The sequence below is a fragment of the Salarias fasciatus genome, unplaced genomic scaffold (assembly GCF_902148845.1).
Source record: "Salarias fasciatus unplaced genomic scaffold, fSalaFa1.1, whole genome shotgun sequence".
Lineage (NCBI taxonomy): Eukaryota > Metazoa > Chordata > Actinopteri > Blenniiformes > Blenniidae > Salarias > Salarias fasciatus.
The window spans coordinates 131,871-192,818 of record NW_021941381.1 but is presented as its reverse complement, the minus strand read 5'-3'; the positions used below and the strand labels follow the sequence as shown (position 1 = coordinate 192,818).

General features: G+C 43.0%; 1 protein-coding gene across 1 annotated transcript; it reads right to left on the bottom strand.

Moving 5' to 3' along the window:
* Nucleotides 1–2,063: 2,063 nt before the first annotated feature.
* Nucleotides 2,064–28,440, bottom strand: LOC115385356 (frataxin, mitochondrial-like). The gene is made up of 6 exons (XM_030087341.1): nucleotides 28,243–28,440; nucleotides 28,076–28,156; nucleotides 24,623–24,714; nucleotides 24,413–24,533; nucleotides 8,440–8,537; nucleotides 2,064–2,528 (listed from the first exon to the last, which is right to left on the bottom strand). The coding sequence occupies exons 1-6, from the start codon at nucleotides 28,324–28,326 to the stop codon at nucleotides 2,390–2,392; spliced, it is 615 nt and encodes a 204-aa protein (XP_029943201.1). The 5' UTR covers nucleotides 28,327–28,440; the 3' UTR covers nucleotides 2,064–2,389.
* Nucleotides 28,441–60,948: the final 32,508 nt, after the last annotated feature.

Genomic DNA, 60,948 nt, shown 5'->3' with positions numbered 1-60,948 from the left:
AAATTTTAAATGCTGATATTGTGATGATAAAATTCTAACATATCATGCATACTCAACAGGCATGTTTTTAGAGTATGGGAGAATATTCACAGAAGCACGGAACATAAATCAGGTCTTTTAACTGAGGGAAGAGTGCGTAACACCGCATCAACAGGCTGCCTTCAGAAACTTCACTTCTGAAGGGAAGTACATACTTCACTTTCCATGTTACAGTCTTTAATGTAACTAAAGTTTCAGGTAAATAAATTGTTTCAGACATCAAATAGTGCCAATAAAATGAACAAATTTCAAGCAGCTTAAAGCTCGTGTCTGGAGTTTCCGTTCGTTTCCAATGTATGTATCATTTTTTAACAGAGCGTAAATGTGTCAGTCTGGTTCCATACTATAAAATAATATGACCATAAAGCAATATAAAAATTTATTTATGAGCTCCGCCTTCGTCTCATAGACCCCCATGTTATCCGAAAAAGCGCCGGTCAGCTTCAGCCAATAGATTTCGAGCTTCCGCCTTGTCGTGCTGTCAAAGTGTGGAGCAGCCAGAGAGCACGGCCGCTCGCCCAGCAGAGGAGAGTTAGCTCTGCAGCAGATATATCCACTGTCTGCTGAACATCCACCGTAAACAGCTAAACATGAAGATGCTTGCGGTCTCGGTGGCACTCATTTTGACACCCCGGGTAATGCACGTGCACAATTAAAGGGGCGTGGCTTGGTAGGTCACGAAAGCAGAGGGAGGGTGGAACCTCGAGACGTTAGATTAAAAAAAACTCTCATTCTTTCAAAACTCCGGACACGAGCTTTAAGGTGACATAAGTAATGATGCAGTAGGTTTGTAAAGACCGGGTTGGACCCTAAATGTTTCACCCAGCAGGGGAGATTTAACAATAGTTCTGCGCTGTCATTTTATATGGACTTGGGTCACTGTGGTGATATAATCTGTGGCCACGTTTTGTGACTGGAAAAAATATGGAAAGACAATCTCTGGACATTTGCATCCAATGCGGGGATATTATTTAAGGGGGTGCAGAGCACGCGCCAGGGGGGGATAGGAGTGACGTCACACGGCAACCTGAAGACACCTGCCGGAAGAGTGACACCATGGAGTGTTTGCCAGTGAGTTCTTGTTAGAATAAATGCTGTGTTTTGTCCCAATGCTGTTTCTGGTCAGTCTATGAATCACCCCTGCTGATAGGTGTTTATCCGCCCATAACCTTATAGAGCCCAGTGACAGTATCGCTTTGGAAAACACAGACGAGTTATTACAGGTTTATCATCAAGCAGCACTTATTTTCATTTAATAGGCTCTATATCTCAGAATGTGGTCAAGATATCAGCTTCACACCACGTGCAAGTTGTTGGTTGCACTAAGATTTGTGAGGGAAAAAAAAGGAACTGGGAACTAGGAATTTGGTTGGTGATATTGAACTGGGTTGGTAATATTTAAAGGAATACTCCGAAGATTTTGGACCCACACCCTGTCCCGATCATTTACACAGTGAGATAAGCTCATAAATACCTTTATTGTGTCCGTTTGTCCAGCCGCGGGCTCCCAGCTGTTAGCATCGTAGTTAGCTTAGATCAGCTGCCAGAGGTGAAGAGGAGACAGAGCCGGACTGATGAAAGTGGACAAAATCCTCCTTCCAGTGGTCCAGGGGACGGCGTATTAGCACGTGAAGTAATCCGAATGGTTATAAAACATTTTAAAAGACGTGTTTTCCTTTTCAATCCGTTAAAATAACGTGTTGATACACACAGATCTGCACAAGCATAGTGCGCTGCGGAAGGATATACCGGCGCACAGAGGCTGAGTCTATGCTTCTACTGCTGTGCTCCGGTGTATCCTTCCGCGGAGCACTGCGCATGCACAGGTCTGTGTGTATCAACACGTTATTTTAATGGATTGAAAAGGCAAAACCGACTTTTAAAATGTTTTATAACCATTCGGATTTACTTCACGTGCTAATACGCCGTCCCCTGGACCACTGGCAGGAGGATTTTGTCCACTTTCGTCAGTCCGGCTCTGTGTCCTCTTCATCTCCCGCAGCTGAGCTAAGCTAACTACGATGCTAACAGCTGGGAGCCCGCGGCTGGACGAACGGACACAATAAAGGTATTTATGAGCTTATCTCACTTTGTAAATGAACGGGATAGGGCGTGGGTCCAAAATCTTTGGAGTATTCCTTTAACACCGATTTTCTTGCAGAGTTCATATGACACACAATGAATCAAAAGAAGCAATGGTGAAAAGCAGAAACAACAATACAGAACATCTTAAATATTCTATGTAATAAAATGGTAAAACATGTATTTCTGCAGAGGTGAGATTGAAGGGGTCTTTCCCTTTCCTTCCATTATTAAACAGTGTGAGCAGGTTGTCCACAGCTGTCTGGATTCAGGAATAAGGCAGATCCTTCAGGCTGATGTTTCTACTGTAGATTGCTGAGAACTCTTCAGACAGCAGTTGGTGCAGGCTGACGCCATCGTGAGAGTAGACCCAGTGTTCACCTGTCCAGTCATAGCGTTTTGGTCCACTGCAAACACACAAAAGGACATATATGTTGAACTACTGACTTTAAAATGAAAATTCTGATTACTGGAGAAAAAAAAAAAAAAAAAAAAAATAACATGAGCACTTGCCGCTGGTGGTAAATTTTTAAAGTGGGGCGCTTCATCATTCTTCACTTTCAGTGGTTTATGAACCAGATAGGTGCGATGGGCGACCTAAAATTTGGCCCAAGCCACAGCCATTAACTGGCGCTGGTTGGTTTAATTTCATGTCATTCATTTATATTGTTTATCAGTGATTGGTGGAATCTCTACTAAAGGCTACACTACAGGATAATCGGGCTTAACTTTGTCCCAATGCAAGCCAGCAAAGGTCCGATTGTCAGGTGTACGCAAATGAGATGGTGCCCAAATTTCCTGTAGTGTTTGGTGTGTTCTTTCCCATTAGAGCCGCTTGGGAATTGTTGGAAGGAAGGATCGTAGATAATGAACATGTTCAATATTTGTGATTAGACATCCTGTAGTGTGTATGGAGCTCTGAGGAGCCGATAAGCTCAGAGGCAACCTGACCACACCCTCCTAATAAACCTCCTTGATTGGCTGAACAGCTCTGCCTCACCAAGGTGTTGATGCTGCAGCTTTTAAAAATCCCCACTTAGCTGTCAGTGCTGGAGGCATGTATGTAAGTCAGTGAAATATATGACAGTGAAACACGGAAATATATGACAGTGAAACGCGGAAAAGCTTCTGAACGCAGTCATGCAGAAAGTGAGTCGTTAATCATCAATAATTGTAATGTACATACCGTATTGGTCCGAATATAAGACGATATTTTTTTCCAGGAATGGTATTCTCAAAAATGGGGTCGTGCTATAATCGAGGACTAGATGGAGCCATAGTACCGGTGACCTGTACTGCCTCTGTTTGCATGCAGTGGCTCAGCCGCCGCGTTAGGGGGAGGTAGTGAGCTGGACAGAGTGTAAGCCTACAGCAGTGTGAAGCCCCTTTCACACTGGCCAAAAAACCCGTTTAAACCCGCTAATTAATCGGCTCCTCATGGCAGTGTGAAAGGGTTCACTCTGCATTAGACCCGGGTCTTTCAACCCGGCAATCAATGTGGGTTTTTAGCGGGTCGCTACTATCGGCTTTTTAGTGAGAGGGGCGAAAGGGAGTGTGAAAGGCAGACGCGAGTTGACGCGGTAACTTAGGTGATGACGTCGACACAGCGTGGCTACGTTAACGCGCTAGTTGTTGTTTCTGGACACAGCGTGAGATTTCCTTCGTCAAGACGACCCAGCATTAGCAAGATAGTGAGACCAGAGAGCTGCTCTGGATCCGTGGGGAAGAGGAGATTCGTCTACAGGTAGGGGTGTGCGATATGACGATATAAGATCGTTAAGGATTATAACATCGGGACGATCTCATAAATCAGAAAGATGGTTAAACCGTCTATAGGGCACGTTCTCCTCGTTGTTTTTTCACCTATATATAATATTTTTTGGAGTGACGATGTTACCTGAAAGCTTCAGATAATATCAACTAAATATTCCCTCTAGTGCAGTTATGCACATACATAATAGATACATGCGGAGCAACATTAACGATGATTAAAAAAAAAAAAAAAAAAAAAAAAAAAAACGCAGCTACAGCCAGTGCTGCGTTCGGGGACGCAAAGGCAGCTAACAACGAAGCGGAGCGCAGTGGAGCTTTTCTGACTGGAGCTGCTGCTGGGTGGAGGCTGGGTGGAGGCTGGTGGAGGCTGGGTCAGGCAGAGCTGGTTTACAGCAGCAGTACGGGATCTACAAGAGATCAGCCGCCATAGAAACACCCCGAAAAGCTGGAGGGAGAGACGCTGAAGCTAGCACCGATGCCAACGCTAGCTCGCAAGCTACCGCTAGCAGTTCACAAGCTAGCATGAGGGACTTTATATACAACAAATCACAGGAATGTGAAAAGACTCTTAGTGAACATACCATCAAGTTAACAGCTGAAACGACCCTTTAGTCTGATCACCAGTGGAACGTCTTTGGTTTAATGGGATTATGAGGGGCTGTATTTCAATGGAGACAGAGCCCTCTAGTGGTCACATAGGGCAACTATTAAAATTATATCACATTAAAACTGCTAAAAAGCTATTTGATATGGAAGAAGACTGAGCAGTGTGGCTGCTGTTAGTTTTTCTAAGGTTCATTTCAAACAGTGCATCGAAAATACCTGCCTGTCAGTACTCGAATATACTTAGCTGATGTTCAGGATAGAGGTGAAATTTATACTTGTGAGTTTGTCAGTTTGTTTTGAAGTTTCAACACAGATGCTAATTCCGTTAGCATGTCAATGGCGTTTCCATTAATAGTTAGCATTGAGCTAGCGGCTTTGATTTTAAATACTGACCTGTTTTGTTTTTACACAGTGATGTATGTTGTGATCCATCTTGTGTATTTGTTCAGTTATATGTTTATCTGGTTTGTTTCAGTTTTACAGCCTTCAGGAGAAAGTAATAAAAGCTCAGAGCAGCTGAAATCTCCTGCTTTCTTTCTGAAGAACTGTTTTCTACAGGCCAGACTGAACCCAACATTCACAGAGGGCTGAATTATTAATGTTCATGAAGTTGAACAGAACTTGAATTTGATGGTTATAAAGTTATTTACATCATTAATGCAGTCATTCAACCTTTGAAGCTCTTAATTGTTGCTTATTCTGAGAAAGAGAATATATTTTTTATTTAATACTAGGAGTGTAACGGTATTTGTATTCGTCCCGTACCGTTACGGTACGGGGGTCACGGTTCGGCACACAAAATCACACGACGAATACACCAGTGAGTAAAAAAAAAAAAAAATTCCAACCTTAGATGGCGGTAATGAGCCTAAAAGCTGCCGGCAACCACCATTATGACAGAAGAAGAAGAAGTACAACAAGCAGGTCCAAACATGAACAAACAAAGAAGAAAGTACAAGCGGAATGAGAGCTGCAGCGTGTTGCGGAGCGGATTAAACGGGAGAGTATTTGTTCCGCGTGCGTTCCCTCATACGGAGTGACGTGTGACGTGCCAGTAAACGGGAAGCAGCACAGTCAAAAAACCAGCAGAGAACGCCACGGTGGTGGAAAAACACTTTTTTAATACAAAACCCCGACATAAAAAACATTGGAGAGGCGAGATGGAACCAAATCGCGCAACAGCGAGTTGTATAAAGAGCTCCATAGCAGAATACGAGCGATCGCCGGCTGGTGTTATGGGTTAACTGGTTCCCGTGTTAACAAATGACAGCGGAGGTCTGTGGAAACACATGCTGATTACAGCTGTTGTTAAAGTAAGACTCACAAAAGATTTTAAACGTATACACTCACTGTAACTGTCGATAGCCGAGGTTCGCTAGAACGACTAGATATTTCAGTCATTATTGGTCACAAGTTAACACGGGCACCAGTTAATTCGAAACATCGGCATGCGGCGCAGAGCTCACGCCGAGACGTGCTGCTCCGCACGGCGGTGCTGCAGTCAGGGGAGCAGCCGCTCCTTCAGCAGCATATCATGGAGATTTTGGGACATTATTTGAGCAGATATCAACAGATAAAAACTCTCTGCTTGGCACTGAGGACTGCTGCTGCAGAGAGGAAGACCTGCAAGTTCCGCGTGAGACTATGTGCGCATGTCACAGGGTCCTTGTAAAGGAGGATTCATCGTGGATGCTTTGTATGCTGTACATGAATACACTCGTTTAATACTATTGTTTACAATCGGATTGAAGAAACACCATGTAAACTGGGCCAATAATGTGTCGCATGGGAAAGCTTGGGAAAAATGTTCTGGTACATTTGTGAGCTTTTTTTACTTTTTCCCCACTGTACCGAAAAACGTACCGAACCGTGAACCTTACACCGAGGTATGTACCGTACCGTGGCTTTTGTGTACCGTTACACCCCTATTTAATACTGCAGTAATATTTTTTTAATCTTAAATCACGTGAAATGTTATCACTGTTGTGAGTTTTTGAGTTTAAATAATTGTGCAATGAAAGGTCCTCTTATGAGTAACCTTATTGTCTTCAACAAATTTTTAATTTCACAAAATGATATTTGAAAAATAGGGGTCGTCTTATAATCAGAGTCATCTTATATTCGGGCCAATACAGTATTTCTTCAGTCCATACCCAAACTCTAAACAGTTTTTTATTCATCTGCATGTTCACCACTCCTACAATAAATGTCATGTATCCTGTTTTCATTCATCTAGACTTCTAACTACAAAAGAATGGAAGTAACAAAAAAACAAAAAAAAGAAACCTCTCGAAATGCATGCAAGCACAACAGGGGACAGAGAGTGCACATATAATAAAACTTTGCCACTCAAGCTAACATCAGATGGATTGCAAATGTCTCATATAAACACCTGTGTGGATTTGATTCCCCTTGGATTGGAATACACTTGGAATCGGATTGTCAGAGGTAGTCTATCCTGATCACTTGTGCCTCATAGAAGCAGCTGAAAACAACGGCTCGTGTTGTATGAATGGGTTATTCGTTCTGTGCATGCACTCCCTCATACATAGAGCACAATGACATGTGCAGAAAAGAGGAAGCAGGAATTAGGAAAGTCATAAACAAGGATTGGATGCTGGTTTAGAAAACCTTTAATATAAACCCTGAGAGAGCAAAAACTTGTAAAGAGGCAAGATGACTGCAAATCACGCAAGAGCAACGTGTTTAAGCAGCTCTGTGGAAGATTAACAGTGGGCAGACATCCAGTAGATAAAAAGCATACAGGTAGACTTAAGACTGCTGACGACGAAGCTCAAGATCTGAACCTTCAAAGTGGGAAATAGATCTTTAGCTTATTTCACAGATACTGAATAATCTGCTTTAGCTGGGGCCCACGCAAGCAAGGACTGAACGCAGACAACTTTATTTAGCGTCCATGTAAACTAAGATTGTTTTGAGTCAGACAGAAAAAAAAAACACCCATTTAAACTGGGCTGCTTCTTGTTCTGTTGCTATTGGCTCTTGTTTGAAGCTTTGATATAGCAACAATATGTCGGCAACTATATTTGGCTGTCATTCACACTCCCACTATGAGAGACACCATGATCACTGAACAACAAGGATGATAAAACAACAACAAACAGAACCGTGAACAGCCACGCTAAACCCACAAATTAACCTACCGGAACAATGTTTCCCTGGTTCTCTCCAACCCGCCACCACGCTGCTTATGGACACTTCCTCTGAGAACTGAACTGTCCATCAATAGCAACCTTTCCCGTTCTTTCCGAGATGCTCAGCGTTTGAATCTCCTTTCCACCGTCTCAGAAGTTGAGATCGTGTTCCTCCCTGTGATGTTGGAAGTGTGAAAGAATGGTTCAAAGCTAGCTGGTTCGTCGGTGGCTAACAGCTAAGCTAACAGCCGTCCGTCAGACTGCGGTAACTGGTAGCTGACTGCCGGTAGCTAAGCTAGCAGCATGCTGCTTTTACAAAGTGTCCCTGAAAGCAGCAGGGAGATTGCACCACACAGCGGGTTATTCACTGACTCAAAGGTTTTCAAACAGGTAGTGGCAGTTTTGGAGAATATGTATACTGACAAGTTAATGGACGATGTTACTGTCTCCGTGAAGCAGGTGCCTCGGATTTTCAAAATCATCTGGTGGGCAGATATTATTGTTCCTACCAGCTGCCGATCACCAATGTGGAGGGATTACTATTGCAACAATACCTCATCCGTCAGGTAAAACATCACCAGTAGTCTGTGGTCACACCTCTATCACCTGAATAAAACATGATGAATGACTGATTATATCAGGTTTACTACAAATACCTTGAAGACATCACAAAAAGGTCTTACTGATTCCTCAGATACTACCAATGCTAATATGCTACACTGTATAACATTAAACGTGGAGTCGTAGTTGGTATGTTCATTTCAGCGGGAGGTCTTGGTCTCACCTGGTGGGAGAAGAAAGCCAGAGCTGTTTGTTTGGTGTCTGTTTGTTGATGACGTAGGTGCCATGGTCCCCGCTCACTTTCACCGTCAGCACACCGCTCTGAACATACGAGACAAGACACGCTCAGAGTTCCTGCTAAAGCAGCTTAACTTCAATTCTGTGATTATTGTGGAAACATTTAGCCCAAACATGGAAGTTGTAAGAAGCAGTGATCGCATATAGGTTTTCAATGTAGTGATTCCTCAGGACCCACAAGCGCGATTTTCAGTGGGTCTATGGAAAATTCAATGGGATCCCACACCAATTTAAAAAAATGCATTTCAATTTCTTCTATTCTTGTATTTTTTAAATTGTAGGATTAAACTGGTGGTATGGTAGGACATAGAGCTTGACCGATTCATCGGTTTGGCCGATCAATCGGCCCGATAGGACGTTTTACAAACTATCGGAATTAACGCAAATGGCCCCGATAGTGGCCAATGGCTGTTTTTTTTTTTTTTTTTTTTCGGCAGCGCCGACTGGTCTTTCCCTCGCCTGCTGCTCTCTGTCTCTGTGATCACCAAGGAGAAGGACGTGGAGACACGATTAGCATCACTGTAAGTGTATTAAAACCTTCACAAGTTGAAAGTCAACATAACCTCCTTTGTGGAGGAAATAAGTTCCACCTGTTCAACAAGCATAACGTGCATCATATGTTAGCATAAACAGCGACATTTCCACAGCCGAGTTTTACACAACCACACTGCTTGTTAAGCTAACAGCTAGCAGCTCGTTGAAAACACGCTGAAAGAAAGCGTCTCTGTGAAGCCAGTTCATCTTAGTTTGCCATGAATCTTAAAATTTGGCAATTTTAGCCGCTGTTTGAGACAAACCAGCGCCCCCCCTCGATTTTAGGGTTAGATAGGCTATATTTGGAAATGAATTCCAAATTTATTCTTTCAAAAAAGATAGCCTAATTAAAAAAACAGACCATTCTTCAGTAATGATAAAGAACACAACTGTTTAGAGTATATAAGATATAAGTTAGGGATAAAGGTTTCAGCTTATGGGAGGATGAGAAAATCACAGTTCAAATCCCTTCACTCCATATGCCTTGTTTAACTAGTGTTACTTTTAATGGCATACAGTATCATCACTCACAAAATGTGAAGTCCCCCCCCATATTAAAGTGTAACAAAATTATTCATGTCAGTTTTAATTGATATTGAACACACATAAGTTTAAATTAAATATATTGATTTTTATGTTTTCTTTGCAATTTTATACATTTGGATAGTGTTCAGTAGTACTAATAAAGTCAGAGTGTTAACTTCCAACAGTGTTGAATTTTTTCCGGGGGGCTGGGCTATCGGCCAATTAATCGGCTATCGGCTTTTTCCTGCTCCAAACTATCGTTATTATATCGGCATTTAAAAATCCACTATCGGTTGACCTCTAGTAGGACATGCTTATAATCGGCAGACACATTTGTGTATGTATATGAAATAAAAATCTAAAGCTGAAAAGTTAATTACAAAACAACTGTCACAGTTGTCATACATGCTTACTCGAGAAAAACTGGACCTCATCTGAAAATGGGATGTGTGCATAGACGCTGTCACAATATATAAATTTTCACTGGGAAAATGAGCTGTGTCTCCAGGATACATCATAATGACAGTGAATCCTTTCAGATGCTAATGTATCAGGGACACAGGACACGTACCTGGCAATGTCATTGAAGACGTAGGGCTGCAACTAACCATTTAGTTTTGTTTTCGACTAATTTATCAATTATTTGAGTAGTGATCTTCATTTCTAAGCACCTATGCGCTGTGGATACCTGATGACACAGCGAGTTCCAACTCCTTCCCTCCGGCTGTCGCTTCATGGTCCCCAAGGCCACAACCAAACGTTACAGAACTACCTTTGTCCCAGCAGCTATCACAAAGCTCAATGCCAGGGCGAGGAGATGAGAGAGTCCTATTAAACCTTTGGAGCTTGGAGATGTTATCTGGGAAATTTTAGGTGATTTTATGGTTCTTAATGACTGGCTTCTTTGTGTGTTGATTGTACTGATTGCTGTGTGTTTTTTCTTATGTGTGTTTTATTCGGACTGCCGAGTCCCTGCCTGCAAACAAATTTACCGTGAGGTATAAATAAAGAAACCTTGAACCTTGAAACTTGAACAGCAGCTCTGGCATTTAACGTGTTGATTAAAGGCTGTAGTGCTACGATGGAATGAAAGTTGAGCTTCACAGTGTGCATTTATCGTGTTTCACTGGTTTATTTTCAGTCAAATGTTCTCAAACTTTGGAAACTGGGTGGGGGTTTTCGAGCCTCTTCTTCTTGTACACCCTCCACAGCAGTCTTTCACAATAACCCGCTGCATGCATTTCTCATGCAGCACTGATTAGCATGGGGGCCATTCTTTGGGCCTGGCGTGCAATGCATTGCTTTTCATCTGTTTTTCATTGTTCCACCATTATCGTCCGTTTTTCTTCCCTGTTCTGGGATGTAAACAGTCAGCACGTTTACATGCACCCCGTAAAATCGGCTTGTAGGCGGAGCGGATTGTAAATGTGTTATGTAAACACTGAGTGGATCCGCTTAACTCGGAGCGGATTGTATTTCGGAGACGATTGTACGAGGTGGTGTACACCGATCAATAATCCCCTCCGTGTCTCATATAAACGCTGCCTGACAGTGGAGCGGAAAAAAATGGGGGATTATTTGTTCTGCGCATGCGTTCCCTCGTGCGTAGTGACGTGATGGCGTGCGCAGTAAACGGGAAGCAGGACAGTCAAAAACAAGCAGAAGAACACGGCGGTGGTCGAAAAACACTTTTTTAATAAAAACCCAGAGAGAACAAACACTGGTGAGGCGAGATGGAAGCAAATCGTACAACAGCGAGTTGTTCAAAGAGCTCTGTAGCAGACCACGAGCCATCGCCCGGCCACTACTATAGATTAACTGGTTCCCGTGTTAACGAATGACGGCAGAATTCTGTGTAAACACATGCTGATAACAGCAGCTGTAAAAGTAAGACTCACAAAAGACTTGAAACTTATACGCTGACTGTAAATGTAGATAACCGACGTTCGCTAGAACGACTACAAGCTTCAGTCATCTATTGGTCACAAGTTAACACGGACACAGCAGCGTATCATGGAGATGTTGGGACATTATTTGAGGAGATATCAGCAGATAAAAACTCTGGTCGGCGCTGAGGACTGCTGCTGCAGAGCTAAAAGACCTGAAGGTTACGCGAGAAACCCTGTGCACATTTCACAGAATGCTGTATAATCCGCCTCTGCCAGGGCCCTCGTAAATGAGGATTCATCGTGGATTTTGTATGCCGTCCATGTATACATGCACAGTTAACACGATTGTTTATTGTTTAAATGTTTAGCTGCTTACCAACTTGGCCAAAAGCCTCTTTTTTTTTTTTTTTTTTTTTTAAATCACGATGCCGGCTGCGGCGCGACGATTTGCACAGTTTTTTTTCCATACGCCGCTTCTCCTCACGTAGCAGGCGGGAGACTGGAGGACAAACTGTGTGATGATGGTGACTGACAGGTTAGAGGTGGAGAATGTACCTGGAGCTTCATGTTTGACGTTCTGTTTGAACCGAGTAGCTTAGCTACGAGCACGCAGCGCAAGCGGCTGTCTGGTCATGTGACCAGATCATGTGACCAGGCGGCGTTCGTGGAATGCCACCTGATCAAACCAGTCGCCTGCATTATAATACTATTGTAATGTTCTCAACCCCTGAAGTTTGGTCAGCCAGTACAATTAATTTATTTTTACCCAATGGGCTATATGCACGGAGCAACGTGACGTAATTTCTGTTGAAATCTCAGACCGCACAAAAACTTCCGGTTACAGTGGACGCTCTCTATGGACGGTCTTCTTTCGACTTCGATTTCCAAGTGATCACAGATTATAGTGTTTTTTTTTTATTTCAAATTGACGTTTCTTCGTTTGTTTACTATTTTTAGTACAGTTGGTGTGTACAATATTGCCTCGAGAGAAGCGGGCTGCGTTTCAAATAACATTCCACTCAGCATAAGAGCCGCTGAACGAGAGGAGTGGAGATGATGAGGAGACATCAGACGAGGAGTGGAGGAGCTCTGGGGAGCTCTGCTCAGCACCTAATGTTTCAATACTCGAATGAATATAACGTATTGGCCTGAATATAAGACAATGTTTTTTTCCAGAAATTGCATCCTAAAAAGTGGGGTGGTGTTATAATCGCGGACTTACGGTAGATGGTCAATACGCATCCGCACCGATAGATGGAGCCAAAGTATCACTGAGCAGAGAGCGAGTGGAGCGATGAAATGAGATCAGATGATCTGATGAAAAATGGCGGATCATCTGGAACAAAGGGCCTGAACGCTGGACAACTGAGCAAACAACAGAGGAGAAGTTATGATACCAACTTTAAACTGATGGTGATCAACGCAGCAGAGTCATCAAACTACTGCCAAGCTGCAGGAGATCTGGTGGAGCAGAGCCTCGTTCTTATTGGAGAGCACAGAAAAAACGCCTACAGATGCTAACGCTATGAGAAAAGCTTTCCGTGGTCCCAGAGCGACGCTTCAGAGAGACTGATAGAAGGATGAGAGAATACGTCTCTGAAAGACGGAAAGACGGAATGTCCACCACCAGAGCCTGATTCAGCTGAAGGAACTGGAAAGTTATCTACATCATTTATGCAGTTTTGACCCCTTGAGGTTCTTGTTGTTGTTTATTGTTTCTTATTTTGAGAAAGAGAATATATTTTTTCATTTTATATCTCGAGAAATGTTATCTCAGTTGTGAGTTTTTGAGTTTATAATAATTGTATAATAAAAAGTTGTTTTATGAGAGCCCTTACTGTCTTCAGCATTTTTTTATTTTTTTTTTTCACAAAATGATCTTTGAAAAATAGGGGTCGTGTTATAATTGGAGTCGTCTTATATTCGGGCCAATACAGTACATTTTAGTGAAGCATTAAGCTGTGTTTTGGTCATGGAAATTCGGTAACAAATTATGAAGTCATGGAAAAGTCATTGAAAATCATAGGTGAGAAAATGTCTGAACCCTTTTGACCATCTGGTTATTATATTATGGTCACTTGTGTCTCAAATGGCAGTGTGACGCGTCTTGTGTGGGAGCTGCAGTGGTCGTGCTTGTCACTTCTCGCTTTCAGCTAACACCGCTGGCTAGCTTGTATGCGAAAAGGGGAGCAGTGTGTGTAAGTCTCCCTCTGCCAGTATACAGTCTCTCCATCTGCAAGCCCTATGTTAGCGCTTCCTCGTACAGAGATACCTCACGGACTCAGGCCGAGCTACAAGGACTCGGAGGAGGTTGGCCCCCAGACATGTGGCATGCAGGCCCACCGGCGTGTGGATACGCCCTGGTGCCGTATGAACCAACCGCCAGCTCAAATAACTCCACTGCCTTGTGGAGGTCTTGGGAAAGACAAAGGCTAAGGGAGTAAACCCTACAGTGAATCCGGAGTGGAGCCCCTAAGGCGGTTGTATGGCATACTTGTCATCTTTCAACAACTCCCGAATCCTGGTCTGTCCCCAGCCGTCTCGACACTGTCTTAGGGCTGGGCGATATGGCAAAAAAAAAATGATCACGATTTTTTTTCTCATATCATTCAATCTCGATTAAAATCTCGATATGTTATATTGTTTTTAAACCAGTTTTAAAGCATCTGAACTGAAAACTAGAACTATTGAGTAGTTTAACATTTTATTAACAAACCAAGCAAACAGCAATGCAAATTAAATAATATAAACATAGAAAAATAGAAGAACAATCTCACTTAACAGTGCAGTAAATGGGAAAAAAAAAATCTAGCACCAAGATAATAAAACTTGCAATGCACCGTTTTTTCAGTAAAAGAGAAGAACTGAATGATCGTTAGTTAAAGTGTGACAGTTTACAGCGCTGAGGATTTTTGCTGCTATAAAAGAATGCTGCTGCCATCATTAATGCTTGCATCAAATGTACAAAATTTAAATAATCTAGATTGGACAGATTAGACTTAAAATGTAACAGTACAAAACTACAATAATACAAAAAAAGACTAAATTAATCGTTTTTCTAATCTTAGAATGTTACTCGTATGGTGCAGTGGCCTGGAAAGACGACACTGGCTACGTTTACGTGCAGTCAATATTCGTGTTAAGATAAATATTCTGGTTTCTGAATAAATATTCTGGGTTTAAAATAACCCCAGGAGATTCCCATTCAGACCACGGCGCACAGACGACGCCATGACTGCATTTACACTTCATGCCACTAGGTGTGCTGTTTGCATGTTTAACCTTATTTTACACAGACACCACAGAAGAAGAACGACACTGCAAGCGTTGCAGGCTCTCTCTGCATGTTGTTAGCAGCAAGACGTGGTGATATGTTCAGTGAGGCGATGCACTGTCATTTTCAGTAAAAGAGAAGAACTGAACTAAATAACTTAGTTTAATTTAACTAACTGATCGTTAGTTAAACTGTATCACAAGTAGTTTTGTTTGTTTGTTTGTTTGTGCGTTTATTTCACAATTTTCTAAGCATTACAAAACTGTAACTTACAAAAACTGCATTGCATATTGTGAAAAAGGACACCCTAGAAGCTTAGAGCTTTTCAACGGGGGTCCAACCCACCACCAAGTAATTGCACTGTGTACAGTCTGAATTAGGGCTGTCGTGGTAAACTGGTATTGACGATAATCGTGGTATTAAAAAATGAAATTTCAATATCGTGTTCAAAATGCGCACATGATAATATCGTAAAGAGGATCTAGTGCCACTTGAAACGTGTTGAAGTGTATTTTTAAAATCCGCTCCTGTTCTTCCGCCCTGCCTCGTCTCCCTCCTGCAGCCCCCCCTCCCTCTCCCCCTCCCCTCTCATATAAACACAGCAGAGCAGCGGTAGCAGCACGGCTCCGAGCTAGCGTGGCTCCCACTTAGCGAGCGTCAGGAGTGAACTAAACAGCCGACAACGACAGCGAGACGCTCTCCTAACCCGAAAAAAGTGTGTTTAGCAACACTGACTGCACGTTGATGTGTGGCCAGGTCGAGTGGTTTTCTCTACATAATAAATTATAATTACTTTAAATAACACTATAAAGTTGCTAAAATTGGAGACTTTTATATTTACAACGCCAACTGGTAGAAACCAGCGTCCCCAAGGTTATCCTGCACAGATAAAAGGCTGCAGATTCGTTGGACTGATGGACCGGAAACAGACATCAAAATAGACTTTGCTTTATTTAATTTTAACATTCATGTATGATACAAATATTTTCCTTTTAAAAGATGCATTTCCATTCACACACTCATCCATTCAATTCAAAATAAAGTTACAAAATGGAACCTGCATGCCTGGAAAATAAATCGCATTTTAAATGTGGCCTACTAAACAGCAGCAGAAAAAGGAGGAAGCCCAAATGGCAGCAGCGGAAACCAGTCACGTGGAAGGAAAAGGCCCGTCTCTGCGACCCTAAAATATTATAATTGGAATTTAGTTTGAGCCTAATTTAATTAAGATGGAGAGGAATATTGAACTTACCCCAGAACCTCTCAGGCAAATCTCACCAGATCCGCAGTGGCGGATGAACTGCCACACGACGTGGGGATCTACACAGCAAACCGTGTTAGATCCCAAAATATTCTGAATTTAGAATGGAAGCACAGAAACCCATACTCACAGAACAGGTGCGCTGATGCTCGTGAGAGAACAGGAAGGGAGCACTCAATATTAACTGCAGCGGCGCCTACAAACACGCGCGGGTTAGAAACGAGGCGAGTATTTTATGAATGAAGCGCCGATAGTAATCACTCACCCCGCCAGGACGGCGTTCAGATCACTGACCGCGTGAACTCAAGAGCGGTGGAGAAGCAAGTTTAACTTGTCTTTAGCTGAACCGAAGGTTTCGCGGCAGCTTCTGTGCTGCTGCAGCACTGCTTGAACTGAGAAACGCCAGAGAGAGACGCGCAGGTGAGTTGAGTCTGCAATTAAAACTCCGGTGTGGCACAAGGTGCCGCCCAGCGTGCGCGCGTGCATGCAGTGCAGTGCGCGTACATATGATAGTGCACGCCCATGCACCACTACAGATGCAAGCCGGGTAGTAGTGGGGCCCCATTAGGTAGGTTCCGGACGTGTCATTGTAATGTGTCCGGGGGGTTTCAAGTTGTGTCGCTGATATCCGCCATCTTCTCCACCGGCCCCCTTCTAGCAACTAACCGGTGAGTACTCGGAAAACGGCCCCATGCGGGGGATTTTCGACACCTGGTCGTTGCAGCGTCAAGTGTAGCGCCTTAAATTTGTCATTGAAATTGACTGATATCAGCCGTCCCTCGAGGCCCCCTTCAGCTCAGGGCCCTAGCCAGTAGCGGCGCCTCTGGCTGGAGAGAAGCAGCTGCTGCTTATTTCGCCTCGGATTTAAACAGACAAACAAACAAACAAAAATTCTCGGCAGTGTGGTGGTGGGACAGGATTTCACCCCAACAGGGCCCGAGGGTTTTCATAATCCACCAACCCTACGTAAACTACGCCTCTGCTGTGGATCCTCTGTTAATCAGTTCATCAGATTTTAATTAGTTGAGTGTAACTACAGTTTGGTATGCAGCTGTACAGTTACTGTTCTCATATTGTTTCAACACCTCATTTGACAGGTATTCTGAATGTAATTCATCTGGGAAAAGAGAGAAAACAAACAAAAATAAAATTAAAGATGAATCTGAATGTTTGCACCATTATTAGTAAAATTTTTGCTGATATCGTGATAATATCGTCGTGATATTTTTTGCCCATGATAATCGTGAAGAGAAAATTTGATATCGTGACAGCCCTAGTCTGAATTCAAACTCTAGGTCATTACAAGTAATGCCAGAAAATAAAACATCACAGTGCACACAATGACAGGGAGAGGAGGTGGCCTGTGTATTTACGTACACAACAATTGGTCTACAAATAACACTATTATGCACACACATTGCTCACCGGACATAGAGTTCATTTCTGTAAAAGCCCGTCCCTTTTTCCTGCCTGGGGAGCTAAAAGCTGTGCTAATCACAGCTGCCTACATACCAACTGATTCTAACACTAGCATAGCTCTAGCGCTATTAGCAGACGTATTAAATACATTACAGCAGTCTTACCCCGGCGGCGTACACATTGTTGCAGGAGATTTCAACCAGGCAAACCTGAAGTCTGTCCTGCCTAAATTCTATCAACATGTAAGCTGTGCTACCAGAGGGGAAAACACCTTAGATCACGTCTACACAAACATTAAACATGCATACAGAGCCATACAACTGCCACACTTAGGCCAGTCAGACCACCTGTCTCTGCTCCTTGCCCCTGCTTACACACCGCTAAAAAGAAGCACAACTCCATTGACCAAGACCATCACAACCTGGCCCGAAAATGCTATTCTTCAACTCCAGCACTGTTTCCAGCACACTGAATAGTGTGTCTTTGAACATCAGGACCTGACCCTACACACAGAGGCTGTACTATTTTACATCAAGTTCTGTATGAGGAATGTAACAGTGGATAAACGCATCAGAAGCCCTGGATGAATAGCCAGGGCAAGACACGCCTCAGAGCCCGCAACACCGCCTTCAGGTCTGGAAACAAGGAACTGTATAGTGCTGCCAGGGCTGACCTGAAGAGAGGACTCAGGAAAGCGAAAGCAGAGCACAGACAGAGGATTGAAAGCCACCTCTCTGACAACAACTCTCGGTTGGTGTGGCAGGGAATTCAGCAGATCACAAACTTCAAGGGTCATACAAACTCAGGAGTAGTCCCGAGCACCGCACTAGCAGAGGAGTTGAACACCTTTGCACGCTTTGAGACCCCCGCCCAAAAGTCTGCAGTCACATCCCAGGGTTTCCCTCAGTGCTTTATGGTTTATTAATTGTAAATGTGTTTTTTTTGCACCAAAACAGCAATACCAAAGACGGTCTCTCGAGCTTTTAATGGCATCTGGTGATACAGTTGCAATGGCGACACCTTATGGTCGATACGTGAACACAGTAGTCCGATGAGGTTCATTAGGCCTTTTTTGGTATTCATGTTTGATTCTTATAAACAGGCCAATGATTATCTTGCTTACCTTTACATGTTTTGGCTGTCAACCTGCAGCCTTCCTCAGAAGTGTCACGTGATGTTGTTGTGACGTGTCTGGTCAGCTGATTTATACAGAAATTGGCGCCAGCCTCCTACTGGGTGCAGTAGGATGACAGCGCCATCTGCAGTCTGACTTCTTCAGCACAGTGTCCCAGGTGTGAGAAAGTTGATACGCCCCCTCCGCCCGGTTCACAGTCTGGGGGGCGCGTTTCCGGATCTCGATGGCCTCCCTGATCCAGCGGTGGTATTTGTTGCTTTCCGTGCTGATGATCTGGGCATGATCCCAGTCCATAAGGTGGTTTTCCCTCCTGCAATGTTCGGAAATGGCAGACTTTAGCTGTTCCTGCTCTGCCTGTCGTTTGGAGGAGCGTGTGCATGCTTTAGATGTTTCTTTTTCACATTCAGTGCGATGTTCTTTTTGTCCTGATGTTGAAGGCTCTGCCAGTCTCCCCGACGTAGGATTTGTTGCACGACAAACAAGGTATTTCATAAATAATATTGCATTTGTGTTGTGGCTCTATTTTGTCCTTGGGATGTACTAATAACTGCCGTAGTTTAACGTGTGGTTTTACTGGGGTGCTGATGTTGTGCTTATTCATGGCCCGTTGTATTCTCTCTGTGATCCCTCTGATGTATGGAAGTGTCACCATGGCCCTGTTTGGTTTCTCAGTTTGTTTGGTCATTGTTCTCTTTTTTGTGTCTTTGTTTTGTTTTGCTTGTTGGCGGCCTTTGTTTATGGCCCACATCGGATAGTTGCACTTTCTTAGTGCTTTTATGATGTGTTGTTCCTCCTCCTTTCTATCTTCTTCCTGTGGGATTAGTTTTGTGCGTTCAAAAAGGGTTCTTACGACTGAAAGTTTGTGGTTAATGGGATGTTCTGACGTCCAAAGAAGGTATTGATCTGTGTGAGCGGGTTTCGATATATGTGAATTTTAATGCTGCCATCTTCCAGATGTTTTATGTCCAGGTCCAAAAAATGTATAGTGCTGTCTGTTTCTTCTTCGTGGGTGAACTTGATGTTGTTTGTGTCATCCTGTGTGTTGAGATGATCCGTGAGTTCTTGTGTATGTCCTTTCCTTGTTATTTCCAAAATGTCATCCATGTAGAGGGAAAGGCCGCAGTGTGGTGGGACTGTCTCGAGGGCCCGGGCTTCAAGGTCTTCCATGAAGAAGCCGCTCATTATGGCAGACAGCGGATCCCCCATTGCGAACCCTTCTTTCTGTCTGTAGATGGGACCCCGATACTGGAAGTAGGTAGAGGTGGAGACGAATTCCAGGAGCCTTGTGATATCCTCAACAGTGAGAGAAGTCCTTCTTTTTAATGAAGATAATCATTGGCCTGTTTATAAGAATCAAACATGGATACGTGAACACATAGGGGGTCAGAGGTGACGTGAATTTTCATCAGAACGCCGCGGCTCGTTGATGAGGCAGAGTTGGTGCAAGTTAGCATGGATGTTAGCACGTTGTCAGAGCAGCCTTCTGCGAGCCGCGATGGTAAACATCAAACTAGCGGATTTAATCCAAAATGGTTCGTGTTCTATCCTCAGAATGATTCACTGTCCAAACGGTGGAACTGCTTCTGTTTAATGAACAACATGCTTCATCAGTCTGGGGGATTCCATTCATGCACATTCTTCTTCTACTGCTTCACACTGCACTATACATCTAACAGTAACACTGCGCCCTCTGCTGGACTGAAGGAGGTACTGCTGGACTTATGCACTGCTGTGAACTCCATACAAACAACAAATACTTAAAGAACATAAGAATATGAGTAACTGTAAGCAATCTAATAATTTTTTTCAGTAATTTGTCTTTAGTTTTTCATTCAAAAATTAGACGAGGTCACACAGTCCAGCAGAGACCTCTTCAGCCTCTGAGTGCCCTGTTTTTACACCTTGATCATGTTTGAACTGTATTTTTGTTAATTTATTTTACCTTTAAATGTGAACAGCAAAGGCTTGTTTTAAGATTCAATAGGTGAAAACTTAGGTGAAAACATTTTATATTTATTTTAATTTTATTTTTTGTGTTTGTTAAAACTTTATTTTAATATTGTAGTTTTCTGTAAGAATCTGCATGTTAATAAATGCTGACAATAACACAACAGTCATAATTTCAAAATTTCTGTCAACTTTTTTTTTTTTCATAAACACGATGGGTTTCTCTAGCAGTCCAACCACCAGGCTTAGCAAGTTTTCTGGGGGAAACCCTGCATCCCCCCAGCAACATCCAACTTCCAGCTCCCAACCGCTGACTGTGCAGGCACATGAAGTGGAAAGGATGCTGAAAAAGCCCTCTCCCCAGAAAAGCTTCTGGACCCGATGGTGTACCGGGGAAGGTGCTCAAGGCCTGTGCCGCGCAACTCTCGCAGGTCTTCACCAAACTCTTCAACCTCTCCCTGACACAGTCCACCATCCCTGCTTGCCTGAAGTCTGCCACTATGATCCCAATGCCAAAGAAATCTGCCACCGTCAGCCACAAGGACTACCGCCCAGTGGCACTCACACCCATCATCACCAAGTGCCTGGAACGGCTGGCTCTCAACCACATCATGACCTGCCTCCCTTCCTCTTTCGACCCCTACCAGTTCGCTCACAGAGCAAACAGGTCAACAGAGGATGCTATAGCATCACACACTGCACACTGCGCTGAGCCACTTAAAACACCGGGAGAGCTACGTCAGGATGTTCTTCGTCGACTTCAGCTCAGCCTTTAATACCATCATCCCCGACATCCTGGTCAGGAAACTGATCGATCTGAGACTCCCCCCACTCACCTGCACCTGGATCAAACACTTCCTGACAAACCGACCCCAGTCGGTTAAACTGGGGCCCCATCAGTCCTCCACCTGGGCCCTGAGCACAGGCTCTCCACAAGGGTGTGTGCTGAGTCCACTGCTCTACACCCTCTATACCACAGACTGCAGACCCGCCCACTCCAGTGACACCATCGTTAAGTTTGTGGATGATACAGCGGTGGTGGGACTGATCACCAGGGGCGATGAGTCTGCCTACAGGGATGAAGTCCTGAAACTGGCTGAGTGGTGCTCGGCAAACAACCTGTCTCTGAACATCACAAAGACCAAAGAAGTCATCCTGGACTTTAGGAAACACAGGTCTGATCCATCTCCCCTCTTCATACATGGGGATTGTGAGAAGTTGACAGCCCTTCTCATACAGACAGTGGAGAATGTGGCAGAAGTGAGGAGTGGCGTGGCTGCGGCTGAAATGCAGGCAGTGTGGTACCCACTACCCCCTGAGGACGTAACATCCCACATACGAGCAGAAACGCCATAAAACTACTCACCACGCACACTTCCTCCTCCTTCTCTCTGCCCAGCTGATACTAGCGGAGCGCGCCCGCTGAAGAAGCTGTATTTCACCTGGCTGATGCAGGGAGGAGCAGTCCATGGTGTGAAGGGGAGCACAGTTGTGTATTTATTGTAAATATTTATGTTCTGAAAAATTAACTTGTGGGGAAGGTCATCCTAGGTGAATTTATATTTTCATTTATTTTTACTTGACACTGGGGATTTTGTTAAAATCTTTTTGTAAATATTAATAAGATGATCAGACACCCGTCCTAGAATTTTGGTTCAATCCAGCCCAGGGATTGGTTAATTTGGTCTGGGCTGGATGTATTTAAAACTAGGGTCGGCGATCTTGGAAAACTAGCATGTATTCGAATGTAGCATCTCCCCAAGGCTCCGCCTAGCTCCCACCCCATTGGAGGAGCTCCCGTTGGGAGCGAACGCACTGGACCCGGAAGCGCCACGCGCACGGAGTTTGTGATCGCCTCCAATGTTATTAACCCTTCTGACTACCGCACACAACGAGCATAGGAGCGCAGCGCGCAGCTCCGCCTCATTCTATCTTTCAGGTGAGCCGCGACTGCTGAGAGCGCCTTGGCAACGCGCTCTGCACCAGGGCTAGTGCACGCTATTGAAATGTACGCGCAGGGGGCTGGTAGAACGGCGAAGGGATTTGACTGGTTTCTTAAGAGCGGTCCGCGCCTTACGATTGGTCGGAGTTTTTACTGTCCTGTGGCCACTACAGTGGTCAGATTTTTTCTGCACCTTTTTCCGTCCTCATAATGTATTGACTTCTACCAGAGGGCAAGGAGCATTTCACTCAGTATGACTAAAAGTGCTTTTGGACAACATCGTCTACCGTAGCTTTAAGGAGGACCATGGTTAAGGAGAGGGGAGAGAGAGCACCTGTGAGGCTGTCAGTCTGGAGAAGCCTCTGTCAAAAGCCTGTTGTGAGGGTGTGTGACCTTAAAACTGCCAATAAACAGAAGGATTGGCAAAGAACCTGGGAACGTCCACCTCATTTCTCCGCCAAACCTCTTCCAACGCGATCCAGGTGAGCTGATCCTGAGTCGGGGTGACCCCTCGGTCCCTCACAGGGATCCAGTGGAGAGGGTCCACACCTTCACCTTCCTGGGCACCGTGATCACCGACAACCTCTCCTGGTCTGCAAACACCTCGGCTATCTTCAAAAATGCACAGCAGCGTCTGCACTTCCTGAGAGTACTCAGGAAAACTAACATCTGTGAGAAGCTGCTGGTGATCTTCTACCGCTCCACCATCGAGAGCATCCTGACCTACTGCATCACCATGTGGTTCTTCCACTGCCCCGAGGCAGACAGGCAGAGACTACAAAGAGTAGTCAGGACAGCTGAAAAGATCATCGGACGCCCTCTTCCCTCCATCAGAGACTTATACACATCCCACTGCCTCAGCAGAGCCGAGGCAATCAAAAGAGACAGTACCCACCCAGCACACCACCTGTTCGAACTGTTACCCTCTGGCAGGCGCTACAGGTCTATCAAAACAAGACAAACAAACTAAGAAACAGCTTCTTTCCGCAAACCATCACTGCACTGAATCTAAAGGGTCACTGACACACACGCACTCATGGAAATGTGCAATAATCTGCAAATACTGCAAATTCTTTTCTATATACGATTATTTTTCTATTTATATTTTTAAATTTGCACTATTGTTAGGTTTTTTTATACAGATGCTGCTTGAAATTTCGTTGTACAATGTGCAATGACAATAAAATGACTCTGATTCTGACAAATAAAGGACTTTCAATTCAATTTACAATCGGATTGAAAAAACACCCATGTAAACTGGGCCAGTGAGCAACACTGTCCCCAGCACTTTCGGTAGTGAACCGTCATGATCGATAAGCGTGAAGTGGCCGATGTGATTTCATCATACAGCAATATATGACAACAATAACACAATTAGTCCACACTTAAAATTTCACATCAATGTTTTTTTTTGCATCGACGTCAGTAACGTTGACCAACTGATTACTTTCTGCTGTCATCAAGTTCATCTGCAGTTCCTTTGATTGGATACACAGAGTAAGGAGGTGGAGTCTAAGGTGGAAGTCTCTGTGCCAGAGCAAAATAGTGGGATTATTTGAACATAATCTTTTCAAAAATAAAGGGAGTAAGTGACATGAAGTCCAGATCAGACAGAGTGAACATTTTCTGACTCAAGTTTACTGAAGTACAAGTAGACTTTGAATTAAAGCTACTCCCACAAGTACAATTTATCCAAGAAGTTACTTCAGTAAATGCAACATGTTGATGCAAATTTCTGCATCCTAGTGGGAAATTTAAAATGTGACAGCGTTAAGAGGTATTTTTCGCCACTTATGAATACACTATAACAACAGAAACTGATACTAGTAATGAGCTGCTAATGTTTTACTCCCAAAATAAGTTATACAAAGGAAATAATTAACTTAAATTTGCAGGAGCAATAAGGCAGACTCACTTAAGATAATAAGGCAAAGCACTTTAAGACCTCCATTGCTTGAGTTCTCAACACTTACAGTGAAGACGACATCATAGTCTGCCCCAGTGAAAGCTTCATCCATCAGATCTTCAAAGTACTCAGCTAAAGAGTCCAGAGTCTCGTCGGCCAACTTCTCATATGCTGCTTCTGACAGCTCACTGCCACAGAGGGACACAAAGCCAGCGGTCAGTCAATCTCTCCACCGGTTGCTGCAGACCATTGGACAATAGCAGGAGGGTAGAGATACCTGATCTGCACCAGGGAGGACTTGTCCTGCAGCACTGACGTCACGTGGATGTTCTTACTCCACCTCACTCCATCCGTCCAGAAGCTGAAGCTCTACCACAGACACACGGCTGAGCTATAATTGAGTATGATTACAATCCTTAACAGTAGGTGGTAATAATTCATTGTAATACTGGTTGAAAACAGCTATTTCACACATAAGAAGAAGAGTACAAAGTTTCAAAGTACTAACGGCGAATGGTCGACCACAGGCACTGTGCAGAACAGGACAAGTCCATCATAATAAGGACTAAAGGTTGGTGTAGTGTAGTAGTGATGTTGACAGGTGTTCAGGGTAGTGAGTCTGTGGGACCCAAAAGTGTGATTTAGTGGGTCAGTGGGTCCCAGTTAGCCAAAAATGTATTTATTTCTACTTCTTATTTTCTTCTATTTCTTAAATTGTAGTGTTAAACTCCTTTGACGGTGGAATAGTATGACATGGTTAAAATCAATTGACATATTCAAAAATGCATATGAAATAATCAAACTAGTGCAGATGCTGTCTTAGCAGAACAAAATAGCAGCGGCCATCACTGCCAGTTTTCATAAACATGAAGAGTTCAACATCGAGGAATACTGCTGAGTATTGTATATTACGTTTCACCAAATTAAAAATGTTGTGCAAATATTTAAATGAAGAATAACATTACAAGGGGTGCCAGAAAAAAAATTCACATCCAAAATGGGATTTTTATTAAGATTCTGAATCAATCCCAAATCTCCAAGTATCAACATTTAAAAAGATGGCTTTTCACACTCTAACCACTCAGCCCTGATCACTTTCTCCATCCTGATCTAAACATCGAGCCAGGAAAACTATCGTGACTCAAACACCGATCGATTGTTTCAGCCTGAATGTCTCTGATCACAGTTTATACTGCCACTGTTTCAGGGCATCGCGACACTAAATTCTGTTAAAGCTTGTGTCCGGAGTTTTGAAAGAGAGAGGTTTTTTTTTAATCCAACGTCTCAGGTTCCACCCTCCCTCTGCTTTCATGAGCGACCAAGCCACACCCCTTTAATTGTGCACGCTATGGGGATGGCTAGTAGCTACGTCATCGAAGCTGAATACGTCACTTCCGTGTCCAAAGGTGCGATGGTGCTGTGCTGTGTCCCGTGTTGTAACAACAGGAACGATGTCAACAAAACCATTTCCTACTACTGCTTTCCTCCGATATTACATCATTATATTATTTTACTGATATTACAAATAATGAGGCGGACTCACGTTATATAGATCATATTTTTATTGTTTCATTTAATTATGTCTCAGAGCCAGACAGCAGCAGCACCGCAGCCTGGTCTCCTCCCCACAGCGGTGACGGTCCCACCGAGACACACACCCAGCACCGGACCCGGTCCTGAGCAGGACCCCGGACCGAGCGGGACACAGGACGGAGCAGGACCCGGGACTCAGTCCACGAGGGCGGCGCGTGCCCCCCGCTCCCGGTGCTGCTTAAATTAAACACAATTTATAGAAGTCTAAATAAAATTTTTGGCTAAACGTCCTCTGTCTGTGTTTAATCTCCCTTTAGCTAATATTATTTTCTAGGCTGCTGGTGTCACATCACTGATTAAATAAATTATTTGCTAAACTTTAGAGGTTATTTACGTGTCAGTCGCGGTTCCTCAGGTCCTGCTGGTTCCCACATCAGCTCCTTTCGTGGCGCCGGCGCATCAAAAGTAACTCTATCGGCCAGAACAATATTGTGTAAAACAGCACAGGACAAAATAAAGTCCCACATCTTTTCAGGGCTAAACAACAGCGTTTCCCCCGCTGGATCTGAAGCTGCTCTGCAGCAGCTGTGTGTCTTCTCTCACTGTTAAAACTGCCTCCTCTCCGGCAGGATGGACCAGCGGAGTTATCCAAAGTTAATAATCCTTTAGTAATCCCACAAGGGGGGATATTATTAGATATTCTGTAAGGGCTTTTTATTATTATTATTATTATTATTATTATTATTATTATTATTTAAAATTATTTCCCTGGATGACACTTCTACAATAAACTGTAAGTTGTCCTAAAACCGCAGACAGACAGAACCCGATTCTAACATTGCTAATTAATTAATAGTTAAGTTACACAGCTTGATGCGACGACTGACACCCTCGTGTTAATGCTAGCTAGCCACTTAATCACCCACCTCAACCTCGTAAATGTTGTTTTTCATTGAAGCCTGTGCTTTCCATTTCAGACTTCCACCTGTCACCACAGAAATATTTACAACTCGGTTTGAGTTGTAAGAGTTTAAACCTCTCTTCACTGACTTTGGAAAGTCAGCAAAATTCACTGTTACCGTGAAAAAAGTGACCGGTTCTTTGGCAACAGCCATTGTGTTTACATTGCGCGCTAGAAGCCTTGGACCCGGAAGTGACTTGTGACGTCACACTAGCCATTCCCATTATCTGTCGGGTGAAAATGAGAGCCTCTGAGTCCTGCAGCATCCTCCATGTTGAGCTGTTTACGGTGGATGTTGAGCAGACAGTGGTTATATCCGAGGTGAGCGGGCCGGCTGCTGCAGAGCTAACTCTACTCTGCCTGGGCGAGCGGCCGTGCTCTCTGGCTGCTCCACACTTTGATTGACAGCACGACAAGGTGGAAGCTCGAGCTCTAATGGCTGAAGCTGACCGGCGTTTTCTCGGATAACATGTGGGTCTATGAGACGAAGGCGGGGCTCATAAATAAATGTTTATATTGCATTATGCTAATATTATCTTACAGTATCGAACCAGACTGACACATTTAAGCTCTGTTGAAAAATGATACACACGTTGGAAACTAACGGAAACTCCAGACACCAGCCTTAATGTGAACATACAGCAGGTGTGGGGCAGCTCATGCAGTGGGTGACAGCGATGAGTATGGAGTGTTCTCTACATTCACTGCATGGTTGAAGTCACCCAAGAAGGAGGTGAGGGCACTGGGTTGTTATGTATGTGACCGGGCTATTGTGGAGTGCATGGTGAAGCAGGTAGACATGGATTTAGTAGTTGAAGAAATATAAGTAGCCACAGTTATGGCATACAATACATTTCCATTTATACAAAACAAACAAACAAAAGAAAACCCTTAGCTTTTTTTTTTTTTGTTTTAAATCAAAATCGACAAAGAATTGGATTTCAGGAGACCTACATGATCTACAAGCTGGACCAACAATACATTTCTCAGACTTCAAATGTTAAGTCTGTATATACCTGTCAAGCTTTTGCTGCTTGGTTTAGCCTAGTGTTGCAAAAACACAAATACGGGTACGCTTACAGTCTACCCCGACTTTTAAAAGGTTTATTCAACTCTGTTTGATCTGCTTGAATGTCGTGCCTGTCAATACGACCACTGAGACCCATCCAACATGGCGGACGCACTGTGTCGCATTTTCCTGATTCTCTGTGTTTGGAGTCTGAGAGCGAGACTCACTGTGGCTTGAAGCCGATGTGCAGGCTGCAGAGCGGTCAGCGAGAGCGAACTGGTCCCGGTCAGCGTTGACAGTTTCCTCAACTGGAGGGTGCAAACAAACATGTTATGAGTGTGGATTAATGAAGCTGACACCGGATCCCCGGGGAGTATTCGCCTCCGGTCGGTACCTGTAGGGAGAGCGCTCTGCTTCTCGGAGCCGTCACCGCGCCGACCTGCCTACAAACACCCGGAGCGATGCGGAGGAAAAGCATCGTTCCCCGGTCAACTTAACGAGAAAACCTCCACCGCCTCAGCCACTCCACTTTCCCCGGTCAACTTAACGAGAAAACCTTCACCGCCTCAGCCACTCCACCCCCGGTTCTACGTCTTCTACTTCCGTTTAGCCGTGGTCACGCTAGCAAACCGGCTACCGCCCCTTACTGGTCAAATAGCGGCACTGCAGTCGGAACACTGAGAAGTCAACATTAAAAAGAAGTGTTACAAAATCTTTTTTTTTTTTTTAATTTTTAAACAGACTGGACTGGGGGAAAAACAAAACACAAAACTATTGCGGAGGTAGATACAAATTCGGTTTGCTTTTCATAACATTAAATGGCATTTGACAAAATATTCCAAATAAAAATAAAAAACAATGTTTCCAGGACAAATCTTAAAACTTTCTTTAAATAAACAACAAAAAACATTTTATTTCATTAAACATTTACAAAAAACTACGGAGCCCCGGACATGACATGGTTAAAAAAAAATAATAAATTGTGGCCTCGAATTAATAAATTGTGCGCACGAATTATTAATTCGTTCCCTCGAATTAATAAATCGTGCGCACGAATTATTAATTCAAGGAAACGAATTAATAAATCATGCGCACGATTTATTAATTCGTGGGAACGAATTAAATATATCATTCCCGGGCAACTGGGTGAGCACACCCATTGGTGTTCTCTAGGTCAAAGTTCGAGGCAGCAGAAGAAACTGAAACAACAAGATGAACAGAGACAGTGTGATTGAATTTTATTTTCGACTGGGAATGAGCTACAAAGACATTCTGAAAAGCCTGGCATTGCAAGGAACTATTATCACCGAGCGGCATTTACATAGAATCCTGAGAGCCAGGCTAGGCAAGTGGGGTAGAGCGGAGTCGAGTCGAGTTGGTGTTGGGGAGGTGGAAATACGCCAAAAAATGTTATAGTACTTCATAGCATTTTGGCAAGAAATATATGACATGAGTCCAGCAGTACTGATTTCGTGGACTACTGGCTTTCATTTACAACAACAGGGAACTTTGGAGACAAATTACAGAAAAAGTACACAGTAATAGTACTTCATAGTACTTGTGCAAGTAATATGTAATGTATTAAGTCCAGCAGTACTGATTTTGTGAACTACTTATTGAAAAAAAGGATTTTAATGCACTTCAAAGTCAGGCGAAATTGGCTTTTATTTACAACAGGGAACTTTGGCAACAAATTGCAGGAAAAGTACACAGTAATAGTACTTCACAGTACTTGTGGAAGTAATTTGTAATGTATTAAGTCCAGCAGTACTGATTTCGTGGACTAGTTATAGAAACAATGGATTTTATTGCCCTTCAAAGTCAGGCGACGATGGCTTTTATTCATATCAAATGGGGACTTCGGCTATGAATTACAGGAAAAGCACACAGTAAAAGTACTTCATAGTCATTGCACAAGTAATATGTAATGTATTGAGTGCAATATTATTAATATTTTGGACTACTTATTGAGAAAAAGGATTTTATTGCACTTCAAAATTAGGTGAAAATGGCTTTTATTCACACCAACAGGGAACTTTGGTGACAAATTACAGGAAAAGTACACAGTAAAAATACTTCATAGTCCTTTTGCAAGTAATATGTAATGTTTTATGTCCAGCAGTACTGATTTCGTGAACTACTTATTGAAAAAAAGGATATTATTGCACTTCAAAGTTAGGCGAAAATGGCTTTTATTCACACCAACAGGGAACTTTGTTGACAAATTACAGGAAAAGTACACAGTAAAAGGACTTCATAGCCCTTTTGCAAGTAACTTGTGATGTATTAAGTACAGCAGTACTGATTTCGTGGACTACTTATTGAAAAAGAGGATTTTATTGCACTTCAAAGTCAGGCAAAATTAGCTTTTATTCACACCAACAGGGAACTTTGGCAATGAATTACAGGAAAAGTACACAGTAATAGTACTTCATAGTACTTGTGCAAGTAATATGTAATGTATTAAGTCCAGCAGTACTGATTTTGTGAACTACTTATTGAAAAAAAGGATTTTATTGCACTTCAAATTCAGGCGACAATGGCTTTTATTCATATCAAATGGGGACTTCAGCTATGAATTACAGGAAAAGCACAGAGTAAAAGTACTTCATAGTCATTGTACAAGTAATATGTAATGTATTGAGTGCAATAGTATTAATATTTTGGACTGCTTATTGAAAAAAAGGATTTTATTGCACTTCAAAGTCAGGCGACAATGGCTTTTATTCACATCAAATGGGAACTTTGTCGATGAATTACAGGAAAAGTACACAGTAAAAGTACTTCATAGTCCTTGTGTAAGTAATATGTAATGTGTTAAGTCCAGCAGTACTGATTTTGTGAACTACTTATTGAAAAAAAGGATTTTATTGCACTTCAAAATTAGGCGAAAATGGCTTTTATTCACACCAACAGGGAACTTTGGTGACAAATTACAGGAAAAGTACACAGTAAAAGTACTTCCTAGTCCTTTTGCAAGTAATATGTAATGTGTTAAGTCCAGCAGTACTGATTTTGTGAACTACTTATTGAAAAAAAGGATTTTATTGCACTTCAAAGTCAAGCAAAATTAGCTTTTATTTACACCAACAGGGAACTTTGGCAATGAATTACAGGAAAAGTACACAGTAAAAGTACTTCATAGTCATTGCACAAGTAATATGTAATGTATTGAGTGCAATAGTATTAATATTTTGGACTACTTTTTGAAAAAAAGGATTTTATTGCACTTCAAATTCAGGTGACAATGGCTTTTATTCACATCAAATGGGAACTTTGTCGATGAATTACAGGAAAAGTACACAGTAAAAGTACTTCATAGTCCTTGTGTAAGTAATTTGTAATGTATTAAGTACAGCAGTGCTGATTTCGTGAACTACTTATTGAAAAAAAGGATTTTATGGCACTTCAAAGTCAGGCGAAATTGACTTGTATTTACCTCAACAGGAAACTTTGGCAACAAATTGCAGGAAAACTACACAGTAATAGTACTCCATAGTTCTTGTGCAAGTAATTTGTAATGTGTTAAGTCCAGCAGTACTAATATTGTGGACTACTTATTGAAAAAAAGTATCTTACTACACTTCAAAGTCAGATAACAATGGCTTGTGTTACTATGCTTAATGAAGTTTGGCAACAAATTAGAGGAAAAGTACACAGTAATCATACTTCATAGTATTTATGAAAGTAATATATAATTTGTGAAGTGCAGTAATATATAATGTAATACATACAGTGAGCTGTGTTCCATACTGCTCCACTTTTAATTTGAAATGGGTTTCGGAACGGTGTTACCGTAATGCTCAGTGTATTTGCGCACAGCTAGTGAACGTGCGGCTCATTTGACTGCGGGCTAAGAGGTCTGGGTCCTTCTGCTGCCCCCTGTCTGTCCTCACCTTCACTCCTCCTGATGCATGATGGGTGTGTGCTTCTTGGGTCGGTGGCTCTCTGGCTATGGTCGCTGTCCGCCCTGGTCCTGGGGGGGGGGGGGGGGTTGGCACTCCTGGCCCTGTCCTTCATCGGGGGGCTCCTGGGTGACGTGGTGCTGCGGCATCCCCGGAACCCCCCTCTCCCCCCGCGCTCATGCACACACACGTAGGGCTTTGGGAGGCGGGCTTATCAAGTTGGGTGTGGTGGAGGGGGCCATCTAAGTGGCCCCAATCACTGCACGCTTCGGTGGCTCGCCTCTCAGTCTTAATTGCACTTAGTCATCGAACACGACCAAATACATACATACACACGCATCGGGGGGTCTTGGCGTGCCGTGTCGGGGGTGGGGCTGTTCAGGTGGATGAGACTGCTCGTTTGGCCTCACTCGCGGCACGGTGTGGTTACTGCCCCTCAAATTTTAATCGCAAACAACACATACTCCATCAACACTCACGAGAAGGAGGGGGGGGAGGGAGGGCAATGGGGTCTTCTGCGCCCCCGTTTCCGGATTCCTTCTGGTGGGGGGTGGGGCGGGGGGGGCTGTTGTTTTCCCCACAGGCCTGGGGTTTGTAGCGGCTGTGGTTTGGGGGGCTGCTGGCTCTGGGGGGTGCATATCTGTGTGCGGCGGTGGGGTGGGGGGGAGGGGGCGGCAGTTGTGGGTGGCGGGGGGTCCTGGATGTGGGGTCCGGTGTTCCCTTGCCTTCCGGGGGTGTCTCCCACAGGATATGACAGTTGGATGACGCGGGAATGTGAGTGTGTTTGGGGTAGGATGGACTGTGTGTGTGTGTGTGTGTGTGTGAGTAGGGATATATGGTTTATAAAACCAATTTTCAGGTTTACTCACCAGCATTACAAGACCAATCGGGTTACAGAACCAATTTTGATGGTCTCATAAACATAAAACTTTATAATGTTATAATTATTGAAATATAATGGTATATGTCATAATTACTATATGTATGATTACATAACTTCCTGTGTTATTAGTTAATATAGTTGATGTACTGTTATGGCCCACCCCCTGCCATTCTGAGGTTCACACATATTGGGCTCATATGCCAGGATGGCTTGTGAGACCAAGACGTTGTGTAACCCGTGTGTGTCCAACAGCGCCCCCAGAGGCAGCAGGACGCATTGCAAGTTATACACATTTGCGGGAAAATATACACAATTACCCGCCAATTTATACACAGGATGTGTAAAGGCGGGAGCTTCAGCAGGTTTGGACTGGATCAGCACTGGGATGAACGATGAAAAGTAAGACTTTAATATTTTTTAATTATTTTTCATATATTACGTATTTTATGTTATATTAAATTCACTGTGCTGTGTCATTCACTAGTTCCTTTTATTTTTTTAAGCTCTCTATTATTATGTTGGAAAATAACAATTTTCACGCTGTTTGAGACTCAATTTGAGACTGAAATAGGCTTGAAATCTTTTCTGAGTGTTTTTAAACAGTTTAACAAAGCGCTCTTGAACACAACATTTGACGTCTGGGAGGAGTAAGTGTCCTCCTTTGAAGAAGGCTGCGTCTTCTGTTTTAACCTTCTTCTGTGAGGCTGGATTTGTGGGAGAGAGGACGTTTTATTTTTATTTTGTACAACCGAAATGTCCTTTTTGTGTCATGCCAGAGTCTCCCGTTGTCTGCATCACGCCTGTTAAAGCCGGACCGGAGCTCGTGTAAAAGGCTTTAGCACTGCAGCTAGCTGGTAAACTAATCCTGTCGTCAAAGTAACTCAGGGGCTCAACCATCATTTGGCGAAGCCATTACTGTTTTTGTTGTGTTTGGCTGCTTGCTTTCGGACGCTTGATTGTCGTCGGCTTTGCTCGGTAGTGATGGAAGTCGCGGCTTTGTTTTGAGGTGCCTTACGTGCAGATTGCTAACCGGGCTAGCCAGTGGACAGGTGTCATGCCAAAAAGTGATTCCCTGCCATAAAGTGATTTCCGGTCTGCGGGCAGCTGAAATGCGCAGCTTCTGTGGCTCTGCGGCAGTCTTAATCGGGCTCAAACAAGTTTGTTTCTGATCATCCAACGATGTTTATTTATGTTTGCGTTTGATAGCCTCCTGTACGTCCAGTTGGCTTATATCGCTGTTAAATACCGGTAAGCTAGTTGGCGATTTTAACGTGGCTTGTTGTTATGCTAATTAAGATATGTCACGGAGGTGACACGTTTTGTTTTCTTTTTTTTTTTGCATCAAAATTGCTAGATTGCTCAACAGAGTAATTTCATCCCAAGCAGTGCGTTGTACGGTTTGAACATTGAGAAAAGGGACATTACAATGTCAAAATCAGCTTATTTTGCTTGCCAAAAGCTGATTCATGCCTCCAGTATTGCATATGGATCGATATTTTGCCTCGAAATGATTTAATATAACACAGTAGAGTCAGATTTACAACATTTGAGTAAAACCAATACTTTATATCACTTAAAAAATGAGTAAAGGGACATTACAATGTCAAAATCAGCTTTTTTTGATTGCTACAAGCTGATTCCGCGGACCGGAAATCACTTTCTGGCAGAAATCAAGTTTTGGCACGACACCGGCTAGTGTGCTGGCTGACCCGTAGTTTTATAAGTCATGGTGTGTAAAAATAGCTGATATTTTCGTGTAGCCCAGGTTCGGCTGTTGAATTTAATGGGCAGCATCATGACATTCTATTATAAATAATTAATATTATTAGTAGAGTTGTTCCAATACAATCCAATTGTTTTCTGTTCCTCCAGTTGGGGGACCTTCAGGTTAACACAATACTTTAATGCAGTGTTGTCCGTGAATTCATTATTTACCAGATTTGGATGATAAAGTGGTGGAATGACTGAGATGAGACACAGGAGCAACTGAAGATGAAACATAGACATGAAGACATATATATATATATATATATATATATATATATATATATATATATATATATATATATATATGTATATATATATATATATATATATATATATATATATATATATATATATATATATATGGTGTAGATCAAAGACATGAAACATGTTTGTAATCTAACACTTAAAATACTGTTATTTAACCTCATTTCAAGTGTTAATCCCCTCACTGGAACAGATTGTTATAATACAATAATGTCTGATAATTTTTAAAATATTCACCTTCAGCTATGCTTGTCATGTTAAAGATGAAAAGATTTATTTAAATGTAATGTATCTTTGGCCTGTCACATTCCACCAAAAATTAAATGTGCACAGTCATCATAATCATGTATTAATATGTCTACTGAATTAATATGGATAGATGATGGCTTTTTTGCAGGTGATTAACATACTTAGAGTTGATTGAACCAATTCAGATCAGCTGCTCTCGAACCATACTTGGAGTTCAGGGTTAGACGTTTGTTTAACCTCCTGTCTGGAAGATCCCTCTTGTCTAAGCTGGAAGTAAATGTCGACATTGTTTTTCCCTGAACTGCCTGATGGAAGCTGTAAGCTCACTTCAGCATCGTCAAGCTGAAGCTGTGTCAGTGCCTAACATAATACCTTTTTAGGCCACTGATAAAATGAGTTCAGATAATGCTGTATATTTGTAAGGACTGACTTGACATTATGTTTTGCAGTGAGTCAAAGCAAACGAAACCCCAGGTGTAATGCACAACATCACATGAGACAAAAGAATGACAAGGCGTCTTATGGATGGAGAGTCTTTGCCCCAACCAAAGGTAAGTGTTTGCTTTAAACCCCGTTGAATCTCAAATTCAACACAATACATAAGTACTGCGTTGAATTTGAGATTTGATGATGTCTGTGATGTCTTGTCTCAAAGCCCCCCCCCCCCCCAGTCACATTAAGCTTTAGTCATTTTAATTTCCTTTTTCAGTTTTTGGTAGTTTTTGTTCAGTTTTCATGTCAGTTTCAGTAGTTTTTGGTCAAGTGTGGTCAGGTTTTGCACACAGCAGGCGTGTCTCTCGCATTCCTAATCAGAGATGTGTCAGTACACTGTGTCAGTGCAGATTCAAAGACAGGAAGTGCTTTAAAGTGACCTGAAACAATGCTAGCTTACTGCTTCTGTATATAACTGAGATTCAGTGTGGCATGTGTGTGTTTTTGTGTGTTTGCATGATCATGGTGTGTGAGACCAGTGTTTGGCATATGAGGACAACAGTGAGAACCGATACTTTAGTACAGAGACCTGTGTGTGTCTGTGTGTGGCGCAGTAATGGTTTAAAAGGACGGAGTGAGGCATACAAGGTCATACAGTAAAATACAGTATGTCACATCAGTTTTGCATGATTTAAAATCTTGGTTTATGACAGAAGCAGTTATATAGGATCAAATTTCACTGTTTTCATCAAGTAATGCCTCTTGTCATTGAGGAGAAACAGTAAATATTGTGAATCTGTCCAGTAATGTTGAGATAATATTTGATGAGTGAATTAACAGATTTAGTCAATTTCATTATTTTCCTAAAGATCGACTTTTTTAAAAATCATAATTTCACATGTTGTAACAGATTCTTGAATGTCAGCATTTAACATATTTTGAAAGATAATTCAACACATTTTTTGGATCAGTTTTTGTTCAGTGTTTAATCTTTTGGTTGGTAATTGGTCAGTTTTCATGTCAGTTTCAGTAGTTTTTGGTAAAGTGTGGTCAGGTTTTGCACACAAAAGGCGTGTCTCTCGCATTCCTAATCAGAGGTGTGTCAGGATGGGAATTGTTAAGAATTTAGCAATTTCGATTCCATTGTCGATACTGCTTAGCGATACGATTCCTTATCAATTCTCTTATCGATTCTCATTGAGTGAGAAATGAAACAACACAAATGGGGTGTTTGCATTAACTCTTTAATATCTTCATCCTGAACAGAAGAAAAAAATATCCATGTCATGAAAACTTTGCAAGCTGCAAGTAGCGCCAGTTTCATCTTTTCGTGTGAAATCCAGCCAAACTCTGGAGCTTCTTCCTGACGCCAGGCTGGAAAGCTCAAAACTAAATTACACTGGATGCCTGTGCATGTCTGGTCCAGCTCCACAGCTCTGTCACTCACACAGTCTCAGTGTGTCTGCTGTCAGCTGATGGAGGTTGCCAGATCTGCCCCAAATATAATATTAAAACTGTCCAACAATAGAAAGCAATCCAAACCTCCATCTCTGTACAAAATGCATGTTAAAACGTAAAAAACGGATTTTCATTTATAAAAGCACGTCACAAACACATAACCATTTCATCAACCCACCTCGGGTTCAAAAGAAGCTTGATTGTGCAGAAACCCGCCCAATCTGGCAACACAGCCGCTCCAGTCATAGAGCTTTGTTTTGTGCAATTTTGGTGTCGTTTGACTTTCCTACAGTGAGTAAGTACGACATCGTTCATTCTTCTAATGCAGCTAATGATTAGATCGCGTTGTTTGTTATATATTCTACCAGAAGAATTACAAATGTTACTGCAAAAACGCGACACAGATTTTATTTTGAAATCACAGATTTTGGAACACGTAACTAGTTTACATCTGGCACCGACTTGTTTCTGTTTAGATTGAAGCAGCAGGGCTCCGGAGTGAGGAAAAATAAGATTCTCGCTGAGAGTTTCTGGTCCGCGACTCTGTAGCTGCAGTAGAGCAGACCGCAGCTGCACTGTGTTAGTGCATGCGCGCCGTGCATGATACGTCATCACGCACACAGCGGAATCAATAGTGGAACCATTAAGGAGACAGCCAGACGATTCCTTGGAATCGAGACATGAGGAACCGGTTCTACAAAAGAATCGGTTCTCGATTCCCATCCCTAGAGGTGTGTCAGTGTAGATTTGAACTGGGGATGCACATTTTATATTTTTTCTATGACCGATCACTGACGCTCTTTAACCGGTTAATAACCGTTAACCGATAAGATTTAAGGCCCGTCCATGCTTCACACGTCTGCGTCGGTGTGCGTTGCGCATTGGTCTGCGCGGACAGCAGCCAGAATTTGTGACCGCGTTGCGTGCAAGTCGCGCTGGTATACGCATCGCCAGAGCGCCACAGCAAACAAAACATGACGGTAGAAGTGAAGGCAGACAGAACCCTAGTCTGATCGCTCCACACACCAGAGTGGAAAATCTCGTGGATGGAGACAGCAGACTGTCTGGAGGGAGGAGAAGGTCTGCCGACAGAATCGCTCCGGCGGCACCCCGCGATTCAGAAAAAAGAAAAAAAAAAGGCTAAATAAACTTTAATATTAAATGATAGTGTACTGACAATGTATGTGCTTAATTTTCTCTAAATAATCTGTAATAAAGGAGCGGATAAACAGTCTGTAGTGCCGGAAAAGCTTCTCGAGAATTTGTGGAACACTGCGCCTGCGGAACGCGCACTGAAAGAGCGTGCGCATCAGTGGAGCGCTGAGGCTCCAAAGCGACTCGAAGCATGGACGACCTTTAAACGTCCTGTTGAGTGGTTACATGCTGCCGCTCCGACATTCCGACGCACCACCATTTAGACATATCACCATTCCGAAATACCGCTATTCTGACACGCAAACGTCTCACCATTCCGACACGGAATGAGCGCTCCGAGTGAGTGACTGACTCGGCGCTGTCCAGTGCTTAACTTCAGATTTACAATGACAGCAAATTCTCATCTAAAATGTAACAAAAGCTACAAGATTTAGACATAATTAACAGTACTTTAGGCTTCAGTCATCTCCTATTGCTTTTTAAATTATGTCGAGAGTGAGCACGCCAGTGATTTCTTTGTGCGTTATGATTAATTTCCTAAATAAAGTTTTGGCTTCTGAAATCCGACTTTTTAAGCAGTTCTGATGGAGCTGAATGTTTATCTGGACGATGCGGCTTCACACCAAACCATTTCACTGTAAATCTGGACGACCCGCGGCGTCTGGAGATAAAAAAATTAGATTCAATGTAACGCCGGTTTTGTGTCACATGCGTAAATGCGCACAAAGACACACACCCTCCCCTACTGTACAACATTAAGGCAACTGGAATGAATCAGTGACTTAAGGAGTCATCTACAGCGCCGTCATTGATACCTGTAATATAATGCTAGCATGCATGAATACGCACGGCTCTGTGGAGAGCTCCGCTCCAGCTGGAGCTTAAAAAAAAAAAAAAAAAACGATAGTATTAACTGGTCAAAGTTCCTGTTATCGGTTAACGGTTAAGCGGTTAACCATGTGCATTCCTAATTCAAACACAAGAAGTGCTTTGAAGTGACCTGAAACAATGCCAACTTACTGCTTCTGTATATAACTGAGATTCAGTGTGGCATGTGTGTGTGTTTTTGTGTTTGCATGATCATGGTGTGCGAGACCAGTGTTTGGCATATGAGGACAACAGTGAGAACCAATACTTTAGTACAGAGACCTGTGTGTGTCTGTGTGTGGTGCAGTAATGGTTTAAAAGGACGGAGTGAGGCATACAAGGCCATACAGTAAAATACAGTATGTCACATCAGTTTTGCATGATTTAAAATCTTGGTTTATGACATAAGCAGTCATATAGGATCAAATTTCACTGTTTTCATCAAGTAATGCCTCTTGTCATTGAGGAGAAACAGTAAATATTGTGAATCTGTCCAGTAATGTTGAGATAATATTTGATGAGTGAGTTAACAGATCTTGTCAATTAAATTTTTTTCCTCAAGATCGGCATTTTTAAAAGTCATAATTTCACATGTTGTAACAGATTCTTGAATGTCAGCATTTTACCATATTTCGAAAGATAATTCAACACATTTTTTGGATCAGTTTTTGTTCAGTGTTTAATCTGTTGGTTGGTATTTGTTCAGTTTTCATGTCAGTTTCAGTAGTTTTTGGTAAAGTGTGGTCAGGTTTTGCACACATCAGGCGTGTCTCTCGCATTCCTAATCAGAGGTGTGTCAGTACACTGTGTCAGTGCAGATTCAAAGACAGGAAGTGCTTTAAAGTGACCTGAAACAATGCTAGCTTACTGCTTCTGTATGTAACTGAGATTCAGTGTGGCATGTGTTTGTGTTTTTGTGTGTTTACATGATCATGGTGCGCGAGACCAGTGTTTGGCATATGAGGACAACAGTGAGAACTAATACTTTAGTACAGAGACCTGTGTGTGTCTGTGTGTGTTACAATACAATTTAAACCCCTCTGATCTATTTCTGCTTTCATTGAGCTTTAAACAATCAATATATTGCATTACACAATTGAACAACATGTACTATTCAAATAAAATGCCTGTACTATGCTCTTCTGTTACACACTTTTCAGGCAGAAACTTGGACACTCCTGAAGCTGACGAAAACATGGACACTCCTGAAGCAGATCGATTGCTCCCTGTGCATAATGGTATGGTCAAGTTGAATTCTAATACTCATCAAGTTTATACTATCCAGTCATCATCATCAGATCAACATGTAAGGACAGAGACAAAGTTAAAAGTTTTTACAATGAGAAGAAGTGGAAAAGTCAACCTATCGATGAACAAAACATACAACCTTTTGCAGTGCAAACAGTTTTATGGAATAACAGATGTATGTGTACAGGAAGTATGTCATCTTTTATTGCAATTGGTACACAACTGAGTGGCAAACAAAGCTCCCATTAATTCTCACGGTTTGCCATTGATATCCAGTTTAAATAAAAACGTAGTCAGCCATACTAACAATTATGTAATCTTGTTTGTTTTCAGTACGCAAAGGCAGAACAAGAAGACCATGGACCAAAGTGGAGAAAAATGCTGTGCTGAGAGTCTCACATAAAGAAATCCACATTGAAGAAGGAGTGCTTGGTTTGCATAGAATGTGAACAGCCAGCACTGAAGAGCCGAAGAGATATGCCAGAACATTAGAGACTACTTGAGAAACGGGGGGCTGACTTTTAAGCCCCAAAAGTTTCATCCACACTGAAGAGGAATATGGCCAGAAGCCAAAATTTCACTGGTCGGAATCACTCAAGGTGGAAAAGTTTCACTATTTTGAGCAGACATCAAACTTCCGGCCCGCATTTCAGCTGTATCCAGTCTGCAAGAATATATTATATCCCTATCAGAGAGGGGAGACAGAGGAGACAGATGGCATGGAGAGAGGACAGAGAGGAGGTGTAGACGGGAGACAGAGAGAGAACAGGGAGAGGATATGGAAACAGGAGACACAGAGGAGACAAACATGACAGAGATTATATAGAGAGGAGACGGAGAGAGGACAGAAGTAGGACAGAATAGAAAGAGAGTAGCCTCGTAAACCAGCCCCGCCCACTCCTTATCCACATTTGGATTTTGGCGCTAGGCTCAGTCTGGGCACGCGCCCATAGAAAGAGAACGTGACGGAGCCGTCAAGTGGCCGAGCCAATCAGCGTTGCTGCTTTTTGTTTTCAATTTTTTGGGGCGAATTCCAGTGGCTAAACCGGAAGTGACGCCATCACTGCGCGTCGCGGAGATTACGGAGATAAACTTTAACCATCGTCTGAAAGCTGCAATAAGTAAAGTTATAGCCAAAATACCAAGTATTACAACAATCAAGCAAGAGCCAGAGTCTGCGCTTGGTGAGTTTTCGCATGTCTTTGCGTGTAGAGAAGCTAGAGCTAAAGAGCTAAAGCTAACCCTTAGAGAAGCTAGAGCTAAAGAGCTAAAGCTAACCCTTAGAGAAGCTAACGCGTTTTGATGACATTTGTTTTAAAGCACTCAAGTATGCTGTCAGTAACTGACACCCCCTGCACGAAGTTTCTATGGGCTCATGCCCAGACTGAGCCCAGCTCCAAAATCCAAATGTGGATGGGGAGTGGGCGGGGCTGGTTTACGACACTAGAAAGAGAGGGGACAAAAAAGAAAGAGAGGGGACAGAAAGGAGACAGAGAGGATGGAGAGAGGACAGATATAGGACATAAAGAGGAGAGAGAGAGAGAACAGAAAGGGGACAGTGGCAAAAGAGAGGACAAAGGGGACAGAAAGAAGACAGAGGAAAGACCAAAATAAGTGTGAGGAAGTAGCTGAGTTGCAGTGCACGCATGAAGAAGCCGATGCACGTGTGTTTCTTCATGCATTCCATGCAGCTAATGTTGGCTCACAGACCTGTATGTAAGATGGATTTTGGTTCGCCCTGAGTATTCTTAATGTTTAAAAAATTGATATAGGGCAGATGTTCAGAACATTCTTTGCTGTTAATTGATGTTCATTGTTATAAGTAATAAAGTGTGATCCATTCTTGACTATTGTCATTTCTAATTGTGATACTTAAGTGTTCTTAAGAATAGTTACATCAATATGTAATGCTATACAAAAATTGAAGGCTTCAAGTAGACCCTGTGATTGGTACCAGCCCAAAAAATCCTAAATGTATGCCCCATTTGTATGGGTGAGAAGGCTTCAACACTCCCAATATCTGTTGCATTTGAACTCTAAGCACATCCATTTTTTGTGTTGTTAGCAGCTTACAAGAACATGTGACAAAATAGATAACACACACCTGAAATAATATAAATACTAGAATTTGGCACTCAGATAGCGCAGACCTCCGCCACAGCTCAAATAAGTCACCAACAACCATAAAAACACCATATATAATAAAACAACATTGTGATCGGGGTGTGATCGGAGCAGAGCGTTGTGGCGTGCGGTGCCTCTCTCTCTCGCCCTTGTGTGTGTGTGTGTGTTTATCTGAAAAGGAAAAGCGAAAAGCAACATAATTTATGTTATTTTACTTTATTTTAATTAGAAAATTGACCGCATTCTCTCGTATTTTCCGTTCCCGACTTCCTGTCTGGTGCGATCTGCTCTGTCCAGCTTTACAACTGGCGCTCCACGGCTGGCGGAGAAAATACAGAGGAGCAGAGCACCCGCGGTCCATGGCGTGAGCAGCGCTCCCCCGCACCTCCTGTATGAACCGTCAGATAGGTAAACGGGCACCGATCTGAACTCGGTGCTCGGCGCTTCCGCCTCCACGCGCAGCGCGTCCTGTGTGAACCAGGTGTTTGTTCCCCCTGTCGGCGAGCCTGCCCAACTATATCAAAGACTGCCCTATCTCTCAATGATAAAGAATCCTTTAAAAAAATTCCTCGATCCAGACAGTGATCCGGATCATCACAAAAATTTAATGGATTCTAAGTTAGCCCAAGACCCACCTTTCCACAAAGTTTCATTGCAATCTGTCCATTACTTTTTCCGTAATGTTGCTAACAGACCAACCAACAAACCAACAAACCAACAGACCGACGTGATTACATAACCTCCTGGCGGAGGTAATAAAGTAAAAGTGTGTAGCCTAACAAATGGCATTGTGCATCTTGATAGCAACAGGAATGAAAGTTGTCTTTAATCTTTCTGGTCTCCAGGTCAGGGAGATGAGTCTGTTACTGCAACTGGTCCTCTGTCCGGTGGGGTCACCCAGGATGGCCTTCAGCTTACAATCAAAATAATGCAACAATCGGCACATGATGAGATGTGCACGTACCAACAGCGTCTCTGAATTCTCATCATGTTAAAGAAGTAATGGTTGTCATTTGTTCATTAATTTTTGATACGATTTTCTTCATTCCTGTGCAGCAGGCATTTTTCCCCCTTTCTTTGTGCTGAGTGCATCGGAAACTCGGGCATCAGTATTTTGGTCTCAGGTCTGTGCTGCCATTTTGTGAGGTGCTCTGCCTCTACACCTCTGTCTTAACAGTGTTGATTAGTCTAACTCAGATTTAATTGGTTAGTCTCTTAAACTGACGAGTAAGGTTTTTATGTGATGCTTAGAACTTGCAATTTTGCATATAATCTTTCTACTGACTCTACAGCAGCAATCAAAACTTGCAGTTTCGGTTGGTCGCTGCTCAGCAGTCAGAGGAAAAACTCAGCACTCCCAGAATTGGTTCTTGCTGCTCGGCAGACAGAGCAGGCAGCTCTCCTGCAAGGGGGAACGCAGCAGAGAGCATTGGATGCAGGGCTTGGATCATTTGGACTTGTAAAATATGCTAACCTTGCTCTATATATCTTACAAAGCTCTAAATTAGCAGAAGCTTTCCTCGATTGAGATGTGGCGTTTGAGGGGGAGGGTGCAGAGCAGTGCTGTCTCCGCCCACGACTCGGAGGCATATTGCTGACAAGCTACTGACGCTCTGCAGAGAGTGAGTCCTGGAAAATGACTTTATTTTGCAAAAAGGCAAAGGAAAAAAGCTTTTTATTTTGGCTATAAACTTCATACCCACAATTTAAAGACCATTGAAAAAGGAAAATGGCTAAAAAGCTTGAGGTGGGTGTTTAAAAGGGTTTTTTTTAGAGGTTAAATGTAAAATTGTATTCTTGTAGACCTTGTAATGTTTGTCGGTCCTTGTATACCATTGTATGGTTTGTGTTTGTGTGTTACATGTAAACAGGCCCTGTAATGTTTGTCGGTCCTTGTATACCATTGTATGGTTTGTGTTTGTGTGTTACATGTAAACAGACCCTGTAATGTTTGTCGGTCCTTGTATACCATTGTATGGTTTGTGTTTGTGTGTTACATGTAAACAGACCCTGTAATGTTTGTCGGTCCTTGTATACCACTATGTGGTTTGTGTTTGTGTGTTATATGTAAACAGGTCTCATAAACACTGTTGGTTTCACAAAACACTATTTGGTCTGGTCTCATAAGCCTGTGAAATGTCACATATTGTTCTGAAAGAGAAATGATGATTTTCAAGTCAGATTTGTGTTCAGCAGATGAAATGAAAATTTTTGATATGTCTTTCAAGTTCACCGGATGTTGCGTTAGGTGTGGTTCCGTAAACCACCGCCATGCAAGAATCTGCCAAATTGGTCTCATAAACCATATATCCCTGTATGTGTGTGTGTGTGTGTGTGTGTGTGTGTGTGTGTGTGTGTGTGCGTGCGCGTGTGCGAGAGTGTGTGTGTGTGTGTGTGTGTGTGTGTGTGTGTGTGCGTTTGGTTTAGGGATGAGTGGTTCTGTGTGTGCGTGTGTGCATGTGTGTGTGTCAGTATGAGTGAGTGGGTATGTGTGTTGGGTTGGGGCGGGGGGGAGTGAGGTGGGAGAGGACAGGGGGTGGGAGGGGTGGGCCGGGTGGTGGACGGGGGGGTGGGTTCCGGATGGGGGTCGTGGGGTGGGGTGGGGGTGGGGTGGGGGTGGGGGTGGGGGGTGGGTGATGCCCTGGATCTCGGGGTGCGTGGCCGGAGCGCTGGGGGGTGTACTGGCCTGGGGTGGGTAGCCGCCCGTGTGGGCTGGTTCTCCCGGGTGGGTCATGGCCCTCCACCTGTGTGGGGGGTTGGCTCCTGGGCTCTTGGGCCTTGGGCTCTCGGCCCTGTGGCTCCGTGGGGCCCGGGCCCCGGGGCTGCCGGGGTCCCCGGCCGGGGCTTTCCTCTGCACCGTTTCTGGACCGGAGCGGGGGCGTCTGCCTGGGGGAGCGGCTTGGATCCGGGCTCTGTGATGACCGCCGGCTGTCTGGGCTCTGAGGGCCTCTCTGGCCTGCTTCTGGCCTTCTCAGAGGTCAGAGGTCGTATATGCATGATCACCATCACCATCACTGTCACCATCATATCACATGATCACGTTGATCTTTAATCACTCTTCACATACTGGGTTACCTTGTCTTCTTGTGGTGGTTAGACTAATGGTGATCTGTAGCAGACCTCTCTTGATGCACGCCCCTAGTTTACTACTAGTTACGACTAGCTATATTCAATAAAAAAAAAAAAAAAAAAAGGGTTTGTGGTGTCCTTGCATTTCCTTCCTCCCCTAAACCTCCTTTTATTTTTGTGGCCTGGTCTGTTCACTAATATGGTTCGGGGAAAAAAAAAACAACAAAAAAAAAATGTATGTATGGTTCTGTAATTTTCTTTGTTGGTTGTCGGCTCTGTTTTAGTGTTGTCTAGATTGGGGGTTTGGGATTGTTCTAGGTTGCGTGTGGTGCGTCGACAACACTGTTTTGTATTGTGACTTTGTACATAGGTTGTGCCCCCCCCCTTTCTCCCTCTCTTTATCTTTCTCTCTTTCTGTCCCTGCTCTCTGAACGTTTCCGTCCCGGTCCTGTCATGCCAGCTTTAAATAAAGGCAGCAGCAGGAGGAGACTCAGTCTCGTCCTGCTGCTAATATTAAAATCTGTTCGGACAGTAAAAGGCTACAATCATACAATATTGCATGTCCCAGCTGCCGAACAGGACAAGGGAAAAAAAAAAAAAAAAAAAAAAAAAACATCCAACAATAGAAAGCAATCCAAACCTCCATCCCTGTAGAAAATGCATGTTAAAACCATAAAAACCGTCGCTCCGCCTCCCCTGAAACCCTCTGGCGCCCCTCAGGGGAGGCGCGCCTCACACTTTGAAAACTGCTGGTTTGGATAAATGAGGGCCGTTTGCTTACTGGTCACCAGTACTTTAGCTCCCTCTAGCGGCGCGGATTTGTAACGACAATCTAGTCCTCGACCCCACTTTTGACCCCACAATTTCTGGAATGAAATATCGTCCTATAGTTGGTCCAGTACGTACTTTTGTGTGATTTATCACAAACGATCTGTTAAATTTATTTTCTATAATGTTATATCTTATATCTTTATGGACTCATGACTATTTGTACATTCAGGTGACATTACTGCAGCACTATTCTGACAGCCCAGGTTGTCCTGGGAAAAAAAAGGTACATAACATAACTGCATTGAGGGACTGAAGTCTTAAGCGCATTAGCCTATTACACAAAAAGTCCAGGCGAATCAAAACTAGGTAAAAACAGCTTAGGGCTCAGAGAGTCAACACAAACTTTTGTTTTTCTTACCCACCGCAAAGGCAGAGAATAAAGAGGCTTCTATTCAATTATTATAGGCCTTAATCACTGTTTAAAAATGCACTGTATGCCAGCTTTGATTTAATCATTATTGTTTCTTCAACAGGAAGCATTAAATGACATCCGGGGTGTTTAGAATGCTCATCACATAAGGCCCTCCAAGAACCCCAACGTGCCCAGCGGGATACCTGACGTCACGTACATGGCCCCTCACCTGTGGGGTGCAGAAGACTGTCTTGTTCCACTGACTGAAGAGTTGACCACGTGTAAAGACAGTTGTACATTTTTAAGTTCATGTGATGTGGCTTGGAGTTCCCATCTAACATGTCCCAGGCACTTGATTTATATATTCATCTGAGGAACGCGGTGCGTCCACAGTTACTCGAGGAAATTTAAATGGACAAAAGCATACAAATCATTTGGTGTATTTGGACTTCAGTGCATGCTTTTGCAACAAAATGTACATATGACTTTTCATTGTTGTGTGATTATCTTGTGTCTGTTTAAACCAAAATAATCAGAAAAGACTATATAACGTACTGTTTTCAGTTTTAGCTATCTGTGAGTAAGTTAACAAATTTAGTATTAATAGCTATTGTTGGCTAGAAAATAAGAAACGCTTGACTCATATAGTTGCATAAGTTAGACAAAATTCATCTTTTTCAGCTGGAGTTATCCTTCAATTAATATAAAACTTGTGAAACTGTAAAGGCTTCAAAAGTTGTTCATAATAAAGTTTGGTTTCTAAATGTTTTTGGGGTAAAATTCTAACAAAAATAAACTGGTCTCTTATTGGCATCACCTAACTGATAACACAAAAAATGTATCCATCTCTGACAAGGACAATAGCACCCTAGACAGCACCCACACAGACTGGCAATGACACAATAGATCAACTGTTATGATCAATTAGACAAGAAGACTATGTAAAGTAGCCGTATGGTGGTTGTATCATCAATGCTCTGGATGTTTGTTGAGCCTCTTTTTATAATGTTGCAAGAGATTAAAAGAATCCAATGTTTGATAAAGAATTGTGTCTTCCATAACAAATCCCATCTAACACTAGAAAATGTGGTGTAAAATAACTGTGGTGGTATCATTACAAATGTCCAAGAGTAAAGATGTGTAGAATGTAACAAAGGACATCAACATTTTATACCAACTTAAATGGTTTATTGGTCTTCTTCAAAATACACAATGGTCTGTGCAGACCAGGTTGGTCTGCTTAACAGGATAAGAATAGGTTTCAAACCTCCTGTTAGCCAGCTTCACAGTGACTGACAGAAAATGTTTTCTACACTTCTTGAAAGTGTAAACAACTCACTTATTTTTGAACACCTTTAAACATCAGTAAAGGCTCACATTCTTGTTTCTACTGGGGTTGCAACAAACAACTGCAATATTACAAAACACACTGAATCATTTGGATTTTGGTATTTGAAGCAGAGCTGTCCTTTTGCCTAGTAAGTGTACCTGCAGTAGACACTTCAGGTACTGCAGGTAATAGATTGACTAAGCACACGGACCTCATAAAACATTTCAAAAAACCTGAACTATCCCTTTAAACTTACTATTTGATTGTGAAAAATACAGCAACGACTTAAGGAACAGATAAAATAAAATGCCAGACATAAAAAAGGTGCAACAGCCTACATAGTTAAAACAACAAAACCATCCAGTCTAGCAAGGAGCTGTCACACCCTTCATGTTAGTGTTTGTATTACTACCTACACCACATCCATAACCCACATAGAGCTTGTGAGAATGTTGTTGAATTCGCTGCGAAAATCTGGATAGCTGTGGTACCCAATGGGCAACTTTAGTACACATCCACATGTGTGGGACTGTGGTCTGTGGAGGAAATCGGTTGTTTCTATGAACTCAATCAGTATGGCCTGATCCAAGAGATCAGATCCTGTACAGAACCGCAGGAAAAGTTGAAGATTATTGCAATCAATTTCCCCAATGTACCTTTTCAGGTAACGGGAAATGGTTGACTGGGCTGCTGTCATCTCCTCTGGAAAGTTTAGAAGCTCCTTCACTTTTTTTGAGGTTGGTTTTTTTTATGAAATGAAATGATGCAGTCCTTCTGGTGGCAGCAAATCAGCTACAGAACCTACAACAGGACGCTAGCATTCAATTACATACATTGGGGCCTGAATGATTACTTTGTGTCCAATCTGTGCCAAAACAGGGAGCAGTGTGTCCTTGGTAGGGACTTGCTTGCATTCATGAGCATCGAGAACATCCAGTAATTCATCTGTGTCCACCGAATTAAAGTCCTCCAAAGCCTTCAGAAGGACAGATCTTTCTTCTTGTGATATGTACAACAAGAGAGAATCCTTGAAACTGCTGGTTGTCGAGCCATACAGTACTTCCAGAAATGGTAATGCAAGTTTCACTGGGAAGTAACTACCTTGTTTCCATCCTACCACAAATATTCTAGCTACAGCCTGCCATTCTTCTAACTGAAAGTCATGCCTAATGAAGGAGACTTTCACCTCAACTCCAAGTGTGCAGCTATCATAGAAATCCATCCAAAATTCTGTCAGGCAGTCTCGCAAAACACCACTTCCTTCTCCTTGTTCAAGCTCTCCATTTGGTAAGCGCATTTTGATGTTGACCTCAGATGCAGTAATGTTGGGGTCCTTGAAAGCATTGATCAAGTCAGTGAGACAGTGACCTCTTCTTACAATAAGTGTTACAGGGCAAGACTGTGGTTCAGAAAGTGTTTGGGCTGGAACATCAGACATTGGAACATCCCCTGCAAGCGCAGATGAGTGATCCACTGCTTGATGAAGTGCATCATCCTGTTTTTCTGGAAAGGTTTGAAGGTTTGATTCATCCACAGTTACATCCAGTCTGTCATCCCCACTTATGAACATAACTATTTCAGAATCTGTGCTTTCGCCCACAGTTAGCAGACCATCCCATGGTAATGTGTCATTCAGTTCCAACTGTCCACTTGTGGAAGTGCCATCATTTATTTCAAAGTGCTTTGGTGATTCTGAATTTCTGTCTTCCACCAGCAGATACTCAACAGCCTGATTCTGTTCATTGTCGGTGAGATCTACCACTTCATCTTCCTGTTCTGAGGGCTGCTCTATTGTTTTCTTTTTGGTGCACAGATAAAGTCGCAACATTTTGACTTTGCTTTCGTTATACAACTCATCTATTGTTTTAGACAAATTAACATGTGTCTGTGAGCTGTCAATATGAGTTGAATAGCGTGAAAGACTTTGTTTTTTTTTGAATGGCCTTTGGGGAAAAAAAGATTTTCAGCCATAACTTTGATATTTGCCACTGTTCCATATTTGTCGATAGAGAGATGCCTTGTTCCTCCTCCATTTACAGACTTCACCTGTTTGTATCTTTCTGCTTCCTCATCAAAATCCATCCAGCCAACTTCAATTTGTCTCTTTTTCCGTTTGGCATTTGTATTTCCTGCCCACTGAGATGATCTGCTTTTTGGAGGTCTTCCCTCAGCTCCAGAAAGTCTTTGTCGTAGCCTTGAAAGTATGGATTCTTTCCTGGATGGGGATTTTTGTGACAGTGCTGCTTGTCTGCAGAAGGCCACAGTGGAGACTCTATCTCCAGCTTTGGGGATGTACTTTGCCAGGTCACTGTCTGTCATTAGTGGAATGACGGCTTCATCAATCTGAAAAAAATAGAAGATACTCCAAGTCAATAAATAAATTCATTAATTCATACAATGGAGGAAGCTAAGGATATAACTATATTGGAGGTGCAAAGGTGTAGTTATTCAAAACCATTACTTCTCATTTTATGTAGCCCATTTTTTATAAAATGTAAAAAAAGGACACAACACACATCTAGCAAGCAAACACAGCTGCTTCAGTAGCTTACATTTTCATCTTCAAGTTTCTGGATCACATCTTCAAGTTTGCGCCCCAGCAAAAATTCTCGCAGCCGAGTATCCATAGTTGACCTCTAAAGCACAGGAAAACAAAATTAACAAGTAGCCTTAACAAGCAGTTTATTTTCCAGATTGTGAATCTATGATTCCAAATGACCTATTGCCCCATGTCCCTGCTATCATTATAATGTTGCAAAAAGCAACACTGTTATTGCAAATTAGAGGTGTCCCCGACTAAGAATTTCCATAGTCGAATCTGATTCGTCCGATTCTGCCAATAGTCGACTGATAGTCGAATCTATCATCTTATTTGGCGGAGCGGAGGGGGGGGGGGGGGGGGGGGGGGGGGGGCTGCAAAGCATGCCTACACGGGGAGTCAGAGCAGTGCAGAGCGGTGCTCACACAGCACACGGAGCGTCGGGGCGCCTATACCCACAGCCAGCCCTGATTGCACTAATAATAATAAAAAATACAAATAATTAAAAAAAAACAAACAAACAAACAAAAAAAAAAACAGCGCAGGCAGGTAAAACAACACTTATTTTTTTCCCTACACACTGAAACACAGACTGGAACAAAGTGTCGGTAACTCTAAACATCAAACAAATGAAGTATAGTTCAAATGACCAGAACCAAACCCTCTTCTAACAAACGGGCTAAAGCATGTCATTTATTTGTATCTATAATCTCTGCAGATAAGCTCACATTTTTTGGCTAAACACTTCTCACATTATCTGCTCAAATTAAATAAAATAGGCTTAATTGCACTGTGTCGGTCCGTTTCGCAGCGCAACATCCATGCAAAAACAAACACTAAATTAAATAGAATTAGTCTTTTAGATAAATAAAAATAATAATATAATAATAACCTAAAATATTACAATGAAACGAAATAAAAGTCAGCATTAAAAATGAGAATTGAGTAACAGAACCGTCTTTTAATAGCCCAATTATCTGGCTGCTTACCCGTTTAATGTGGAAAGCCATGTTGTTGTGAAGTGATATGAAAGGACACAATCTGCATTTGACTTTTTTTGGATCATCTTTGACTTGGTCTGAAGTTCTGTTTTTTTCGACATTGTAAGACTTTAAAAGTTCAGCCAAATCACCACCGAGATGCTGCTCTGTGACTGAGCTCTGCGCAAAATGGGATTGTGCCACTCACCATGGTGGTTGATTCACAGACACTAAATAGATAGAATATTGAATAAAACTACAAGTTAAGTGAATTTTTCCACAGTATATTTGATAGGCTAACATGTATATCAAATAGGCTTTATATCATGTTTATTTGGGGGAAAAAAAACAAGCAATTCTATGTAGAATCAGTCATTCAGCACCCCCATACAGCTGGAATGGAATGGTCCTCGTTTAATAATCACATTTTTTCGATGCTTCGACTGCGTGATTGGTAGTCGAATCAGGCCCCTTCGAACGAATCGTCGAATCGTCGACTATCTGAGGACACCCCTATTGCAAATACAATGTAAATTACGGTAATATATTTGTTTTACCACTCTGTGCACTTGTCATGCATCTCACTTATTTCTAGTGACAGTTGCACACTGTAGAGCTTTGAAACTTTAAAGTCCGAGTCAAGCAGAAATAAATTTGTGTTATGAGTTCGTCACACTGCATAAACATGTGTCATTAACCACTGAGCCAAATTTGAATGATTAAAAAAATTGCAAAGTATATAAAATAAGGTCTCAAAATCATGTAAAAACAAGCACTTCTCTCTGCTGTGAAATGCTGGGGGCGTGTCAGCTGGAAGCGCTGGAGTGATGCCCACAGCGGGAGCCGGGAGGGGAGCCGCCTCCAGCTGGGTCCGTCTCGTGAGGCTAGCGCTAACAGCCTCATGAGACGGACCCAGCCCTACCAATTTGAGCCATCAGAGCCAAAACTGACTCTGAGTCAGATGCTGAGAGCGCTCAGCCTCGTTCCTCACAGTCTCCATCAGAATGGTCATTTATTTGTTTTAATTAACCAGTGGGATTCCCCCGGTCCGCACCAGTTCTCAGCCAGCTGCTAGGCGTCAGCCGAGTCGAGGCGGGGGAGCCACGGTTCCGCGGCTGGGGAGATCCGCGGGAAGGGCCCGGCGCGCGTCCAGAGTCGCCGCCGCCGACCGCAGACCGAACCCCCTCCGAAACCGACCCGCCTTCCGCGGCGGCATCGGACACCGCCCCGCGGAGGAACCCCCGCGACCCCCGGGGAGAAGGCCTCCCGGACCCAGTGGTCCAGTGGACGCAGTGGCGGGCCCGGGGTGAGTCGACGCCCCCCGGGGACGGCATCGTTACCCTGCACACTGTGGCACGCAGGGAAGATGCACGGGCGACGTGGAGGTGACATGCCTGGTTAGCTGACTGGTTGACTGGTTAGCTAGCTGCAAACTGTCGTACGAGATGCTATCCGAGACTCGAAAGCTAGCGGGAAACCACTGATGCTAATACGCTACATGTTTTTATATCGCTCAGTATCCGGGTGGCGGGTTTATGCCAATGAGGGCCGCGTTACGTAACGCGGCCCTCATTTCTGACCCGCCCATTAAATCCTGAACACAGAAGCGGTGAAAAAAGTCTGTGAAGTCTACCTCCAAAATTAAATCATAAATGGAGGAATGGCTTTTATATGTTGTAAAGAAACACATTTTTGACTTATTTAAAGTGTTTAGAAGAAAATGGATGATTTTGGTTAACTCGGACTTTAAAGTTCATGCAGCTGATTTAAACAATTACACTAGAGAGCTGACTTCAGCTGTCTGTCAGGTGTAACACTGTCACTTCAGTGTTTGGCAAATCAAAGTAAAAAACAATGATTTTTACTGATCAAATATTATCTTTGGTGATAATACATTGAGCAATTTTCAAATCAGTGTCCTATTAGCTGTAATATACCAGCAGTGTAAAACCAAGGATTGGGACCATGAAAACACCATCAAAGTATTAGCATGATTGTTTAAAGGAATTACAGCACATTTCATGCAGGTGAACGTCTGACTGATCAATATTATGATGCAATTTTAATCTTCTCTGATGTTCTTGAAGGACAAATGTCAAGAGAACACTACAGACACCTTCCCTAGTTCAGTCAGAGCAACAACAACAACAACAACCTGCAAATCAATACAAATCAGATTCTGATCACTGATAAGGTTCCTTGGCAACGATACAAACAGCAGTGCTTCGATGGCATCATTAAACGCTGCGGCTCAATATAGTTTATGTATTCCCTCAGCTGAGAGTCTTACACACATGGTGTTACTTTCAAAAGAGATCATCAGTGAAGGCACTTTTTAGGTGATTTCAAGCGGAGACTGAGGAGAATTTAGTCCGGACCAGCTAGCATGGTGATCAAGCTAGCGTGCGAGCGAGGTTAAAAGAGAGACAACTTCGACAACTTCCGTGGCACTGCAGCCTCGGACATGACCAGGAAGGGGCGCATGAGAGGTTTCCCTGGACGCCGGGGAGATTCCGGTGGGGGTCATGGTGGGAGGCATTCATACAATTAACATATTCATGTTCTGACTCAATAAAAACTACTTGTTCTGTAAATACTTCCTTTACTATTGTGACCAAAAATATTCAAATTTTATTTCTGAGGCTTTTGTGTGAATAAATAATCATTCATATAGCTTTAAAAATAATCATGTGTTGACCTTAAAAAAAAAATCTGTACATTGTATCATTGAGACTGCTCTGTAAATAGTTTTCAAATGAAGAATCAATATAGCAACTTCTGAGCAATCTATATCAATTTCAGACTTAAAATAGTGCACCAATTTCTGCCCCAGCCCGTTCCCAGTTAAACCACGCCCACTTCCGGTTTAGACCACGCCCCCTCTGAGTACAGATACGGATACAGATAATTTGGATGGGTAAACAGATACAGATACAGATACAGATACAGATAGTAGTGTACTCTCTCATCCCTAATGATAAAGAATCCTTTAAAAAAATCCTGGATCCAGACAGTGATCCGGATCTTCACCAAAATTCAATGGATTCTAAGTTAGCCCAAGACCCACCTTTCCTCAAAGTTTCATTGCAATCCATCCATAACTTTTTCCATAACGTTGCTAACAAACCAACCAACCAACAAACGACGTGATTCCATAACCTCCTTAGCGGAGGTAATAATAATAATACCACCAATATATAACTGAATATCAATTGATTAACTAGTGATCTAGTAAAATAGTCTAATATAACACATATAATAATACATTTTAATGGTACCACATAACATCTTAGTAACTGCGCTATAGCCTATGGCATCTTGATATAATGATCATAATACTGTAGCATCGAGCGGCAACTTAAAGGGATACTTCAACATTTTGGCAAATTGGCCCATTTAGCGCAATTCCTCAGTCATTTCGAACAGCATACTTACTTTTTTTGTGAGGGCGAGCTATTTTTTATTCAGAGGTGAGTCGAGGAGGTTTTCCGGACGGACACAATGGAAGTGAATGGTATTTTTGTTCCCCCTCATCAAATACAAAATCCAACAACCCCAAAACACTTTGGTGGACACGTTATAATCCGCACATTGTTACTTTCCATTGTTGTCTTACATATATTAAATATTTACGGTGGTCGGGAAGTGCAAATCAATTTTACAATTTTAGAAACACTTTTACAAAACTGGAGACAAATTTACATTTTAGAAAACATTTATACAAATCAGAAACAAAATTACATTGCCATAACACATTTACAAGTCCTGAGACAAGTTTACATTTGAGAAAACAAATTTACAAGACGTAACAAATCAAATCAAATCAAATCAAATTTCATTTGTATAGCCCTTTACACACAAAAAGTGAGCAAAGTGCTTTACAGTGAGATAAAAGCAATAAAATCATAACAACTAAAACAAATAAAACGGATGGAACAAATTGAAATTTTGTCCATGATCAATTAAAAGGAGCTATGAAAATAAAAACAGATAAAATACATTTAAACCAAAGTGCCACTGTGCTACTGAGAGTTAAATGCCAGCCTGAATAGATGAGTTTTAAGCCTGGATTTAAAAAGGCCCAGGTCAGTGATGGTTGGCATGTCGGGGGGCAGTTTGTTCCAAAGTCTGGGCCCAGCAACAGAAAACGCCCGATCTCCCCAATGTTTATATCGGGCTCTAGGGACTTCCAACAAGAGCTGGTTTGATGACCTCAAAGTCCTGTTTGAACTGCGAACTTTGAGAAGCTCTGTAAGGTATGGGGGAGCAAGGCCATTAAGTGCTTTAAAAACAAAAAGTAAGAGTTTAAAATCGACTCTGAAAGAAACTGGAAGCCAATGCAGTGATAGAAGAACCAGGGTAATGTGCTCAAGGCGAGGCGTGTTTGTTAGGAAGCGAGCTAAAGCGTTTTGCACCAGTTGGAGGCGATTCAGGCGAGACTGGAACACTCCGATGTAAAGGGCGTTACAATAGTCTATTCTTGAGCTGATAAAAGCATGGATTGTCTTTTCCAGGTCAGAGCGGTTTAAAAATGGCTTCACCTTGGTTAGGAGGCGCAACTGATAAAAACTCGCTCGGACCACACTGTCAATCTGTTTGTCAAATCTAAAATCACTGTCAAGAAGAACACCAAGATTTCTTACAGTAGGTTTAAAATGATCAGACATCACACCAAAGTCTCCAGGCAAGGAGTCGCCAAATAAGATGCAGTCTGTTTTTGCTTCATTAAGATGAAGGAAATTCTGACATAACCACTGTTTAATGTCAGATATGCAGCCCATTGCAACCATTTCAACACAGTACCACGAATGCCAACCATCTCTAGGTGCGACAAAAGAATACTGTGATCAATAGTGTCAAATGCTGCTGTTAGATCCAATAGTACCAGAACAACAGGACATTTAGCGTCAACAGCGGGGCGATATCACTGTGAACCTTCAACAGGGAAGACTCTGTGCTGTGTCTTGACCTAAAACCAGACTGAAATTTCTCGAGAATAGAGTTATGATCTAGGAACACATGGAGCTGTGTAAAAACAACTTTCTCAAGAACCTTTGAAATAAAAGACAGATTAGATACTGGTCTAAAATTAGATAAGATACTAGAATCAAGCTGAGGCTTTTTTAGCAGAGGTCTGACAGCAGCATGCTTAAAAGCATCAGGGACACATCCAGAGTTGAGAGAAGTATTGATTAAGATCAAGAGGGAGCGCCCCACAATGTTAAAAACCTCCTTCAGCAGTTTGGTTGGAAAGATGTCTAAAGAGCAGTTGGTAGTCCTCATACCGTTTACAATGTCTGTGAGGGACGGAAGTGAAGCAGGCTCAAACTGACTGAACACTGCTGAGTATGAGCTCGTCAAATCAGACTGGTCTGGACAGTTGCCACTGCTGCACAGGGCTCTCACAGACTTCACTTTGTCCATGAAGAAGTGCAGAAAGTCCTCGCAGGTAGAAACAGTGGCATCTCTTAAAGATGATGTATGAGGGCTCACCACAGAGCTGATGGTACTGAACAACACTCGAGGACAGTGAGCACTTGCAGAAATAATATTAGACAGGAATTGGGACTTTGCCTCTGTCACTGCCCTCTGGTACTGGGTGAGACTATCCCTCAGCATCTCCAGTGATACGTGTAGTTTGTCCTTTTTCCATCGTCGTTCGGCCTGATGGCAGCACTGTCTCAGGGCACGTGTAGAGTCATTCAACCAAGGGTCAGCTCTTGGTCTGGAGGACCTACACTTGAAGGGAGCAATTAAATCCAAGATGCTGGTGCAAGTGGAGTAGAAAGAAGACAACAGGCTATGTGGATTAATATTATCAGAAACAGGAAGCTCCATGTCTATAAAAGCAGCAGCAAATTCCCCTACCGTTGAAGAGGTGATTATCCGACGGGAAGAGGCGGGGACAGGAGCCTTACAGACAGGTGGAGGGGTGAGAACATCAAAGATGACAATCGAATGATCAGAGATGGGCGTGTCTGATATTTCCACTATAGACACAGGCAAACCATAGGAAATTATCAAATCCAATGTGTGCCCGCCCTTGTGTGTGGGCCCATTCACAGACTGAGTTAGATCAAAAGATGATAGCAGGCTTTTGAAATCCTCTACCTGCTGATTGGACAGGCAACAGACGAGTATGTTAAAATCTCCACAAATCAGGATATATTCATATTTGGGTGCAACTTCTGCTAAAAATTCAGAGAATTCCTGGATAAAAACCCTGTTGTATTTCGGAGGTCGATATACAACAGCACAAAAGATTGGAGAAACAAGGTCCAATATAAATAACTGCACTTCAAATGAGGAATAATTCTTTGCATGTAAATACTTGCATGCATAGTTATCCCTAAAAACTGTGGCCACGCCCCCTCCAGTAGACGCCCGCAGGGTGCTAAAAAAAGAGCAGCAAGGTGGGAGAAGCTCCGTAAAAAGACTGTTATCATCATGTTTTATCCAGGTTTCAGTCAACAAAAGGAAATCCAACCTGTGACTCTTGAAGAAGTTCTTTAGGATGTAGGTCTTCTTTGAGAGAGACCTCGTGTTGAAGAGAGCAAAGCGCAGCGTGGAGCGGCCTTTCTGCTCAGAACCAAGAGCAACGGGATGAAGGTTTTTCTGTACGGAGCCTCGCCGACCGACGCTGATGCGCCGCGGGCAGCTGAATTGTCCATAATCCACGGCGGGGACAGGTGACCGGAGCCACCGGACCTCTGAGGAGCGCCGCACGGTGAGACCGAGGTATCTGGGAGGGATCCGCGTGACAGGGTTGCACGCTGAAGACCGCGCCAGGTAAGTCCTTAGGCGAACAAGCACACCACCTCTTTTGCCCCGCTTTCTGCTGCGGCATTTGTGTGGCAGCGGTGCGGGTAGGCGCTGCAGATAGTGAGGCAGAGACGCCAGGAATGGCGGTAGCGTCTTTGACTGATCGCTACAGCCAGAGATCGCGGTTTTTGTCACGGAATCACGAATATCCAGAAGGGTCTGGCGATCATACAACAGTAGTGGTGACACACGTTCAATAAAAACAGTTAGAAACAGCAGTAAAGTTAAAATACTGCGCAGAGGTAGACGGCCAGCCGGATACAGTGGCGCCATCTTGGACCTCACACTAAACCCAGGACACACTTTTACAAACGCCGAAACAAACTTACAAGAGACAAAACACTTTTACAAATAACTTTTCAACCCGAAAAGGAATGTACCAAAACCGGAAGTGAAGTTCATGGTGATCCAAGATGGATGGCAGGCAGGCGGCTTTTTGCCCGTTTTGTGGCGAACATATAAGCAGATTTACACGGTTTTGTTTTTCGTGTGACCGTTTGGAGTTTTTAAATGCCGCAGCCCACACATAAGGACCAGCCAACCAGGGGACGTCTCAACAGCCGGATAATGCTAAACAAAGTAAGTGTAGCATAGCCGTCGCTATCTGAAGTACTGAATCAACGTAAACAGTGCTATTGGTGACTGTTAATGGTGCGTTCACACGGGACGCGTCGCAAGCGTCGTGAGCGGCGCTTTTCTATGCAAAGTCTATGGTGGACGAGCGTCGTGGAGCGGCGGGCGACGGGGCGGCGCGTCAGGAGCGTCATGAGCGTCACTTTTCGAGCATTTCGAGCAGGGGCGGACTTACCATTAGGCGAAACTAGGCAGTTGCCTAGGGCCCCAAGTTCCTGGGGGACCCATAAAACTCCTCATACACTTATGGTTAATACAGTTATTGCTTATTTGTACACATTAATTATGTTTTGATTGAAATCCTGTCGCTAAAATGCCAGCAGAATGCTTATTGTATTATGTGTGTCCCGGGAGCCCCCCTTCAGTCTCCACTACATTGGATCAGTCCATCTTACTGCGCATGTGCAGAGAGGATCCAGGAAGAGCAGCAAAACATACGAAAACAAACGGCGCGAAGACAAGAGAAGAGCAGAGAAAAGAACAGAAAAGAAAAAGACGATGAAAAAAGCTACCACAGCGGTGCTGAATAAAGGAGGAAAGCAGAAAGCTGCTCTCAAAATGCCCCAAAGTGACGACATACCTCACTTTGGCAGCAGCTCGCAGCAGCAACCCACCACGGCCCCAAGCCAAGTCGGCCCCCGACCAACTCGGTCCCAAGTAACTGTTCCAATGGAACAGAGCACATTTAGAGCAGCTGCACGTTGTTGTTTTTTTTTAAATCCTCGTGAACGTCTGTGTGCGTCACTGCAATCAGCGCATGGTGTGTTCAGGAGCGTCGGAATGGTAATAACTATTTAACTAATTCGGAGGGTCAGTTGTCGACGTGTGGAGATGAGCAACTAGTGAGTATCACAATGGCGTGTGTGTTGTCTTCTCATTTGAGAGGGCCCCATTCCTGCCTTTGCCTTGGGCCCCAAATTTGTTAAATCCGCCGCTGGTTTCGAGCGTTGACGCCCATGACGCGCGTCCCCGGCGTCAGGAGCGTCGTGAGCGTCGCTTTTTGAGAGTTGGGAAAACTGAACTTTCGACGCTCTGCCGCTGGGCGTCAACCAATCAGAGACGATGCTACATCACTACGAGTGATCCGAGCACCCGATGCGGGCCAGCCAGTGTTGCCAACTTGACGACTTTCTCGCTAAATCTGGCGACTTTCCAAAGCCTCTTGGTGACGTTTTTTTGTCAAAAGCAACTAGTGACAAAACTTGCGACCTTCTCCGGTGCTCTGGAGACGTGACAGGACGTCTCGTTGCTGTCGTCAATGAGCAGCGGGTGTTGCGTGAGCCCCTCCCCCGTCCCAAAGCTCTCACAAGCGGTCAGTCTCAGCAGCGCCCCCTGCTGCAGTCAGAGCAGAGAGGAGCAGACCAGCCAATAGCGACTTTTCTGACGACGACGCGGTCTAGCTTTATTTAACAAATAAAGCCAAGCCACCGTCCTGATGCGATCCGCCATAGCTGGAAACAGAAATCAGCCTCCCGCGCGCCAATAAACTGACGCGCGTCAAGAGCGTCGGGAGCTTTGTGACCACCTGGTGTCAAGCGTCGTGCTTGAAGCGTCACAAGCGTCAGCTTTGAGGCATCCCAAGCGTCGACGACGCCCACGACGCGTCCGGTGTGAACGCACCATAACTTTCTACAAACTTGGCTTTGTTAATTTCAGCAGAAAAACCTTGCCCATCATATAAGCAGTTCCTGGAGTACAGAAGTTCCAAGTCAAAGGAGCGTAAGGCTTTTAACTACGGGCCAAGAGAAAAGAAAGAAAGAATACACGTCCAAGTAGGCTGTACTGACTGTATTAGATGATCAATACTCGACTCTGGATTGCTCAAAAATGGATCTGTATAAGAAAACGTATATATTTGAAACATGAATCTGTGTGTATATTTTACAGCATGTAGCACTCGTGAAAGACAAGATGCTTCGCTGAAGCAACTCATTACAACAGTGTAATGATCTGGAGTGTAGTTTACAGTCATGTTCGGCTAACTATTAAACTCTGGTGATATAAATTAGAACATGGAAGGACATCACATTCTCCATCATCAATGGGAAGTCCCTCCATGTTCTCTATAATTAATGGGAAACACTGGTGTTTGTGTAATCCTTTATATCACAATGTGTAGTACATGACATTAATTCTCTTTCATGTTTTAGATAAACATTGGATTGATGGTGCCAAATGGGACTGGTTTAAAA

What these genes read in the sequence shown, in the direction of transcription:
- LOC115385356 (XM_030087341.1), bottom strand. Translation starts at nt 28,326, where the DNA reads ATGCTTTTCCTCCGCATCGCTCCGGGTGTTTGTAGGCAGGTCGGCGCG. An exon ending in CACATCGGCTTCAAGCCACA is followed by an intron (nt 24,715 to 28,075) that starts GTGAGTCTCGCT and finishes TGTCTGTGGTAG; the next exon opens with AGCTTCAGCTTCTGGACGGA. An exon ending in TCCTCCCTGGTGCAGATCAG is followed by an intron (nt 24,534 to 24,622) that starts GTATCTCTACCC and finishes CCTCTGTGGCAG; the next exon opens with TGAGCTGTCAGAAGCAGCAT.